We start from the raw sequence: 60,948 nt of genomic DNA, 5'->3' as shown, positions 1-60,948 counted from the left end.
GCATAGGGCAGGTGTGGGTGGGAGAATGGTGTAGACTTCCCTGGGTGGGAGTGGGTGGGGCCTGGCCCAATGAAGAGCGCTGCAGGGGCGGCCATGGGCCAGATGGTGGTGGTGGGGGGTGGGAATTGACTGCACTTGGGCAAGTTCTGCTGCACATGCCCCCTGTCTCCCCTCCCTCCCTGACCCTGGCTGGCTCCTGGGACCTAGCACACAGGCATGCCCCCATACACATGTGCACCCCATCCCCCCCATGCACCCCACACCCCTCCACCCTGCCATGCATCCCACCCCCACACTCCCCCACACACACATCCCAACCCCCCACCATACCCACTCCACCCCTGACCCCCTGCACATACAATATACAAGAGTAAGACTTTATTTTCTGCTATTATGCAATTGCCTCTATATACACTACTCAAAAAACCATAAATAGAACAAAACTGTATTGTGGAATAAAATTAAAATATGTTATAGTAGATGTTTGATTTTTAGTGCATGATTTGTTTTTTATCTATAATTTGTTAAAATGATATCTTCTGAAATATTTTTATATGTTGGGCCCTCAACAGCTTACCAAAACTTATTAAGTGGCCCTCCAGCCTAAATAATTGCCCATCCTGTACTTTACAGCTGCTCGGGCACAAGATAGTAGATTTAAAGTTCTGCCAACTTAACCACTCAGTTGTAAGTACCCCTGCCTAGAGAACCCTGCACAGTGAATGCTGGGCATGTGCCTGGTTGGCTGTCTTTTGCTTAAGCATAAGGCTTCCTGCCCAGGTCCAGGCACTTGAACATACATTCGATTTGAAGACAAGAGATTTTGAAATCACTAAAATGGATCAAGCTGATGCCACCTAGCCCAGAATCCTGTCCCCAACAGTGGCCAGTACCAGCTACTGCAGAGGAACTTGCAAACCCGCCCCGCCCCCCCCCCCCAGTTGGTAGGTTTCAGATTGTCTTCCCCACTGTAGAATCAGAAAAGGAGGACTGGAAGATTCCCCCGGATGTCATGTAGTCCAACCCCCTTCCTGAGGCTAGATCACCCCAATCCAAACCGTCCCAAACTAATCCTTGATTAATCTATTACTAAAACTACATAATCAACCCTGTTACACAACCTGTAACACAGCACCCTGACCAACCACAGGTAAAGCAGGGGGATACTGGTGGCCAATGTTTAACATCAAGGGTTATTAAAATATGCTTGAGAGATCCATGCTGTCTTATGATTTGTGATTCAAGGTACGATAGCCCTTCCACAGTGCTCTTCAACATTAACTAATCTTTAACTGTGGAGTTTCTTGCTATCTATTTATTTAAACCTCGCAGAGTGCATCTACATGTGGCCATACAGCGCCTTTGTTACGGCACTGTCATTTAGTACTTCCTTTTGGAAGTACTAAAATATGGTGCTGTAACAGCCTGTACTGTGCTGTGCCAGCCGGGCACAGTTATTTTTGGCCACTATGTCGCCGTAGCAACGCGCTATAACAAGGGAGCACGTTGCTATGGCGATGTAGCGGTGGTGTCATGGTTGTTGCCAACAGACACTATGGTGGTGTAGCGCATTGCTACAGCGCTGCACAATCTTGTGTAGATGTGCCCACTATGTTCTTGGTCTCAACAATTTCCTTTGGCTGTGGGTTACACAGTCGAATTATGCATAGTTTGAGCAGCAATTTCTTCCTGATCAGTATTGGATTTCCCACCTCTCCATTTTATTCACTGTCTCCTGGTTCTTGAGTTATGCCACCCAGAGAACTAAGCTCCAGCTCTCCTTCATTTGTATCACAAGAGCCAGAGAAGTCCCTGTCTCACCACTTATGGCTGCCAAAGTGAGTGTCTGTCATGTGCACATGTGGCGGGCTCACTGCTTTTGCCTGACAAGCCCGGCTTGGAGAAGGACACTTCAGATTGGTGGAACATTTCCACCAATCAGGTAAGATCAGGGAGGATCTGCTCAGAGGTGGGGGGGGATGGGAGGAGCCCCTGGACCTGATTGAAGACTGTGCTTTTCAGGCCTGCAGACTTCAGGGGCGGGGTCTCCGGTGTAAATAAAAGCCCAGTGTGCCCAGCACGAGGGGCGGATGCATGCGAGGGACTCAAGAACAGTGGAGCCAAGAAAAGCTGGGAAGCTCTCCCCCAGCAGGCAATAGGCCCAAGGCTCCTGAAGCTGCCACTGGAGGAGCAGCCTCGGGAGCGGTGCGAGACCACTCAGGATAAGTGATGCAGCCATTTCCACACTGTGCAACTACCACTCTCAAGATGCTCAAACAGATGGAATGACTCATGAACCTGCGCCTGAGAAACAAAGCCCAGCTGGGAGCTGCTGTTTCTGCACACACAAAAAAACCCACACGTGCTTTCAATCTCAGATCAATGTCGTTTTTCAAAAGGAAAAACAATGACAAGGGCAACCCAAATACAGTATCCAGGACAGCACAATGTATGTGTCTCTTCTGCAAGCAGTGCCAGCATCAGTGACCAGCAAGGTATCTCTTCTGAATGCATGCAGAGTTCTTCAGAAGTTATAGGGACAGTGTACTGAAAACCAAGGCATCTCAGTTTCACAGCGGCATGTGCCACCTACTAGCGAGCGGGTGTTACAGGTTTCCCTCTGTGCTTGATCCACTGAAAGTCTAAATTCTCTACAGTAATAATTAGTGACTCTTGGCAAGTTTAGTTCAAGTTAATGCTTTCAGCAGGCCTCTGATTCAACCTCAATTATGGAAGCTGTCTCATTGGCATCATCCTGAGTCTAAGTTTAGACCTGTCTTTGACCACATCTTTGTAAACTCCAGAATCCCATCACTCCCCACAAAACTCTCTGTCCTACAGCTTTCTGTTTAACTTCTGCAGTGTCCTAGTGGTAAGATATATTTGCAGAATAACCTTCCAAAGTAAGAAAAGTAAGTGATCATCCCATTTAATTTCAAACTGAGATGTACAAAATTCTGGAGAACTTCATGTAGGGAATGGTGTTGCACTAATCGGAGATAAACTAACTAATTATTACATGTAAAATGTACTACATGATTGAAAGGTTGCAAAGCCAAATGCTCAAGAACCAGGAAATACCAGAATCATGGTTGTATGTAAAATCTTAATTCAGCCCCTTTTGTGCATATGCATAATAACACGGTCTTTAATTACATGATCACATACTCATTTTCCCATGAGACCCTATTATTATTAAAATGTATTATTTGCACTGAGGTAGCAATGAGAGACTCCAAGCAGAGATCATAATGACAATGAGCCAAGCACCATACAAACACATACCCAAGGGAAGGTCCATTTTCCAAAAAAGCTTATAGTTTAATAGCTTTACTGTCTTTGATCTTTGTTGCACAGAGTCAGTTTCTACTGACAGGAAGCCATGTGCCTCTAACGAGCTGGTTCGGTGTCACCCGTTCCCATCTGGTTGCTCAGAAGGGGAGTGGGGGGAATTAGGTACAGATCAGTCTAAATTCGGTAGACATGTTGCTGCAGTGTAGGGGGGAGGTGTCTCTCAGGATCCCCACAGCAACTCCGGTTTTCAATCCTTAAGCTCTGGTTTCTGGCCTGGGATCACAGTATTGTTGGACATGAATGATATTTTCTTTTTAAGTAATAAAAATACAATGGCTCCCCCAAAATAAACAGAGTGACTAAAACTGTTTTACACCAAGTTGGAAACTTATCCAAATGGAAAATAAGAGGGAGGGGACCCCATCATGCACCTGAAATTTGGACATACATCTCCAAGCCCCTCTGGCCCCTGCTCCCTGGACACACACACAGACGCACGTCACCATAATGAAAGTTAACTCTATGTGCGGCCTAGCACGTTGCTATGGTAACCATGCAGTAGTAGTGATAATGAAAACCAGACCTGGGATTACAGGCCTCAGTTCTTGCTCTCGCTCAATCCTGTCAGAGGCAACTTGACAGACTAGATGGAGCAGTCTTTCCCCTGCCAGTATACACACAAGTAGTAGTAACAATTGCAAATCCTGGCGGGGCTGAAGTTACAGACCTAGCACGGTTATAATCTGTTTACAAGTTTCACCTGGCCTGGGTCTTTCCCCTGTTGATTTAACCCTGTTGCATCTCCGTGGACACAGGCTGATCCTTGCCTTTCAGCTGTCAACTCTCCCTGACTGTTGTTTAAAAATAAATCGAGTGATCCTGCAGATCGGATGCTTCTGAAGAGCTCTCCCATGTGTACAGCACTCAGCCCTGCGCCGAGGGGAATCTGGAAAGTCTAAAGACTAAAATGCCTTTCTGTTGAAATCAGTGGTTTGCTATTAGTTAAGCCCTGCAAAGCATATGTTGGCCAAAGAAAATTCAGCTTTTGATGCACCACCTGGTTTCCAAGCCCTGCATTTACGCAGCTCTCTACCAGAGCTGGAGCAAGATAGGAGGAAGGCAAGCACTCGTGATACCTGAGCTCAGACACGAGCAGAAGGGGCTGCAACTGAATTAAAATCCAAGAACCCATACTTTGCTCTAACTACTAGACCCACTGTACTGCTTTCCTGCGACTAACTGTAAATCCACCTGAGCAAAGGAAAGAGGCAAGGCAAGAAAAGGACACTGTTATTCTTTCGGGCCTGTAATGAAGCCAGGAAAAGACATCTTTAGCAGCAATTAAGAGGTGTCACTCAGACGCTGATCATTGGTGGTGGGTTCACAGTGTGACAGAAACAAAGGAAAGGTCAAATTCATAAATGTGTTTAGGTAAATCTAGTGCAAATTTCATCTCATCATTGCGTAAATTATAACAACTTGATGTAAATTACACTGCTCTTGTGGTCCCTAGTGACCGTGAGCAGCATATAAATGCCTGGGGACACTGGACTGGAGACAGGCCCAGGTACAGTAACATAAACTACTTTATATTCATATTGGCCTGTGGTCTAAAGTCCTAAGAGTAGAGTCACTATGGACAACTCACAGTCCAGAGCTGCCAGAGAACCACTGGAGGGAGCCCCTGCTGCGGTGGCATCTGTGAATGAGCAATCAGAGCTAACTTGTAGGCTGGGCATCATTTGCATGGCTGTGATGTGACAGTTTGGAAACATTATGCTAAAATACTGCAAGGTTCTGGAGCTTGGGATGGCTGGAACCCAATTAGCCATGTGTGAACATGGATGGGCAAATGAACCATGCTCAGTATGCTCAAGGTCATGGGTCACCCTACCCAGTTCTTTATGGGTGATTGGGTCATGAGCAAAGCAAGAAAGAAAAGGGAGGGGCAAAAAAGTTTCATGCTGGTATGTCTTCCTGACATGGTAAGGATTCAGTTGGGATCTAATGTGCCACTGAATCTTCTTCAAAGAACTAAAACACTGCAGAGGCTGTTTCATGATTATCTGAAAAACTGAGGCATAATAGACCAGAATGAGGGAGTAGCAAAGCAACAACAGTAACAATAACTATCGGCATCAAAGCAACTGAGGACAGAGCAGTAGCTAAATAAAAGGGACACCAGTGGGAGCCTCTCAACCCAGGGCCAGGACAGTGGTGGTAGAACGCCTAGAAACTGCACCTCATAGAAGTGAGAGCTTAACTCATCCCAAACTTTGATTCCTTCAAGCTAGGAAAGCAAATCATGAGAGGGCTAAAATGAAGAAAGGGCAGTGGCAATTCCGTCATCAGTCACTCAGCCACAGGAGGAGGACTGGGTCAGGATGGTTGCTAAAAGACCTTGGGGTGGCCTCACCTATCATGAATTTATTATGCAGGTTTTGCTAAGCGATTGCTTATTGTTTTCCCCTTAATGCCATTTTTAGTTAAATGAATCCTGGGACTTAGTACTTGTAAGTGGTAAATACTGCATTATTATGAACAGTGTAATTTTGTTTTTTAACTGGTGTTATTAGTTTGTTGCAGGAACCTCTAGAAAGTGAACAAGTCCTGCTACATATTGTACAGCAGGATGTAAGAATCAGGTTGTAAGAATCATCATCTACTGATGATTAAGGGACTTCGGATTAGTTGTGGAGCCTAATCGCAGGTCACACATTCCTTGATTTTACTCTCTGAGAAAACCTGATTGAATCTAAATCATAGTATTGAAGAGGCTGGAAGAAAGTACACATTCTTTTGTAGGTCAGGAAAGACTGTTAAAGGACTGAGAGAAAGCCTGAAGGTGACCTATTGATATTGGGTGTGGTAGCTTGCAGGGAGTCCAGCAGCAGGAAGGGAACAGTATTCCATTGCAAATGGAAGACTGAATGAATGATCAAATCACTGGATCTGAAACAAAATGCACAACAACTTCTCAGAGAAGAGAAATTTTACCCTTCCCTCCCTCCCTCGCCCCCCCCCACCCCGAAAAAAAAAAGAAGCAAAAAAAGCTTTGGGATACAAATAGCCAGAAATCTCCTAGCCTTGATGGTAGCATCTTCATCTACTAGGTTCCACAGTTGTGTTTTCAACATTTGGTGAAGATATTCCAGGACCACTTCCTGTTATGAAAGACCATAGAACTGCCTACTGTTGATTTGCTTAAGATGGAGTTTTCTAATATGCTACCCACTGTGGCTGGTTCACAGAGAACAGGCAAGTAGCTAAGGGACCTGAGCAAAAGTGCTAGAGGTTTTTGTGTTCTGGCTGATAGAGAAGCATTACAGTGACAGACTAAGTAGGTAACTGGTGGGGTGTTAAGAAGCAACCAGCACGGCTTTGTTAAGGGTAGATCATGCTTGACAAACCTAGAGTCCTTCTACGACCAGGTAACTAACCATCTGGACAAGGGACACAAGGTTGATGTCATTTACTTAGACTTCAGTAAATCCTTTGATTCTGTTTCCCATGGGATTATCTCAACCAAACTGGAGGGTACTGAGATGGGCCAGTCTACAATGATGTGGGTGTACAACTGGCTTAGAGGCTGCTCCCAGAGAGTTGTAATTGATGGGATGGTCTCATCCTGGAGGGCCGTCTCCAGTGGTGTCCCCCAGGGATCGGTGCTTGGACCTGTGCTCTTTAACATATTTATTAATGACTTGGATGAGGGGGTGGAGAGCTCAATGATTAAGTTCGTGGATGATACCAAGCTGTGGGGAAATGCAGGCACATCAGAGGATAGGGTAAAGATCCAGGACAACCTTGACAGATCGGATTTATGGGCAGAATAGAATCAGATGAGGTTTAACAGGGAGAAGTTCAGGGTTCTTCATCTGGGTAGGAAGAACCTTCACCGTAACTATACAATGGGTGGTGGTCCACTGGCTGGCACAGCATCTGAGTGAGACCTGGGGATCATGATAGACCAGAAGATGAACATAAGTCAGCTGTGCTATGAGGTTGCCAGAAGGACAAATAGAGCTCTGGTGTGCATCAGCCAATGTGGTGCCAGTAGATCCAGGGAGGCACTCCTATCTCTCTATTCGGCATTGGTGAGACCACATCTGGAATACTGTGTCCAGTTTTGGGCACCGCACTTCAAGAAGGATATGGATAAGCTTGAGAGGGTACAAAGAAGGGCCATGCTTATGATTAAGGGCATGGAAGATAGGCCGTATGAAGAGAGACTCCGGGAACTGGGCCGGTTTAGTCTGAGAAAGAGAAGGCTGAGATTTGACTTGATAGCCGCCTATATCAGGGGTGAGCATCAAGACCTAGGGGAGCAAATCTTCAGGAAGGCACCTAAAGGGAGGACAAGGACCAATGGGGCATAAGCTGACAGAGGGTAAATTCAGGCTGGACATAAAAAAAATAACTTGTTCTCTGTAAGGGTTACCAGAATCTGGAACACACTCCTGGCAGAGGTGGTGCAGTCACCATCCTTGGAGGTGTTCAAGATGAGGCTGGACAAGCACCTTGTTGAGCTCATCTAAGCCCAACAACTTTCTGCCCATCGCAGGGTACCGGACTTGATGATCTTACAGGTCCCTATGATTCTACGATTAATCAAAGAATAGGTGATAGACTAATCACAGATGTGACAGACTAATCAAAGAATGTCATTGCCTTTCAAGTGACAGACCGATTCCCAAAGTCTGTTGGTCTAGGAATTCAAAAGCTTCCTTTTTATACTTCACCAAGATTGGAATTCTTTAGAACTAAATGTAAGCACTTATACAGGCTGACATTAGAAAGTGACTGTAAAATCTTGCCAAATCTTGAAATCTCATTGTGAATCTCATGACATCTGCTGGTGTTATCACTACTACCCCTACTTCTGGGATTGTGTGCTATGTATGCCCCCAGACCCTCAATTTGCTTTTCTTTTATTTTTTTTAAGTCCATTTCTAGCCCTCAGAGATCCAGAAGAAAGGCTTGGAAAGTTACACACACACACACACACACACACACACATATATATATATATATATATATATATATATATATATATAAACACTGCAGGATTTTTAAGCCAATCTCACGATTTGTGGGGCCTAACTCAAGGGCTTTTTAATGCTTCTAGTCAGTGGTAGAGCATCAGCTTTGTATGGAACAGGGAAAAGGGAACATAAATTAATTCTCGTCCACCCCAGAAAACCCAATGTCCTATTTACAGCCTCAAATGGACATTTTCTTTTTTTCCTTTCCACATTTTCCAGTGTCTGTCTTGCTTTTTGTCACCAATCACCTCTCACATGAAACTAAACACTCTCAAAACAGAAGCTGAAGGAGGCTGGACATCTACAAACCAAAAAGGAGCTGCCCATGGAATGCTGTATCAGGAAGGACTAATGCAATTCCTAGATATAGAAACAGGGGAGCCAGTAAAGCAGGGAGGGGAGGGGTGGGGGAGGTTAAGCATTGTTGAAGTCAATCTCAGAAGAATGCACACAGATTGGATGTTTCCATTTTTTAAAGTATTTTGAAAAATGGTAGATGATGCAGAAAAGAGTCACAAAAATGATTTGAGAGCGGAAAGAGGCCAATTAGATTGAGAATCTTAAAAGCCTGAATCTGTTTAGCTTGTAAAAGATGTAGAGGTGATTTGATTATCATGCGCAAGTGCCTTCACAGTGAGAAAGCACTGAATATAAAGGACTCTTTAATCCTGTGGAGAAAGGCATAACAAGAACCAGAGGCTGGAAGCTGCAGAGAGGAAAATTCAAATTAGAAATTAGGCACAAAATTTTAACAGTCAGGCTGATTGGCCATTGGAACAAACACCTAAGGAAAGTGGTGGATTTTCCATCTCTTCATATCTTCAAATCTGGACATATGCTGTAGTTAATAAGTTATAGGGCTCAATGCAGAGATAACTGGCCCAAATACATGTTCTAATGGTGTCTTCTGGACTAAATTCTATGAAGTTTTATATAGCTGTGAGTAAAAGCTAATTGCTTATTTTGGAGTATTAGTTAGGCAATTAGCTTCTATGCTGATGTTACTGTCCACTGTGGAACCAGGAGGAGGAGGAGCATCATTGCACCCTTAGTTTATTGGATACCTTGATTTCAGTTCGTGACCTCGAGGATCTTCATCACAGTCACAGCAACTGCCGGGATGTCATAACCAGTGTTATAGTAAATAAAATACAGTACTGGCTCTCAAGGGATGTAGCTGGAAAAAAATGATCGACAGAAGGTACATCAGTGCTTCCACTTTATCAGTTCAAAAAAGGCTTTAATTTTTTGGGTCAGTGTCATGAATTGGAAGGTTTCAGACCCAAAAGTGAAAGTCTAAAAAATGGCTAAGAGCCATACATCCTGTGTGTGTCCCTCATTGCCTTCCCTCCACCCGCACCTCACCATAACAAATGGAAAGTGAATTTTCATCTCTGATCAAATGGTCAAATGTTTCTTTTATTAGAGCTAATTGGATCATTATTGACACTGAAGCTGAAATGTTTTACAGAGACAAAGGGATTGCAGCATGGATTTGTTTTTGGTTTTTGGTTTTCTTCAGAGCAAGAAATGCTCTATTGCTTACTAGTTGGGGCACTTATCTGGGCTGTAAGAGCCTGGAGCTCAGCTCCCTACTCTGCCTATTCCAGAGAGATCATGGACAAAAAACTCTGCTGTGAATCAGGGACATCAGCTTGCCAGACCAGCATCTCTTACATCTCAAGCCCCATCTTTACTCTTTTCCCAATTGAAACAGTCAGGTCTTCATCAGAAACCAGACATTTTGACACAGTCCTCACAGTCCCACATTTGGAAAGTTTTGATTTTGTTCCAATGCTGAATGAAAACAAATTTTAAACCTCAAAGTTGCCGTGAAATGCAATTGCTGTATTCCAAGCAGTTCTATTTTTGATACAACACAGACCCTGTCTAAAGTGAAGCTTCCCTTCATTTTGTCAAGTTGTTTTCTTACAGCTGAGAAGTAGATTTTTTTATATATATATATAATTTGTATCTGAGGCCAAATTAGTCAAAACTAATTCCAAATCCAAGAGTCCAGAAACATAAGTGGCCCTACTACCGGCAAACATCCTCCACCCGCACCGGGGGCTGCACTTTGGCGGGTACTGAACCACGCCAGAAGAGCAGTTCTCCTGCGAAGCGGGCTAGGAAAACTGCCTTCTACAGCTGAGAAGTAGATAAGTTGACTTAAGGATGCCTTCTCTTAAAGTCTTAGAAAAGTAAGGCTGGAAGGGACCTCAGGAGGTCATCTAATCCAATCCCCTGCTTAGGGTGGGATCATCTCTAGACAAGGCTTTGTTTAATTTGTTAAAAACTCCAGGAAAAAATCTGCACATACTACTACCACGCATAATGAATGAAACATCAAAAAAAAACATTTAACTTGCCATAGGTATAGCAGGGAAATTGTCAAAGACTGCCCCTGCAAGGACAGGAAGTAGTTTGTTAAAATATGCCCAAGAGACTGAAGGAAGAGGACCATCACCATCATCACTGACCTTTTTTTTTAGTATTGTACAGAAAGGAACTGTAGAATCTGAAATAAACAGGTCCAGGACTCAGGTCCTTTCTAGTATAATTGTCCAGAATGTATCCAATAATTACTATTTCTATTTTCATAGGAAATGTACTGGTATATTGTAGACTCAAATCACAGAAAGAACTGTTCTTATTAGCTAGTCTGACCTTCTGAATAACACAAGCCAAGGACTTCCCAACTTCCAGCACCTACCAACAATTTGCTGATAAAAACTCTTTTGGACTAAAAAAGACATCTGGCTTTGGGCAAGCGTTTCTCCAAGTAATGGAGAATTTACCACCTTCCTTGGTAAACAACTGTAATGGTTAATCAGCCTTAGTATTAAAACTGCATCTTATTTCCAGATTTAAATTTTAATTGTCAGTCATTAAACCTATTGTGTCCTTGTCACCTATCAGATATCTATTGACTCACTTCTTAACCAGCTATCTAAATGGTTGGAGATCTTTTAGTCTTTCATCAGATTTTCTTGTGTATTCTACCTTTTTTTTTCTTTTAGCTAATATTACACAAGGTAGCTGAGCACTTTCCAACCCAGAAGTAACCAAAGTTGATTCCTGCCATAGGTAGAGTTCCATATGTTTTTTATATCCTGATCGAGTTGTTGTAATGCACCGATCCATATGTATATAATTAATCCATCACCAGAATCTCATTCTGTTTTCCTCAACATTGACAGACTTCCATGTCTTGGGCCAGATGGGATGAGGCTCTAGGTCTGTAAAGGTTCCTTCCAGTTAGTCTTTCAATGTTTATTGCTGTAGGTCTTCTTTATAGCACTGAAATACCATCTGTGCATTTCCATGGAGAATGTCAGCTCAAGAAGCAAACTTTGGAGATAGAGGTCCGTCTCCAGAATTTCCTCTGATGCATGTAGTGAATAGGACACCAGATTCCGCTTTCATTTATACTGATGGAAATCAGGAATAGTGCCACTGAAACTGATAGTGTTGCACCGTAATTGAGGCAGGGAATCACCTCAGTAAAGCTTCAGTCCTGGTCATTTAGGACATGCATGCACACAAATGGTCTTCTCATGCAGTAATACCTGCACAGAGTCTTCATCACTGAGTCATGTCAAGGGATGCCCCACTCTGTATTGGAAGAGTTAAAGGGGAGTAGTTCATGAATAATACTGAAGCACAACAACTGCCAGATGTGAAGCTTCAAGAGCAACATTAGTTTCAACTTCCTGCCCTCTGAGTGTTGAGGAGTAGAGGTAGCTTTTCCAGCAGCTCCGGTCCATCTCTTTCTTAACAGGGCAAGAGAGCAAGGCAGGCTGGGAGCTGAAGTCTGCAGGGCAGAAAAGTCTAGTTAGTGTTCCAGCAAGGCCTGCTGGGGAACAGGATAGATTTATATGGAGAGATCCCTTCCCAGAGACCATGGAGTGACGTGGTGTGCTTTCTTTAAGATGATGGCAGCAAAGAAGCCATTTTGGAGTTTTGTTGTTCCTTCTGCACCTGTGTTTACTTTGGAATAAGACTCGAACCAGGCTCTTCTGCAGAGCAGTGGAGTCAGTTTCAAGAAAGACCAGGGAATAAATCCATTGGCAAGGGAACAGCACGCAGCTTTTCTTTTGAGAGTCATGATTATCCTATCAGGGTATCTGCCTGAACCTTCAACACTGTGCGCTCAGATGATACTTTTGTTGAAGATGGTGATTAAAAAGCAGCGCATCCCCCTGTAGCACTGGGTGGATTACAGCATCCTTGGGTATGTACCAAGTTCCTTCCTTCATGAATCATGGGCTGAAGCTGTCTCCCTTGGGGACTGCTAGACTTGTTAGTGAACACTCAAACAACAGCCATCAATGGATCAATGGCTCCATAAACTAATTAGATGCTTGGCCTTGTATTAGTAAGTGTCTCACATGTGGAAACAGGCCATTAATAAACTATGGCCAATATGCAGAGTCTAGAGGTGTGAGCCAGTTCAGATGTAAGGCTCTTGGGTGTAGGGCAGGTGCGCAGAACCTGGAGATGAATTGTGGCCCATAGCACATGACAGGACAGGTTTCTGAGACCTGGCAAGCTAAGGGGGATGAGAAAGAAACCCCTCCCCCACCCCCCAAAAGCTCTTATTCTCCACAAAGCCTCTATAGAGATGGCCCCAATTCTAACTGTGTGTGGGCTAGAAAAACCCCACTGGCATCAATGGAGTTACTCCTCATTTACATCGTGATAATTGGGATCCATAAGGCCTTGCCTTTCCCCACAAGATCCTCCACAGCCCTGTGCTCCATCCCCCCCCGCAACTCACAGGTTCCCTGCAGCTCCCTCTCAGCTTTCCCTGCATAACCTACAAAAATCTATCTAAATTATGCTCCCACTCCCAATGGAGGTGGGTCGCCGTAGCAACCGTGGCCAGTGCTGGCAGTAAGGAAAGGAGGCAGCTCATGGCAAAGGGACAGGTGTCACTGAATTCACATCCATTAACGTAACTTTAGGCCCGACGCCTCAGGTAATCCTAGCCAAGCTGCAATGTGGGTGGTGGGGCCAGGGAGAGCGCTGGGAAGGAAGGGCAAGGAGCCAGGTCATGTAATGTGCTCTCCCTTGGGCTTATCAGTTCCACATCCCAACAGCTTGATTGGGACGCGGGACAGTCATCAGGCGACAGGACGAGATCTCCTCTTCAGGAGAAGATTCACCAGCCTGAACCGTATATCATCCCCAGCTCTCTGGCTTCTGCCATGTGTTTGCATTTGATGTCTAAAGGAATTTCTTCCCAGAGCGGCTCATTAAATAGGTTAAACATGATGATTTGATTTACTTTTTTTCTCCTTCTTCTTTTAAGCAGAGTTTCCTGCCGCAGCTCCCCTGAGCCCCCTGGAATCACTCCATACCTGAGCTGTGTTATTGCAGCGAGCCTCAGCGCCGCGCCAGTGGGCTCATTCATCACCCCCATCTTTTCTCAGGTCATCCATTACCAGAACGGCTTAAGGGAGAAAGAGTAACTGCATCTCAGTATCTTTAAGTTACACCTGCCTGAGCAGCAGGGTCCCAGTTCCATTAACTGTAACAGAGCCGGCTTATCTAGTGCTGCTGATTGTTTGTGATAGTAGGCTGTGATTTTACAGCTAGGCTCCTGCTAGGAGTCAGCACTACCCAGTGGTGCAATAGTTGTAACCCCCTCCTTTCCTCTCCAGGCTTGCTGCTAAGCACAGCCCTCCACCACTGGTGCTACCAGATGTTTATTGCACGTGCCCTCTGGGGCACCTTCCTGAAAAAGGGCAATGGACAAAGGGTCACACTGGGCAGAAGAAAAAGATGTGGAATAAAAATAACAAGGGAGAAGTAAGAGCAAATTAGGTACTGGAAATCAACATTTCTGGTGGTAGTTTTGCTATATGCCTAGATGTCCCTAATAAATGGATAGGGGAGATTCTTGCAGCATGAAGTGGCCTGATAGAAGCCAGATCCCTGTAACTGGGAAATTTCTCTGGCATGGAGAAGTCCTCACACACCCTGAGCCCTCCTACTTCATTTATCTTCCCCCTGTATGCACTGGAACAATGGTTCCCAATCTTTTTTATACTGTGGACCAGGGCACACGGAGCCAGCTGCCTCCCTCCCAGGGCTGCCCCACTGTCCAGTTATAACTCTGCACATGACTGCCAGCAGTGGAAACCGCTCACCTGGGCAGACAGATGGGGGTCCGAGCAGTGGGCTCATGCCGGGACCCAGCAGCCAACCTTTTGTGGCCTGGTACCAGGCTGTGGCCTGGTGGTTGGAAACCTTTGCATTGGAGTGTGTGTGGAGGGAGTGGGGGGAGCATGTATCTGGTATGAGAGAGTGGGAGGGCTGTGGCCATCACAGTATTTTTGCTCCAGCAGCCCTTAGTTGGTACATGGTCTGGTGGAAGGAGGGTATAGCTGGTTTGTGTTTTACGGAGGAGCCTTCATCTTACTCTAAAGCAGGCTGTAGAGTTAGTATATGAGAGAGACAGGTGCTACCAGGCCCTTGAAGCATTGCCATGCACCTACAACGGCATACCCAAGCGTAGCGGAGGAGCTTGTCCTAAATGGTACAATCTAACTTGTGACATAAGGATCTTAATATACAGTCAGGTTACTTGATTCTTCCAGCATGTTTAAAGTGTGATCATTGTTAGTATCATTAACACCTTGCTGACAATCTCCCCTGCAAGGGCCTCAGCACCTCCTCTGGCTTCCAGCCAGGCACTGCAGGACACTTAATTTGTTGCCGATTGCTCTGCTTTTGCTTGCTCTGTGAGTTGCACCCTGCTTATTTGATCAAATTTCTTCCCTTTGCCTTGCCTGAGGTGGATTCCCAATCCTGAATATCCCTCCAGGCCTCATTTCTCTTTCTCTTGCAACTGAACAAGTCTGCTGACTCCCAGGGCTGGATGGAGCCATGCCAGTATAAGACTGGAGTACAGTGGTGTTGGTACGATCCCCAGATTAGTGGCTGAGCAGAATCAGGCCTCGAGGGATTTTAATGGAGACCTGGTGTAAAATTTCTGTCATTTTATGTCCAGCCAAAATACAGGGATTAGCCCATCTATTGCAGCACATATCAGCACTCACAATCAGCTCAGTCCTGAGCAATCTTCTGGAAGTCACATCACCCTCCCCCCTCCTGAGACATTTCTTCACATCTTGCCCTCTAAACACTGCTCCCCCCTCCCTTTGCCCTTCCCAAATATTAACAGCCTTCTTCTGAACTTCAAAGCCACGCGAAGGGCACAAAAACCTGTAGCCTTTGTTCTCTGAATTGCTTCCAGGGTAATTTACATTTCCAAAACACACAAAAAGGAGTATTTTCTCTTTGCTTCATTTCCCCCCCCCTCCCCTTTGTCAGCTAAATATATTAGGTCAGGTGAGGAGGGAGGGCTAAGGAGAATCCACTGCACTGAAGGTTAATATAGATCCCAAGTCAAATATGGGCAACCTTGGGGAAATTGCCAGGCCTGAATAGTCTTTTGGGATGACAAGATCAGCAACTGCTCTGGGAGAATGGAGTGTAGGAGAATGAGTGTCTTTTCTTGTTTAGCTAGAAGCACTTCCCAAGGAGCCAAAAAGGTCCCTTACTCTGGGATGAGGGAGCCTGTGCAGTGAGCAGGGTTTATATTGGCATGCTCCTTTAGCTGAGATTCACACCTTAGTTTAAATCCATATAATTTTTTTTCCCTGTAGCCTTTAGGATGCTTTGTTTACACTGATGGGGAGGTTTTGGCAGGAAATGGTGGGGCAGTGAAAGAGAGAGGAGAGAGAGAGGGAGAAAGGGGAACATCTCCGGGCCAGATTTCCACCTGGTGTCAATTAATGTAAGTCTGCTGCAGTCAATGGAACCAGATTCCCAGCTGGGGTAAATTGGCAGTGACTCCATCAGTGAGAGGCCAGTTTCTAATGTGGTGCATATTGGCCACAGATCCACTGAAGTCCACAGGCTCCATTTGGAGTCTGAGCTGGGTTCCTAGTTGGTGTACAGTACTCCTTCCATTAGAACGGGCTGGGCAGAGTCCCAGGCAGCGTAAATCAGAGTAACTCCATTGATTTCAGTGATGATCATCCACATGACTTCAGTGGAGCCCTGTTGATTCACAGCCACTGACGATCTGGCACTGACTGCTGTCTACAAGGGTGGTTATGGGTCCTGGGGGTATTGCCTGGGCTTACACTTCCCAAGCATCAAAATAAACCTGTCTGTCAGGTGTTGAATCTCAGGGGACTCAACAGCTAGGCCACCTGGAGCTACTGAAAAACAGTCTCTTTCTGGTGAAGCAAGACAACCTTGGCTAACTGTTGGTACTTGCTTTGTAGGACAACTTGGTGAGCTGAATAGGCAGCTGACAAAGAGTATGTGAGACTGTCTATGAATGAGCTCCCAGAACTCCAGAAAGAGGCATAAGCTGTTTGGCTGCCGCTGAGAATCATACAAAATAAGGATTGTAAAGGACATCAGGAGGTCATCTAGTCCAACCCCCTGCTCAGAACAGGACCATATCCACCTATAATCGTCCCAGGCAAGGCTTTGTCTACCTGGGTCTTAAAAACCTCCAAGGATAGAGATTCCACAACCTCTCTGGGTAACCTGTTCTAGTGCTTTACAACCTTCCTCATGAGAAAGTTTTTCGTAATACTTAAACTAACCTTCCCTTGCTGCAACTTCAGACCATTGCTTCTTGTTCTGTCATCTGCGACTACTTTCAACCTTCTTTTCTCCATACTAAATATGCCCAGTTCCCTCAGCCTCTCCTTACAAGTCATGTGTCCCATTTCCCTCACCATTTTTGTTACCTTCTGCTGAACGTTGCAGTTTGTCTAGATCCTTTCTGTAGTGGGGGACACCAAACTGGACATTTTCTAGTGCCTTTTCTAGAACTCCAGGGGCATGTTTGCACATGCCCCTATGGCACCGTTGTTACAGCACTGTCATTTAGCACTTCCTTTTGGTAATACTAAATGACAGTGCAGTAACAGCACCATCCACACAGCACATGGTTATTTTTAGCCTCACATTACTGAAATGGCACTCTATACCAAATGATTATGTCGCTACGGCTATGTAGCTATGGTGTCATGGTTTCTGCCCACCAATGCCATGTTGCCGTAGTGTGTTGCTACAGCTATGTAGCATCATGTGTAGACACGCCCCAGGCGTGTCCTCACCAGTGCTAAATAGAGGCAAACAATCACTTCCCTTGATCTGCTGGCAATGCTCCAACTAATGCAGCCCAGCATGCCATTAGCTTTCTTCACAACAAGGACATATTGTTGGCTCATGTTCAGCTTTTTGTCCACTGTAACCCCAGGTCCATTTCTGCAGAGCCACTGCTTAGCCAGTTGGCCCTCAGACTATACTGGTATAATTGTTCTGTCGTAAGTGCAGGACTTCACACTTGTCCTTATTGAACCTCGAGATTTCTTTTGGTCCAGTCTTCTAATTTGTCTAGGTCTTTCTGAATCCTAGCCCAACCCTCCACCATATTTACTACTCTACCAGCTTGGTTTCATCTGCAAACTTGTTGAGGGTGCACTCCAACCCATCATCCATGTCTTTGATGAAGATTTGAACAAAACTGGTCCCAGGACTGACCCCTGGGACACTCCACTTCAGAACAGCTGCTAACTAGATATTGAGCCATTGACTGATTACCCTTTGAGCCTGATGATCCAGCCAGTTTTCTATCCACCTTACAGCCCATTCACCCAATCCACACTTCCTTAGCTTGCTTGCAAGAAAGTTGTGGGAGACCATATCAAAAGCCTTGTTAAAGTCAAGGTATATCAAATCCACTGCCCTTCCCACATCCACAGAGCTCGTCATAGAAGGCAGTCAGGTTGGTCAGGCATGACTTGCCCTTGGTAAATCTAAGCGAACTGTACCTAATAACCTTTTTCTCCTCCTCCTCCTCCTCCAAGTATTTAGAAATGGATTCCTTGAGGACCTGCTCCATGATTTTTCCAGGGACTGAGGTGAGGCTGACCAGTCTGAAGTTGTCTGGATCCTCCTTCTTCCCTTTCTTAAAGAGGGACACTATATTTGCCCTTTTTCAATCATCCGGGACCACTCCTGATTGCCATGAGTTTTCAGAGATGGGGGCCAGTAGCTCTGCAATTACATCACCAACTCCCTCAGCATCCTCAGGTGCATTACATCCAGCCCCGTGGACTTGTACACATTCAGCTTTTCTAAATAGTCCCTAACCTGTTCTTTCACCACTGTTGGCTGCTCACCGCCTCCCCAAACTATACTGCTAGGTGCAGTAGTCTTGGAGCTGACCTTGCCTGTGAAGACTGAGGTGAAAAAGGCAATTGAGCACATCAGCTTTTTCTGCATCCTCTGCCACTAGGTTGCCCCCCCTATTCAGTTGTCTTTCCCCGATCCCCCTTTTGCCATTGACATATTTGTTGAAACCCTTCTTGTAATCCTTGCTAGCTGCAACTCCAATTGTGCTTTGGCTTTCCCGACGTCATCTCTTTATGCCCAAGCAATACTCTTACTCCTTAGTTGTTTGTGCAAGTTTCCACTTCTGATAAGCTTGATTTTTGTGACTGTTTACTAAAGAGCTCCCAGTTAAGCCAAGTTGGTCTTCTGCCACACTTTCTAGTCTTCCTGCACATCAGGATGGTTTACTCTTGCGCTCTCAGTAAGGCTTCTTTAAAATACAGCCTGCTCTCCTGGACTCCTTTCCCCCTCAGTTTGGCTTCCCAGGGGATCCTGCCCATAAGTCCCTCAGCAAGTCAAAGTCTGCTTTTATGAAGTCCAGGGTCTTTACTCTGCTGCTCTCCTTCCTTTCTTCAGAATCCTGAACTCAGTGGCCTCATGGTCGCTGGTGCCCAAGTTGCCATCCACTTCTATGTTCCCTACCAATTCTTCCCTGTTTGTGAACAGCAGGTCAAGAAGAGCATGGCCCCTTGTTGGCCACTCCAGCACTTGTACCACGAAGTTGTCCCAAACACTCTCCAAAAGCTTCCTAGATTGTCTGCACACTGCTGTATTGCTCTCCTAGCAGAGGTCAGGGTGATTGAAGTGCCCTTTGAGAACCAGGGCCTATGATCAGCAGTACTTCCACTAGCCTCATCTACCTCATCCTCCTGGTTTGGTGGTCTATAGCAGACACCCACAGCAATGTCACCCTTGTTGCTCTCCCCTCTAACATTAACCCAGAGATTTTAAACAGGCCTATCTCCATTTTCATACTGGAGGTCTGAGCAATCATACAGCTTTTACATAAAGTGCAACTCTTCCTCCTCCTCCTCTTCTCCCCTGCCTGTCCTCCCTGAACAGTTAGTACCCATCCATGACAATGCTCCAGTCATGTGAGCTCCCACCATGTCTCTGCTATTCCAATCACATCATAGTTCCATGACTGTGCAAGGACTTACAATTCTTTCTGTTTGTTTTGCAGGGCCCATGCATTCGTGTACAGGTACCTAAGCTAACTAGTCGATTGCCTTGATTTCTCAAGAAAAATGAAAACACTTCCCCTGTTGCTCCCTTCTGCTTGCTCTTCCTCCAGGTCACCTGCTTTCCCACTCACCTCAGGACTTTGGTCTCTATCCTCCAGCAAACCTAATTTAAAGTCCTCCTCACTAGGTTAATGAACCTGTCTGCAAAGATGCTCTTCCCTCTCTCTGTCAGGATCCCATTTCTTCCCAGCAATCTTTCTTCTTGGAACAACACCCCATGGTTGAAGAAGCTAAAGCCCTGCTGGTGACAACACCTGTGCAGCCAGGTATAGATTTGCAAGATGTACCCACCCCTGCCTGTGGCCTTTCCCTTGACCGGAAGGATCAAAGAGAATACAACCCGAGGCCCAGACCCCCCCACCCTGGCACCCAGAGCCCTGTAGTCACTTTTGATCTGTTGAGGGTCTCTCCTGGCAGTTTCATTGCTACCCACATGGATGAACAGAATGGGGTACCAGTCAGAGGGCCAGATGAACCTCGGTAATCTCTCCGGTATAGCTTGTATCTGGGATCTGGGCAAGCAGCAGACTTCCCGAGGTGACAAGTCTGGGCAGCAAATGGCTCCCTCCATCCCCTGCAGAAGGAAATCTCCAACCACCACCACCCATTGCTTCTTCTTGGTGGTGGTGGTCTTGATCCTTCTGAATTTGGTGAGGCCTAGCCTGTGGTCCTCCACCAATGGGACGTGCTCCTTGCCCTCTGTTGCTAGGACTCCATATTTGTTCTCCAGATGAATTGCTGCAGGTGAAGGTGAAGATTTCTGCTTGCTGCAAGGTCACAAGCTTCCAGCTTCCACCCTCCTGGAAGTCCATGTCCTTTCTCTTCTCTAGCGGTGCCTCTGGTAGTTCTTTGCTCACAGTCCCAGAGATCTCCTTCAGCATTGAATCAATGAACTCCTCATGGCAGAAGATGCTCTGAAGCCTCACCACCTCTTCCTGTAGGTGTCTTGCCTGTTCCCCGAGAGACACCACCAGGAGGCACAGTGCACACCTCAGGCACCCCCAGACCTGGCCATCACTGGAAGGAACTTGCAAGCCACAGTCCCCACAGTGCCAAACCTGGACCTGGGTAGAAGCCTTGGTGGTGAGCCATCCTGCCTGGACAGAAGACTCACAGGTGCAAGCAGAGGCAATGGCAGTGGCTCTGGCATTGTGATGTTCTCCAGCCATTTTCCTGGGTCTCTTAATCTGCCTTCTCTCTCTTACTACCCTTCATTCAAGCACACCTTCCTTAGCAAACTTGCCTGGAAGCTGGCCTGTTTACTCCTCATTGGCCCCTCTTTTCCTACTTTCTTACACCAAGCTGAAAGGCTCTCTCCTCAAAAAGGGCAAGGGGGGAAGGACAACAAACTGACCTACAAAATGCTTACCCTGTTTGCAGTCCCTAGTCACTGGCTCTTTGGTGGTTTAAGGAGTCTGTTTTTATACCCTGCTGAGCCCGGACAGACTCCACCCCCTCGTTAGGGCATCTATCAGACACAGGCAGCAATCACTCAGCAATCAGCAATCACTCAGCTAGGAACACTGCCAGCTTCTCAGAGCACACTCCCCAAATATACTCAGCCCACCAGACAAAAACAGTCACCAAGCCAAAGGCACAGGCAGTTCTGGTTCACTTACTTTCCCTGGGCAGGATCTGGTGCCTGGTTTCTCTTCCCCTTCCTCCTCTTGCTCCCTCCCAGCAAATTGCTTGCAAATTGCTTACCCTGCTCACTGGCTCCCTGGTTGCTGGCTGGTCCAAAGGCTGATGATCCCAGTTGGTTGGTGAAAATTAAAATGAGAATCCTAGAATATAAGGGACGTGGGGTACAGTCCAGCAGAGAGACAGAGCCGCACGGTATGCAGGCAGCTTTGTCTCCCTTCCGGACTGCACCCTTGCCCCTGGCCGCTGGACCCTGCCACTGCCTGCACTAGCACCGCTGATTTGGGGGGGGGATAGTGTCCCAAATGTCCCAGATTTCCTTATGCTTACCCTATCTTTCAGGCAGTCTCATGATTTGGGGGTTATCTTGTGATTTTTAAATGCTTGAAGTTGGTGCTAGTATATTTGCTCGCACACAAGCCAGTTTTATACAGAAGAGTATCGCCAAACTTAATTAAATAGCTATGACTAAAATCATGGACTAAATATAGACACTGGATTTATGGCGCGCTATAACCTGCCTGTCATCCGATAACCCCAGGTAACCTCTCTACATTTTACGTGACATTCTATCACCAGGTCAACATACCCTCCCCATCTCACACCTATTGTCTCCCAGGACTCTGGTCCTCACTGCCACACATTTGCATTTTCACAGACCTGCATTATGCATATTGGCTTCTATTCCACCCAGGAGAGCACAAAAAAACAGCAGACTCTCCCTATGCCTGAAGAAGAGTGTTTGTGTCTGAAAGAACAATTTGCAAAGAACAATTTTTTCAACTTTTAGTTGGTCTAATAAAAGATATCACATTTACCCAAAGAACCTTGTCTGCCTATGTCCTTAGACTGACATGGCTACAACTAACACCCATGAAGAAGTTATGTAATTTTTGCACGGAGAAGGTGAGCACCAGGGTACATGTGTGGAGTGTCCAGCCCTGAGGGTGTCAGGGGAAAAGCTTGGGAAAGAGACAGAAGGGATGTGTCGATCATGCTGCTTGGCCCCAGTTGGTGCCAAGGGACCCGAGAACAAGTTGTAAAACAAGCCCTATCATTAAGCAACTGGTACCCGCTCCTTTGTACTACACACTAGACATAATTGGTGTTTCTGTGGTGTGGTGGGACCAGAGACTAATAGGATGCTGTAATTCGTAACTACACAGGAAGGTAAGGGAAGGGGCCCTGATTATTCTTATCTACTGAACTTTTCCCTCTTTCACAATCTCCTTCATATCAATGCCTCTCCTTCCTGTTTACCTGTGAAATAGCTCCTGTCAGAAACAAACATTGTTGCGATCAGCCCAGGTTGTGGCTCAGGCAGGGGCATAAGGGAAACCTAAGTTCAGAGTGGAGAGCAAGCACGACATGGCCACTACCCTCCCTAGTAGGAGGTGGGAGAAGGGTGGGTAGTAGCAGGGATTGGAGCTCCTCCTTAGTGTGGAAGGAGTAGTTCATGCATAGTGTTCTACATTCTTGATTTTCACTGATAAATTCCCTGATTTTTTTTTTAAAGTCATTTGGATTTTACTGATTTACACCTGTTTTTCAGTTCAAATTCCTGTTAACCGGCACGAGTGGGGAATACACTCATGTTGGTTAACAGGGATTTGACCTGAAAAACGGGTGGCACTGGTAAGCTAAAAGTGCCACTGTGCTGGTGTACCTGAGGCATAGATTTCTGGCCAGACGTGGGGGAGGAAAAGGGGGGAGGTAGCAGTGGCTGCATGTGGAGTGGAGGGCAAGGGGGTGGCAGTGGCTGCACGGGGGCTGGGGTAGGGTGGCTGGAGCCACTGCCTGGGGGTGTGGGGCTCCTGGCTTTGACCCTAGGCGGAGTGGGCCAGGGCGGGCCAGGCTGTGGGGATTGCTCCCAGGGCAGGCAGGTCCCACCTACATCCTGGTGGCTCCAGCTTTGGCCCTGCCCCGGGTGCTGGGCGTTGGGAGCCCTGAGCCCCGCTGGGGTGGGGTGGGGGGCAGCCAAGAGAGCCTGGCCCCACTCCCTGCAGTGTACGCTGCACCCAGCCACTTGGCATGGGCCCACGGGGCTGGAGCCGCTGGCTGAGGGCATGGGGCTCCCAGCTCTGAGCACAGGCAGGGTGGGCCGGGTCAAGGGAATCACTCCCAGGGTGGGCGGGTCCCACCTGCACCCAGGTGGCTCCGGCTGTGGCCCTGCTGCAGGTGCTGGGAGCTGTGAGCCCTGAGCCGCACTGGGAGGAGCAGGCGGGAGAGCCTGGCCCCTGTCCCAGTGGCAAGGGACTGCGCCAGGGCACTTGGCATGGGTCTGCGGGGCTGGAGCTGCTGCCTGGGACCGTGGGGCTCCTGGCTCTGACCCCAGGCAGGGCGGGAGGTGCTGCTGCTGGGGTTGGGGTCGGGTCCCTCTCCTCCCGGTGCTGCCACCCTCCCCGAGTGCTGGGAAGAGTGGTAGCAGACTGCAGCAAGAGCACTGCAAAGAGCCTGGACCAGTGGCAGTTCTAGGCTCTTTCCAGTGTTTGGGTCAGGCGGCAGCCTGCTTTTGTCCCGCATGCAAATCTGGGGGCACGCGCCCCCTGGGAAGAGCCCGGCACAGCCCCCCAGCCCGCAACCCTCCTGGAGGGCATGTAGCAACAAGATCCGTGCTCCCCAACTCCATGCCCTGCACTCACTGACAGCTCCCCCACCTTTGCTCCATGCTGCAGCCCCAGGAGCAGCGGACGGGCTGCGCCCCTCCCCCCTCCCCTTCCCTAGTCCCAGCCTTACTCCGTCCCTCCCTCACTGCCAATTTTCCCTCTATTTAAACCAATTTTTTCCCTTTTCTTCCTTTCACCCTGATTTCATCCTGGTTTTTATGTTTTGAAGATAAACCCTGAAAAATTTCTGGATATTTTTTAAAAATAAAAACCAAGAATGCAGAACACTATTCATGCAGGAGCAGAACAAGGTGGATATAATCTGTTACTTGTGTGAGCCAGGATGAGGTGGAGCAGACAGGGAGCAGGGAGGGGCAGTCCCACTGATGTACTACCACAGTGTTCTGCTGCACTTTCCACACTCACACTGAGCAGCCTCACCCTGAGAGCTGCAACAGTAAAGAACATACAGCCAGCCAGGTGCAGCAATGCAGCCTTATCTGACCTGAATGGTGAAAGAGAGGGTTTTTAAGAGCTTCTTTGTCTCTCCGTGTTGGTGCTGGGGTGTCTTTTCTCCAGGTGTCTCAGGCAAGAGCTTAAAAAGCCAGGGCCTGGGACTAGTCTTTTATTTTAGATCAGTTTCACTTGCCCTACCGCAACAGTTTCTCTTCCATGATCTCCATGCACATGGCTAAGGGGCTGCACCTACAGCTCAGGGTTGTACTCCCATGTCGGTAGTGCGATCATTTCAGACTGCAATCGCAGAGGACCCTGTGGCTAAGAATCGAGTCAGGGCGGAGGAGGACAAGTGCAAGACCTGTGCTGCAGGGTAAGCCAGCCATGTCATGAGTAGGCTGTGTTTGTATGTGCATAGCGCACAAGAAGGAGCAGAAGGAGATTCATTCCACACCCTACATATCCCACACAATAACACCCCTGAACTCCAAGAGGCATTGGAAGCTCCACATTGCTGTGCCCCAGAAGCCCCAAAAGAGGCAGGGACATGATGTCCTCCCTGCTTCCCTCTGGTCTTTGGTACTGACCATTTATCCTCAAGAGGGTAGGCTCTACCTTTTCCAGAGCCAGCAATTCTCTTGAGTGCCAATAAGCCCCAGGGAGGAAGCCAAGGTCCTGAAGCATAGCCCCTCCTGATGCAATCCCTAGGGTGGCAAGATGTGTGCTGTACCCAATACAATGACACACAGATTTCCACTGCCTACAGAAGGAGAAGGAGAGTCATGGAAGACCTAGTGAGTTCAGAACAAAAGGAAAAGACCAAGACCATTACACAGGAGACTGAGGGTAAAGTTACATGTTAGACTATACTAAGGGCATTTAAAACATGAGTGTTTGCCTGTTAAAGCTTGTTAACTCTTGTTAAATGCCCCCTGAGCATCTCAAAGTTTTACCACTTCAGGTGAGGGTTAACTTTGGGCCATGCTACATAGCTCACGTTAGGGGAATTTCATTTTACAGTCCTCCAGCATCCCAGCCACTCCCAGCCCCTACCTGCTCTCCCAGAGCAGGAATAGAGCCCAGGTGTCCTAGCTCTTAGCCATGCCACTGCTCTAAGAGCCAGCCCTCTAATAGCAAGTTACAGCTATGCAGGCCAGAAACAGTATTAACCCTCAATTTGTCATTCCTCACAGCACATTCAAATTTTAACATTGCTTAATATTCCATAGATGTGGTATGGTCTAAGTGTAATATGTATTTTCACCCTGATTCTCCACTGCCCTGAAACCATTTGCACCAGTGTAGGGAGAATGTAAAGTGACCTCCTTCTGATCTGACTGCATTTTATACCAATGCATATATAGCCACTCTGGGAAGCTGATTGTTAAGGTGCAAACATTTATTTCAGCCAAACGTGTTCTTTCAGCAAACCAGCAATTCAGTGAGAATGATGCTGGTGGATCTGAGTAGAGAGGGGTATGCATCTGATAGAGTTTGAGGTGAAATGAGAAGAAGGAACAGCAAATGTTTGGAGACAAATCTCAAGCAATCCCAGTGGCTATGTGAGTTGCTTGAGTCTGTAAAGGATGCAGGTGGAAAGGAAAGTGCAGAGGAACCTAGCAGCTTATTTGCATTAGTTTACACTGCAGAAGTGGATAGAAAAATAGCTCAGGGTTATGTGTGTTAGTGAGAGGTTTTCAGGAAGTTACAGATACCAGGCAGCAGGGGAGCAACTGAAGAAATTAAATGGTGATGAATCACCTGGAGGGGATGGCATTCACCTGAGAACTGGGGAGGGACTCCAGGAGGAGGTAGCTGAGTTGTTAATACAAATCTGTCATATATCACAACAGACAGCTGCTGCTCTAGGGAGCTGGAGGAATGCCAACGTGTCCCATTAAACAAATGCTACAGGTAGTCCCAGAATTACAAAGCAGGAAAAAAAAGTGGTTACTCAGTGCTAATTAATAGTCTTAATCACCATTATAATATTAATGAGGAACAAGATAATTTATTGCTAAAATGTTGAGCTTTGATGAAACTCCTGGTGGAAGGCATATCTTTGACTAGCTCTGGCTATAATCACTTCTGATGGGCACCATGCTTGGTGCACACAAAGAGATGTGGTCTTTGCTGGAGGAAGTATGCCACCTAAATAAGCAATGATTCCGAAGCAGCAGGGCATGGGGCTTGTTTGTAATGAGCAGAAGAAGGGATGGCACCCAGGGTTGTGTCTGAAAGATAATTATTTCTTGCTTGGAAGAGGCTGCAGCTGAGATGAGAGTCCCATTGTGTTGGGTGCTGTATAAACACATAGTGAGAGCTTCTGCCCTGAAGAGAGCAGACAAAGCAGAGGGCTGTTTAATCTAGCAGATTTAGGCTGAGTAAGAGCGATATTTGAAAGGTAATGTTTCAGATTCAGCTAAAATGAAGGTGTATATTTTGGGGGGGAGGGTAGTTAACCCTTGGGACAACTCCCCTGAGGATGAGGTGGGCTTGCTATCACCTGGGCTAGGGACAGACATTACACATAAACCAGTTTAAGTGATCAGAAACTGGTTTAAACCTGTAACAGAACAGATATTCAGTGCACATAAACCAGTTCCAAAATGGCTGAAACTGGTTTGAGATAAACCTGGTTGAATGTAGTATCAGACTTAACTGATTTGGGTCAAACCGGTTTATGCAATGTCTGTCCCAGACCCCTTGCTGGTTTAAGATAAACCAGAGACCTCCAGCATGCTGTCTGGGCTGGGCGGGACTCTCTGCTCCAGCTGGCCGGGCTGGCTCCAGCCCCCTGCTCCCCACCCCAGCACAGACAGGCAGGGGCGGAGGTCTGGCCAGAGAGGGGTTTAATTCCCCCCTCTCTGTGCCACTGGCAGGGACCTGAGCAGGATCTGCTGGTTGCTCCTTCTCCTTCTGCAGCACCAGGCACCATGGCCCCTGAAGCAGAGCAGGACAGGGAGGAGAGTTAGTTTCCCATGTACCTCACCCCTTGGCAGCCAGGTCTGCCTGCTGTGGCTGCAGCACTCGCTCCCTGCCTGGATAGGCCCCTGGTTGTCCCCTCACTGGAGGCCAGAGGGAGGAGGAATAACCCCTGTACCTGCCCCTCCACCCAGGGGCCTTGCCTGGCCATGCCCCTGCAGCGCTGCCGTACTCCACAGCAGCTCTGCCAGCCCCAAAGCATGCCCCCCACCAGGAAAGTGCTCACGCTCTAGGAAGCCGTGATGGGCTGCTTCCCATCACTGCAAGTTAACCCCTCCAGGACTTGCCCTAGTACAGAACAAGCGGCGAGGGCCAAGTCCTGTCCCTGCCCAGCAGCTGGTGTGGCAAGTGGCGAGTGAAGTGACGGGCAGCAGCCCATCACGGCTTCCCAGAGCACGAGCCCTTTCCTGGTGGGGGGGGGCGTACTTTGGGGCTGGCAGAGCTTCTGTAGAGTAGCTGCAGGGGCATGGCCAGGCAGGGCCCCTGGGTCGGGGCAGGGATGGGGACTATTCCTCCTCTGTCTGGCCTCTGGTGAGGGGATAGCCAGTGGCCTATTCTGGGCAGGGAACGAGTGCCGTGGCGACAGCGGGCAGACCTGGCTGCCAGGGCGGTGCAGGGGAAACTAACTCTCTTCCCTGCCCCCCTCTGCCTCAGGGGCCATGGCACCCAGTGCTGCAGCAGCAAGGGGGGAGCGTTGAGCAGACCTAGCTCTGGTCCCTGCTGGTGGCTCAGGGAGGAGGGAATTAAACCCTTCTCTGGCCAGTTCAGCCCAGGTTGGCCATGCTACACCCCCCCTGCACAGTTTTCCTGCAGCTTTGCCTCAGTCCGGAGTGAATGTTTGTCCAGATACAAACCAGTTCAGCCTAGGAAGGTTAGACTAACCTGCAAAGGTTGAATCAATTCAGGCTTCTCCTCTTTGAATGTCTGTCCCTAGCCTTGAATTTTAAAACAGCACCTGTAACTTCCTGGCAACATTTCACCAGTACACATAACTCTGGGCTATTTTTCCATCCACTTATGCAGTGCAGGCTGATGCAAATAAACTGCTGGGTTCCTATAACTCATGTATAGCGCACATGTTGGATGCAGCACCTGCTAGGTGATGGTTTCTAGTCTGTGCTAGGCAGAATGTTAGAACAGAGCAGAAGCTGTGTTACTACTTTCTATCCAGTGACTAGTAAATGCAAAAAACACAGCTAGGAAGGACGAAAATGGCTTCAGCCCTTCTAAGGCAATGCCCATCTCCTAAGGCTGCACTCCTTCTAGCTTGTTCTCTTCCTGACCTGCTTCACCTAGCTTCAACAGAAGGACTGGAAGGTGTTTTTGATGCTACTTAGCCCAAACCTCTGCTGAGAAGTGAGATTTAGGTTCAAGCCCCCTCTGGCAGAGCTAGGGTCTATAAACTAAGTCTCTTAACCCCTGGGCAAGTGCCCTAACCATGACACTACAGTCAGGCTCTCTCTTACTGTTAAACTGTGTTCCACTACTCCATCAATCTTAAATGCTTTGCTAGACACAGGCACAATTTCAACAGAACAGGAGTAGAGTCTCTCTGTGCCATCCCAGACTAGCCCACAGCCTCTTGGTTAGGGCACTTTCCAAGGGCATGGGAGATTCCCATCAGGCAGAAAAAGGTTTTGAACCTGGGTCCCCCATTCTGGGTAGATGCTTTAATGTCCAGGCTGGGTTCCATTAATGATGGCATTTTGGGGTCACTGGAGAGGAGAAGTGTGGTGAGGTCCCAGGCCTCACACTAGACTGACAGAGACAAACCTACCTATTTCTGGTCCTATCTATTCTTAGTACGATGTGGGTGTGTCTATACAAGACATTGTATTGTTCACTAGACGAATCTAATGAGCAGTAAAGCATTACTGTCTACATGTGTGCAGCAATTCCTGTGCACTAGATGAGTCTAATGCACTTTCTAGTACCTGTAGACATAGGTACTAGAAAAATGGTGCATTAACTAAGTGCTATACTGCACATGTAGACGCTGGGAGCAAATTGTTCCTGGTTAGCCTAAGAAGCAGAGGGCCACAGGCTGCTGTCCTGGCTCGGCAGGATGCTATCTCCTAGCCACATAGAGATCGGACATGTCCTGAACTCCATGTGGCTGGGAAGCAGCTGCTCAGCAGCAGGGACAGCTCTCCCTTGCCCTGCGGAGATCAGGACCACCCTCATGTTCCCTGGCTGCTACAGGGGGGTAGAGCAGGGCAGGAGCAGTCCTAGACTGAACTACTCCTGTCAGGAGCAAATTTGCTCCTGATGGGTGTACGTTCAGATGCATGCAGGGCCAGTTTAATGCACCTGAATTTTCTGCATAGAAAATTCCTGTGCACTAGATGAGTCTAAGTCCTGAGGTCCCTTCCAGCCCCTACTTTTCTGTGATTCTATGATTCTATTGTGGAAAGTCGCTCAGGTGGGATTCTGCGGTTGTGGGTTCTGAGTGTTTCCCCACAAGGATGGCTGGGACTGGATTTGAGAGGCCATTCTTAACTTGTTCCACAAGGTGAGGATTGTGGTACAGTGAGGATACCAAGTGCTCATCCTAAATGCATTGAGATTGACCAGGAGAGACAAATGTGCTGCCCCAGCATTTTCACTGCTGACTGGAGACCCTCCAGAGGTCCACCAAGCTGCAGCAGGTGAGATTTAAGTATCTGCAAAAGAAAGAGTACTAAATCAAACTAAAGAAGGGCATAAAATGAAAGAAGGAAAGGAAAGAAGAGCAGCAATTAAAGAGAGGTTAGATTAATATCAAAGACAGTAAGGGATAGAAGATGGCAGCTCAGGGAAGTGTGATTGAATTGACAGCCTAGGGAGATCAGTGGTGGGGAACTGAATCTAGGACCTCCAGATCATACATGGATTCCCATGGCTTGGGCCAAATGGCCAACTCTGAACAGATGACATATTTGTATCCATCAAATCAGCTTTTATACCAGTATAAAAAAGGAACAGCTACACAATGAACAGCTCTAACTAGTATAACTCACTAAAATCTGGGGTAGAATATACCCAGGAAAAGTCATGGCAAAACTGCACTGGTATAATTTAAATTGAGGTATGTGCTGTCAGTCTACAGCTTACCTTGCGATATCCATTTTGTCACAGCAAACACACTATTAACTTCTGTTTGCTACTTGCTGGGGTTGTTCAGGTGCATAGCTGATCTAATAAAAGATACCAGATTTATCCAAAGAACCTTGTCTGCCTCTGTCCTTACACCAGCACTGCTACAACCTATACCCAAGGTACATAGCTGACAGCCCTGAGACCACAAGTTTAAGACCACAGCAGAAGTGCTCATGCAATGGCTCTGTCAGACTCCAGTGAATCTGTGAATTCTGCTAAATACCCTGTCACAAGGACACAAAAAAGAAGGCTGGCAAGGTTCTGTTATAGTGCCTATTGCAGCTGCTATCCTAGCATAATGAATTGCCCATCTGTTCCAGATCCTGCTTTCAATTGCATGGGGGTACAATATTGATAGAAATGATACTTATGTAACCAAGCCATATACCCAGGCCCTAAGAAGTGGAAGTAAAGTCACAAACATCTGTATGTGATCCAGCTACCAAGGGTGAGAAAGAAACACTCTGACTTAAATGGTCACAACTGTAGGAATAGGATGACCTTTTGGGGGGCGTTTTGGGCTTACTAGAGAAGGAAAGGAAAGTCTGAAAGAAAAAGACTAAGTCACTGGGTTGAGGGCAGAACCAGGACTAGATGAAATTTGGTGATCAGTAGGGAAGCAGTGACTGAAACAGATTTAGACTTGTCCAAGGCTCTTATAGAGGCTGCTAAAGGAACTTGGTGACCTCAGGAAAATAAGTCAGAAGGTGTTGTGGATTAAAAACAGGTTCAGAGGCAGGAAATAAACAGTAGGAATAAATTTCCAGTATGAAAAGAGGTTAATGGCAGGTCACCCTTGGGATCAGAACTAGGTCTGGTGTTGTTCAGGATATTTATTAATGGCCTGGGAGGGATTGCAGGGAAGTGTAAGGTGGCAATGTGTGCTGATGACATAGAGCTATTTTGCTTCTCCAGTCTATTGAGCAAGAAGCTGAATCTGGACCTCCTAAATAGGGTAGCTTAGTGATATTTGTGCCACAGGAGAGAAATGTCACACTAGAAGCAGCTAACCAGAGGGCACCTGCGAGTTTCAATTAATTTTAGCTACTCTGCATTAGTTTGAACCTTCCTCTGACTCCCTTATGCCCTGGGAAACAAAATCAACTTTTTAAGATGCTCCAGATGAACCATAAATTGTGGGCTTGATGCAGGAAGGTCTTTGGCCTGTATTACACAGGAGGTCAAGCAAGATGGTCTGACTTTTGGCCTCAAAATGCAAAAGAGAGTTTCATTAAGTCTAAGGGCTTGATCCAAAGAGAATTATGGTCACCCCCACGGGGTTTTGCATCAGGTTCTAGAAAAACATAAAGTCTAACTCCTTCTACTTCACTAGCTTCTCCCATGCTACTAGCTCCTCCCAGTTCCCTCTGAAATTAGGCCCATGTGACTGGATGAATTAAAATTTACTATATCACATTGCCCTACTCCCCAGTGCCGCAGAAGTTTCCCACAGTGAGTGTCTGGATACAGTATGTTCCCTCTGGTACAGTGTGTAGCCAGCATGTGGGAAAGCTGCTTGCCTCATCCCATATGGACTGACTCTTTCCAGCCTGTGGAGTGAGTCTGAGCCTCCACAAGTTATTAATGGGGAAAGGATTAGCTAAGGGGACAGCAAAACAAATGACGGGGGGAGAGGAGTGGGGCATGTGGGGACCGTACTGACAGGAGCAAAATGTCAGCATATCTCTCCTGGGAGGCAGGAGGAGAAAGAACAAAACATAAGGAAACAACGCATGTGAGCTGGCTGGGCAGAGGGGATCCTCTTGGCTTACCTGGCTTTTCTGGAGAGCTGGCATTAACATGGCTCTTACATAGCTCACATTGGTAGCAGTTACATATGTAGCTAGTGCCATTGGCTTCAGGGGAGCTACTTTGGGGAAGGCATGCTCCTCACTAGGAGACAAGGCCTCCCAAGCTGCTCCTGGGAAAACATCCTGGGATTTTCTTCTGTCATGCAGATATCACACTGATGACAGTCATCTGAGTACTATCAAGGTAGGTATTACACTGTACAGCTGAAGGAAGAATGGCGCCTGCATGCATCGGTACTTTGGATGAGTGGATAGGTACTGAATCATAGAAGTCAGGGAGGGAGGGATGGATGGATGGATGGATGGATGGATGGATAGGTGCAATGCCACTGAAGTTAATGATGCTTACTTGTCCCCTGCTGTCAGATAGTCTGTGTCCAGTGGTCCCAAAAACTGGCACAAAGCAGAGCCATGATATGTGGGGTGGACACAGTCACTGGAAGAACTCCATGTGCTAAATTGCCTGCCTCTCCCATGCAAGACATGAGCAAGGCAGGACTCAGTGCTACATTTCTGCTTTCTCATAACAGTGAACACATACAGTGCATTAGCAATTCTCCAGTACTTATTACTCCACTCTAGGAATATGCAGTAATAGCACCAGATGCCAATTATGGGCCCTCTGAGAGTGCTCACATGACACACACTCCAGAACTTACTCTACAAGCCCCTCAAGAAGAGTCTCAGCCAGCAGAAACATGGCTGTCTGTTACCTTCTCCCTCTCCTACTGCTCGCCAGACATCCGTGTCCTGAATCGCCCTACTGGATCTTATTCCAAAGCAGCTATTTTAGCTGGTTCTTGGATGCAACTTAGCAGCCCAGAGAAGAGGGGAGCAAGATTGGCTTGGCCTGCCCACTTTGCAGAGACAAGGAGGGGAGCTGGGCTCACAGGCCTGGTCCTGGAGCATGTGGAGAACAACAGCATTCATGGGAGTCTGTCTTGTTCAACAGGATAGAGTGGGGAGTCAGGTACATGGGCTGTGGTCCATGGCAATACAGATGGGAGCTGGGCAGGCAGAACTTTGTTGGTGGAAAAAAAAAAGAGCACAGGCAAGCATGTGATCCTTTGGCTCTTCTTTCCAGCTCTTCCCATGGGGAATGGCTCCTCCACCTGTTTCTGCTGAATCTGGGAGGTGTGGCTTGGCCAGGCTGTGGAGTTGCCCTGTCACAGGCACAAGTGGATGGTACACTGCCCATATTTGACTGATGTAACCTAGGCAGAAGCAGTGCTTGCCAGATAACTGGCCAGGACATTGCCCCGGATAGCCATGACCAAGTTAGACACGGGGCTATTTGGACCGTGCATGCGGTAATAATACAGAGGTGCATGTGAGTGAGAAGTGCTGTGGAGGACATCCAATGTTGATGGGAGTTGACAGGTTGGGCATGGGTCTGGGGACTCTCAAGGAAGCCTGTATGCAAATGGGGCAGTATGTATAGAAAATGGGTGGATGGGTATTCTGTGACAGGAGCATGTGTATGTGTGACTGTGTAGGGGGTATGCATAGTAGGAGATGGTGAGGGAAACACAGCAAGATTGTCTATGCAAAGGAGAGGGCAGGGAGTGCAGGCATGTGGAGGACATAACTCTGGCTGGGGAGGATACAGGTGTGTACATCTAGGCAAAGGAGAATCATGGTTGGGGTGGAGACATAGAAAGAACTAGATGGTTAAAGGAGACCTCAAGGGTCACCTAGTGGAAGCCCTAAATATGCCTGTTGGGGGAAGCAAGTTTCAAACAAGTTATTGCATTTCCAAGCCAGTGTAGTAACTGCTAGGCCACTTCAGTGTGGGAGTATATGTTTGAGTGGGGCCTTGGCAGCCCTTGCTGGGTGAATGAGTCAGTGGGTATGTCTGGCATGGGGAGATGGAAGTTCTGGCATTATAGGGGGACAGCCAGTGCTAGTCCTGTGCCTGAAGCATTTTCACCCCATGGCCAGGTCAGTTCTGCTCTGTGCAGAGCCTCTGCCGACGACACTTCTTCAGGGATGTGAATGGAGGAAAGGAAACAGGTGCAGGAGCCTGTGCTGTGCTGTGCTGTGATTGATTACATGAAGCCAGGGACCCTGAGAGAACACGTGCAGCTGATTCCTCTGCTTGTCTAATAACGCTAATGATTTTTATGTGTATGTGTGTGTAGAGAGAGCTCATTTATATATGTGCCGGGGGACCCAGTTTGCAATAAAGGCTTTTTCCTTCATGGCTCCCCTGGATGAGGATAGAATTGAGTTTGGTTCCAAATCTCCTTTACAGCCTTCACAGAAAGCTAATAAACCCAACTGAAGGCAGTGGTACAGGGAGCTGGTAATGATAAGCACCACTCAGAAGCCAGAAAGATTGGCACATATAGCCGTTGCCATGCTGGGAATAATTTTCCCTGGATTTTGGCCCCTCTGATGCCAGGACAGCCTCGGCACTGGTCACTGGAGTGCTCCAGAGCTTTCCACAATTCACTCCAGGTATGTACTCCAGATCATTAGCCTCTTCTTTGCAGCTCCCAGAACATATTCTAGACATTCATTAATTTTTTCAGCCCCCTAATACAAATAAGCTCGTATTAGAGCCATTGAACAGATGGGGAGACTGTGGCATAGGGTTCAGCGTGATTTAATGAAGGTCAGGAAGGTAGTTTGACCCAGGAATAGAACTAAGCTCTCCTGACTGTTACCCTGTTCATGTGCAATCTGCAGAGATAGGTGTATGGGTGCTCTCTCTCTCTTTGGGGCTGTTATTGATGGGTTTAGACAAGGTCAAGGGTTCAAGACTCACTGGTCCTAAATCAGTGGTAACCTTCCTAGTGACAGCTTTACAGGACAAGCTCCTTTCACTAGGCTAATCCTAGGGCATCTGAAGGAGGAGCTCTGATTGGCTGCCTGGACCCTGCTCCCTACAGGGGTTGAGGTGGTGTCAGCTGTTTGGATTTAGGGGGGTTGGAAAATCTCCTTGGCTGTTAGAAAGGAGGCCCGTGGATGGTGTGAGTTGCCTTTCCCAGGCTGGCATTCTCTGACAAAGCCCTGCTCTGTGCTAGCCTTCCTGGCTTGGAGCACAGAGCAAGTCCATGTTGTGGCCTCCAGACAGTGGTCATGCCTGTTTTATAAATCATTCACACACAGCTGGGGCCAGAGCACCAACCTCTCAGCTCTTGGACTATTGCATGCAAAAGCTCCATGCAAAAGCTCTGTTAGCCTTTGCATGGCACATTCACTGATTGGCAAGCCAGGGTCAGAAGTCAGATGCTCCTGATTTTTGCTGTGTGGTTGTTCACAAGTGTGTATGAAATAAGTTCAATCTCCCCTGGCCAGTTGGTGGCAAGTTGAACCTTGAAGTAATTTGCAGCAACCTCAAGGCACCTTAAGTTGCCCCTGAGACCCCATGATCCCAGTGGATGGGGCTTCATCTCTATGTCTCTTCCTTGGATATGAACATTTAGTGGCCTTGGGGGTGCTGATCACCCTGACAGCCACATGTTTAATATGCAACTTTATGCCCTGTGGTTATGCTGCAGGGCACACACTGGATGAATGAGGGCCACCGAGGCAACCATTAGCACGCTTCTGCTGGAATCAGCTCTGCATTGCTAGCTCCCCTGAGATATGAGACACCCCTTCAAGTTGCCAATAAATGAGTAGCCATTAATGGACTGATTGGCAGCTAACAAGGAGAGGGTGCCCTGTTCCCCACGGTCTTGGGGTTGTTTTCACCTCTAGTTAATAGCCATCTGACCCAGCTTAAAGGGCAGAGCAGGTAGGCTCAGATGTCTTTGGCTCTGATATTTTCTTTCATCTCTTGCCAGGCTGCATCTAATTTTCATGTCCCCCTCCTGCCCCTTGAGATCAGCTATGATGCTCAAAAGATCTAGGCGGGTTTGATGTGAGGGACTCACTCCCTCTCCTGCTTTGCCTGCCCAGCCCCCCACCTCCAGCTTTCATTTCAGTCGCAGCAATGAGACACCCAGCAAGTCAGAGAATCTCTAAGGTGTTTCCTGCGCTTATCTACTTTGGGGTGTATTGAAACCTTTAATCTAGATCACCAGATGGAAATTATGTGAGATTTTAGAAAGGTTTTCAACACCAAGCCAAGGTTAATTGTTTTGGAATCACTGGCGATATGAGAATGTAGGACTGGAAGGGGCCTGCTAGCTCATTAAGTCCCATCCCCTGAATTCACAGGCTAACATTAATTAAAGAAATCTCCCTGATCAGCCTGTTGTACCCTCACACACAGCTAGGAAGAACAATAGCCAACCCCCCACGAACACTTATCCCAGAGCAGATGAGGGCCCTGCCAGTACCTTGCCATTGCAGTGAAAGGAAAAAGTGTTATTCTCCAAAATTCAGTCTATAATCATGCTCTGTCCAAAAGCCATATTCCACCCACTAGTGACAACAAATGAAATTCCCAAATGAGACACCACTCATAAGAAATCATCTGTCCTTTGCAGTTCACTCACCTCTCTCCTTTCTGACATGCTATTCTTCATTGGACTGTCACCGTTGTTGGATTTCAGTCTCCACAACAACCCGTTGGCACGAACAGTGACAATCGCTGCCTGAGCAATTCTTTCAGGCTCTCTGCAGACTCCGTTGCATTTGTTGCTTTCAGGCTACGATACAGATGTTTTCCTTTGCAACCATAATGGCTAGCAAAAAATAAAGATTTGTTTTTGAATGAAAGTTTCAATTATGTAGCACAAGAAGGAAGCCAGCAGGGAAAAATGCCAGCTTGTCAAAATGCCCAGTAATGGGTCCAGTCTGATCTGTGTGCATGTGTGTGTGTGTGTGTGTGTTCCTGAGCGTGTGTATTTTATTATGGGAGGGAATGGCTGTTTCAGAAATTGAGTGGGTGTCTGTGTTTGTGTTTGAGACCGGGAGTGTATCTTTGCCTGTGTTTATGTTTCTCTCTGTGTACAGTATAATGAAAAAACACAAGAGGGTAATTGAGAGAAAGAACAAGCAAAACTGTCATCAAAAAGAGTTAAAACAGCCGCCAGTTCTGTTTGGAAATGCTCGTTCCATCTGTTCCTTCCACTGATTGATGCTAATGCCCCATCAGAGGAGCGGGGACAGTTTGAATCAGTTTGGTAGAAGGCAATTGATAGCATTTCCTGTGAGAAGCAAGTTAACAAGCCTGCTCACCGCAGAGACACCACCGTGCTCAGCGCTCATTAGCAAAAATGGCCAGGAGCATGAATCATCCCCAGCTCCCCCCTGCCTGCCCAAAAGAATAAATCTCTGCATCCCAAACAGGCCTTGGCCACCCATTGCCTGAGCAGAGCACAGTGAGGGAGGGAATGCAGCAGCGAAGGGGCAGATACAGTCTGTCCTGGTTGCAAACCCTACTGTGCTCTGAACACCACAGTACCTTTTGTTTGAGAACGTTCAGTGTCAGACAAAGGCTCCTGTGGGGAAGCTTTGATTCCCCTGCTCTTCCTGATGAAACGCCTGATGTATCTGAACTATATCATATGGGCCCAGGTTTCCTGCAGAAGACATGGCATTTCTAAGTTCATACCACACAGGTTCTGCAGCCTGCAGTAGAGAGGAGAATGCTGAAATTCCACTCCCTTCACTGGATCTGTGACCCATCTCCAGCCTTCCTTGGACCCTCCTGTCCCCGGCATCTGTGCTTTTGCTGGAGTGGTCCTATGGAGAGCCTCTACCTTGGAGTAGCCCTGGAGCAGTTAGATTTATAGCCAGAAGCCAGTTGGAGTTGAGCAACACAAAGACCTGTCTTGACAAAACTGAGAACCTGCATCCATTGTACTGGATGCCATACAAACATACAATAGCGGACAGCCCTTTTCTGGAAGCTTAGAATCTAAATAGATAGACAGACAAAGGGAAGGGTATGCTTGAGCATGAACAGAAAGACTTGTTGGAGCCATCAAAGGTGGAGTCAGAAACCAAGAGGCTTGTTTCAAATAGGAGAGGAAGTTGGCCCTGATGGGGAATCACAGCATGAGAGAACTGGGGACCAGTTGGATACCATAATCATCAACAACTTAGCTTAATTACAAACTAATTTCCTCAATTATACCCTATGCATGAGATTTCAATTAACTTTCACTGCATGGAAAGTTTGAGGAGCCTGCTTCCTTCCGTCGTTAGTATCATTTGGGACAAAGACTGCTGCGGATGCTAAATTTCTGAAAGGACTTGGGGTTTGAGTCATTTTAGCTCTTCAGCCAATTAATAGATTTACTTGTAAGTTCTCAGAAAATGCCCTCTGCATACAATGAGTCCTGGCTCTCAGCTGGGGAGGAGATGCTATATTCATTGTACCAAACAGAGAAGAAATCCTTGCTTTCAGGGAAAAAGTTCAGCTCACCCTTCATCATAGTACTATGGGCAGCATTTCTACTGTGAGCTTAACTTTATAGTTGGACTAGTCCTGGTCAGGGCCTAGGAGCCAAGATGGAGATTGCTGTTTTGAATTGACAGCTAAAGGGAATGAAGAGGTGCTGGTTGCAGAGGTACCTCCAGAAAAAATCTCAAGGTATCTTCAGCTAAGCCCTCCAAAAGGGGAGGCAGCTGGGATTGGAGGCTGCTTTGGGAACTGTGAACCCCAGCTCACTGCTAACTTAGCCAAACTAGCAGCCTGTGTCCCCTTTCTGGTTTTTGTCATTCCTCTCTCTCCTCCCCTGTAATTCTGTATGTTCAAACATGTAAGATGCTTGTGATAAAGAAAATCGGGCCATCATTTCATCAGGAGTGCCCAGCTACTAGGGCTGGCCAGTGATGCCGACTGAGGAATGACTATCACCTTCCTTGTCTAACACAGAGAAGAGGAGGAGGGTGTCTTTTTTTTACCTCTTTGGATCTTTACAGCCACTGCTGATTAGATAAAGGCAGTCTGGGCTGCAGGTAAGGAAGGTGTGTTTCCTTTAAGCCAGGAAGAAGAGACTGCGCACAAAACAAACGCTGATAAGATTGCTGCAAGTTACCCTGGGCCTTCCATTTCCTGCTTGGGCTGCTAGAGACTTCAGATATCCCTGCCTCCCTATAGAGGAATGAGGTCCAGTTACCAGAAACCTGCTCGCCTCTGGATGTGACTTTCTTCCAACTGAGCCAGGCACTCTACAGGAGGTGGCATCATAAAATCTCATCTTAGACTTATACACACATCTCAGGCATCTTCAGGCCAGCCTCAGAGCTAGGCACCCTTGGCATGCCAAGGCTGAGCAAATTTAAGGTGACTCCATTTTAGATTCTCTTGTCACTACTAATGGAAACCAAGAGGCTTATTTAGTCTTGGTTTAGCAACATTAGTCATCAGTGTTGCTAACCTGAGAGGTAAGCATGTGGCAAATGCCACCTTCATACAACTTCCCATCACAGCTCAGGTATCTTGGACACACAACACATTTGCATCTGTGTAATCTGCCTTTATACTAGTGTAAATAAAGAGTGGGCACATGGTATACAGCCTTACACCAGTGTAACGTACACCAATATAATATAGAATTAACCCAGAAAGAACCAGGAGTAACTATCCACTAGTATAGGTTGTACTGCTGTATGTGTTGTATGTCTGCAGTTACCCCAGGATAGCTATTTGCATAAGGCAAATCCTTGCCACTTAGTGGCCAGGTTCTATAATAAATACCTGGGGCTAAATCCTGTGCTATGTTCATATGCCTAAATGGCACTTACACAGGTACAAAACTGTAGGCTGGGACACTGGTGACAGATCAGTTTCTAAGCAGCTATACTGGCTCTGTGCTTTCCTTCTGGGCCTGGTAGTAGGCAGTTCCCCAGCCAGGTGGGTGCCCCAGACAAATGGAGTTGTCCAGATATGTGTAAAACTGAACAAGTCCCAAAATGTTGTTACAAAAAAACCATGAGTGGGGAGGAAGGAGCACAGTCCTGCCACCTTTTAGCTCTTTGGGGAAGCTACCCAGGGATCAGGAGACTTGGGTTCAAGGCCTTTTTTATCCAGAGAGGGTCACAGGCTAGGCCTTGCTTGGAGCACTCTGCAGATCTGCTGTTAAAGCTGGCTCACTGGGACCAGGAAGGAACCAGCAAGCTGCAGAGGAAGGGTGCATTAGGTAGGTGGATAGGATACTGTCCTGGAAGAGAGGGGTTCTGGGATTCTACCCTACACATCTGTCCCCAGCAAAGTTAAACCTGTCCTGGTGCTGTTTACTCATCAAATGCAGGGTGCAGTGGGTCAACTTTGAGAGGGGTGGGAGAGGGCTGTAGGCAATACCTGACCTGTTGACTTGAGTGCTTGCTGGGAAGCATGTAATGCAGCTTCAAAACCCTCTGGGCAAGGCAGTCCTACGCCCAGGTCTTCTGCACCTTAGGAAAGTGGGCTAAAATGTAAGAGGGCTGCTCTCTTTCTCCTCCATTTTCTTTGCAGCAAATGTGTGCACCAGGCAACTGTATTCTACCACAGGGAGAAGTGGAATCCAAACTTTGCATAAGTGCCAAAAATTGATGTTACTCAGCTACACGAGTGCCACAAAGGCATGTGAAGGTGAAATAGGATTTACCCTGTAGCCTACAGCCACTCTAGGGTATTCCCTGTCACTGACATCAGTGTACAAAAGATAGACTCATGTTGCTGTGCTGTGTATCTAAGCCCTTAGTCTTTCCAGCGGGTGGATTGGAAGAACAGCTGGAAACATAAACCTCTGGCCTATTGAGTGTGGCAGAAGCATCTGTCCCAGCCAGGGCTGGATATCAAGGATAAGTTACGGAGGTTTGAAGAACAGAAGCCCCTTCGGAAGAGACTTAAGAAGCAAATAATATGCCCTTGTTTTCTCTGGTTGTTGCTGGTGGGAGAGAGCTGAGCCCGGGTGCTGACCTGTTTAGAGTCTCGCTTGGAGGGGTTTTGTTTATTCAGATGTGAGTGCCCATTTCTTGCAACATGAGCAAGACTTAAAAGAATGAAGTGTGAGGGGGCTTTGGCAGGGGGCAGGGTGAGACAGGAGGAGGCAGCCAGTGCATCACCTGCCAGTCACAGTATATTCAGCACTTGCCAATCACAGCATGAAAAATGGGATTCACCTGTTAAGAAAGTGCCAGTGGTTCTCCTGTGCTGCACAGTTTGCTTTTGTGTGCATGCATGTGTATGGAAAAGATGGAATTTTTCAATGCTTTCCTTGCATGTGTTTATGCATGTGCATATGGCTGATATGTTGTGCTCCGTGTATGTAGTTATACCCACGTGTTAATGCTATGTGAACATGTGTAGTGTTGCCCCACGCTGGATGCAATGTCCTACCCCTCTAAGAGAGAGAGAGAGAGAGAGAGAGAGAGAGAGAGTGCGAGAATGAGCAAGCCTGTTTGTGTGCGTGTGTGATTTGTGTCTATGTATAGAATTGTTCCAGGCTGCGTGAAATGTTCTGCACATGTATGTGTATACATGTGTGCATCTGCTTAAGCATATTTGCATATGTACTTACATCTATGTGTGTTCATCCACGTGTATGGCCATACGCTTAGTATGTATGCAGAGCACTATCCCATGCTGGCTGTAATGTCCCAACCCCTGCATGTGAGTGTGTGAGTGTGAAATACACTTGTGTGTGCTCTGTCCTTTGCTGGACAGTGTCCCCTTCTGCTGCTTGTGTGTGGACTTGGTCCACTGCCGGCTGGGTGTGGGGACTGGGTGAGTGAGTGGGGGAGTTGCTTTGTCTTCCTCCCTTCTGCTAATAATAAAACTACTGAGCTGTCATTTAACCCTTTCCTTCTGTAGATGACAAAGCCCTTTACATCATTAGCTTTACTTTACAGAGAAGGAAACCAAAGCATAGGACACTCCTTGGGTCTCTTGAATATCTTTTCACAACCCCAGCAATAGGAGAACACTGACCACCTTGTCCCTCTGCTTTACTTGTGGCAGGTTAGGTTGTGTGACAGGGCTGATTATGTAGTTTTAGTAACAGGCTCAACAGCAATTTGCATGGGACGGTTTGGATGAGGATGATCCTGCCTGAGGCAGGGGGCTGGATTAGATGGCCTCCACAGGTCCCTTTTGGCCCTGCTTTTCTGTATGACACAGCCTACCTAATGTCATGCAGCAGGGCTATGATTAGAACCTAGGACGGCTTGTAAATGCCACGGGGGTTTACTTCAGTTTAATTTTCCCTAAATTGAAGTGGTGGGTTTTTAAAAACCCCACTTCAGTTTAAACTGAAGTAAATCCCCATGGCGTGTACAAAAGGGTCAGGCCCAATCCTTACCTGCCTCTCTGGCGGCGGTGGGGAGAGTGAGCTGCCAGCAGGCCGAGCGGTCCCTGAGCTGGTGGGAGGAGGGGGCAGTGCTTCTCTCCACTGCAGCAGTGGTGTCCCCCAGGCAGCACCCGCCCACCGGCACCCGGCCTGGGTGGTCCTGGGGAGGAACTGCAGCCATGGAGGGAAGCACCGGGCTCCCATGCAGCTTCGGCAGGGTCTGGGGAGAAAAAAAAAATAGATCAGGCTTGCCGCGTTTTTATTTTTTTTCTTCAGGGGAGCCTGCCTGCACAAGCTGTCTGCACAGCTCCTGAGCTGCACGGGGCCCAGTGTTTCCCTCCGCAGATGTAATGTAGCAAGCTAAAACACCTCGGACATGTTTTCTTTTGCTACGTCCCAAAGTCATTTGATGCGCGATATGCCACTAACAGTGTAAACAGCAACACCATTAAAGCGGTGCAAAAGGGCATTTAAGCTGCTTTAAAGGCCAATTTTGTGGCGTGTACAAAGGTCCTGAATGTCTTGATTCCCAGTTCAAAGACATGCTGCTGCTGCTCTTGGCCACTGGCCCCTGACTCCCCCCTCTCCATTTTGGCCTGCCTTTCGGAGCCAGCTTGCATCACTGCTGAAATTGGGCCTTATTCTGGGCACTGTAAATCTGGTGATATCAATGGGTTTCCACCAGTGTCACTAATCCGGATCTGACCAGTTTACTGGGGGTGCCGTTGGCTGGGGGCCTGGAGTGTGTGTAGCAGGGAAGAGATGTGTGGGTGGTTACAGCAAAGTGTGTATAGCAGCATGCTTGTTTGTGCGTGCAGTGCAGCCTGAGTGGGCGGACAGCACACAGCAGACTCAATCCCAGCTTCCTTATCCTCCTTTTCCATGGTGCATCTGAGCTGACTCCAGGCAACTTTACTCCAACCTCACATTGGGATTCGATGATTGCTTCCTGTCTGATAGTGGACAAAGCTGAGTGAGGCTGTTGATTTTTGCCTAGTTCTCACAGTGCCAGGGTTGCAACCCACATGCTAGGGTACCTTTGTCTTCCCAAATCTAATACTTGACCTGAGAAGCAGCCTCTGGTTTGTAAAAAGCACCCAGAAACCAACACATGGGTGGGGCTTAATGCCTGACTGATCCAGGAAATGAAAATAAAGGCAGGAGAGCAGGTGGGATGATGCAGTGTCCTCTAAATAGTGAAAAAGCAAACAGGCAGAACAATAGGATCAAGCCTGGCTAATCTGCAGGCTATAGAAATAAGCATGTTGGGTCAGTCTCTTCAACCTCAGCCTGCAGCTGAATGGCAGGGTACTGCACACAGGACAGTTTACAAATCTCAGGCCAAGTTGGGGTACCTCAAGCCTGTTCAGACACTGAGTCACCCTGTGTTGAATACAGACGCTCTCCCAAAGGCAGCTTGTTAATATTAATTTGCGGAGCACATAGCTCTGTGAGTGGCATGACTTGAGTTCTGGTGTTCTGTGTGTTTAAGTTGCTAGAGGAGCTCATTTCTCAGTAGCTGTAATTGCTGTATCTTTCAACACCGCACCAGCATGTTTGAACGAGGCCCACACATTGTGCCCTCTTCTGGAGACTTCACTTGGATTCTCATTTTGCTTTCCCTTTACCTACACTAACCTGATTAAGAAAATCAGGAGTTGGCTTAATTACAGTGTATCCATCCTTTCACAGAGACAAAGTGCTTTATACTAAAGAGCTTTTTAAGCTACCGGACAAAGGCACAAGAAGAACCAATAGATAGAAGTTAAAACTAGAACAATTTAAATTAGAAAACTGGTGCAACATTTTTAATCAGGAGGGTGATCAAAAATTGGAACATGTTCCTAAGGGAGTTAGTAGATTTTCCATACCTTGCTACTGGCAAATCTAGACTGGCTGCCTTTCTGGAAGATGCTACAGGTTTCCCTCGCTTTATGCTATACATGCGTTCCTGGAAAATGGTGCGTAACTTGAATTTGCATATAGGGAGCCCACTTTACAATGTAACAAATAGGGATACATTCCAAGACCTCAACTGTACTGACCCCCAGACCCATTTCTACCACTTTTACAAGACAATTTTGGTACTCACCAACAGCAGACAGTACACGCAAAAATGGTGGTGGTGAATGTTACCATAATGGGGATGGCAACTACAGAAATGCATGACACAGACAACGAGCGAGAAGCACAGATCCAGACAGGAGTGCGCATCATTCCCACAATGCACAAAGCAGCTGACTGCAGGCTTCCACCACGCCGATCGCATAAGAATGAATTTACTTCTCATATAATTAATTTTTGGTATAAAAAGGGTCATCGCATAAGAGCGAATTTGCACATACAGAACCCACATAAAGCAAGGGAAACCTGTATAGTCAAACACTTGTTATTGGGTTCAATGTGTGGACAACTTGGTGAAATTCTCCATCCTGTGCAATAGGGGAGGTCAGTTAGATGAGCTAAAAGTCCTTCCTGGCTTTAAACTCTACAGATATATGTCTACATGTGAAGGCACATGACTTTTTTGTGTATGGATAAACCAAATGCTAAATCATGTTTTGTTGAAATTTGGATTATAGTGCATGAGAGCAGAGATCATTTGGATGACTCGAGAGATTAAATAAGCAATGAAGCCTGATTGCATGGATCTCTTCCTTGCATCTCTCACGGCAAAGAATACCTTGTTCTTGCAGTGACTGGACATATACAGTGCCCTGTTCCCCTGTATTACCTATGGCCTTGAACTAGATGCTTTGTTGAGGGCCCTACCAACCCTGCTTTTATATGATTGGATAATTTTATCTATGACTCTTTTCTCACTGACAGTGACTTTACACCAATCTAGGTCTACAGAGTACAGCTGAATTGCTCTTGATTTACACCAGTACGCAACACTGACTGCAGAGTTAGATTGTAAAGGAGGGGTACTTATCACAGACTCAGGTTGCAAAGGAAATAGCTGATAGTCTGGAGATCAGTTCAGTCTTCAAATGTTGCACAAAAAATCCCTCTGCACTGATATCTGATTCTTCAGCCCATCACTCAGGCTCTTGGGCAGGAGCTGAGAGCCACAGAAGCATTTTGGGTATGGGGTATGCAAAGGAAAAGGAAGAAAACCCACAGAATATGGGTCAGATTCTAGTCCACCTATTAAGTAGGGCAGGGTGGCACCTTAAAGAGTAATTCATTCAAAGATGCACAGTCTTTGGTAGGAGACAACTTACTACATAGCTCAGGGAGGGGAAACCCCCCTAATAAACCTCATAACCCATTACCTTCAGTACAGCACTGACCCTGCACTGGATTGTCAGAGCTACCTTAGATAGGTAACTGGCTGCCCCCTACAGCATCATCCATATTGCTCCTGGTAGCACAGCACCACACTGAGCATCTGACACAGTAGGCTGTCACCTGCAAAAACTTGTGCCTCTCTGAACAAGTTACTTTTTAAGGTGCTGCCTGCCCTGCCTTCTGCCTGATTTCAGACAAACTACCTCTCTCCAACTCTTAGGTGCATAAGTGGACTTAGGCACCTAGTTATGACTATATGCTACCCTGCTCCAGTCCTAAAACTTGAAGAATCCATCTACCGGTACTTTTGCAACGTGCCATCATCTAACCTTTAAAAGAGTCACAAAAAAGCAGTGAGGAGAAGGAAGACTCACCTGCTTTTTCAGTAATGTGTTCAGGGGTAGGAATAGTGTGAAACAGAATCACACATAGGAACCTAAGTCCACTTTGTGCCTAACAGGGGGAAGAGAATCTGGCCTTACGTGTTCTGGCCACTCCTGCTTAACGAAGAGGGAAATGCACGCAAGCTTTTGATTTCTTCCAACTTCCAGGGCTGCCTCCAGAGGGCTGTCTTTATGAGATCTCCAGCTCAGGAGTAGCAGACCTTTCACTCTGGAGCTTGCGTGGTTTCTGCATCCCTACATGCTCCCTTTAGTTTCTCCTAGAGATGATATTCTTCACTTCCTGTCCTAAACTGTTCAGAAACATTCTAGCATTAAACAGCAGCTGTGTTCCACCCAGAATGGAGCCATTTCTGTATGGAGCCATTTTGTATGGAGCCAAGACATTATTATTATGTAATAGTATTATTATTATTACGAGGGTGCCTCAGGTTAAGGAAGGCCAGTGATGACTCTGACTTAAGGCTTCCCTTGAGTCCCATCTGGCAGACTGAGCTATTATTAATTTTGTAAAAGGCTTTCCTTTTGGTTTGTATGAAACCAACCCAATCTCCTAGTACATGTCAAGGAGCAGCCAGATACTGCACAGGGGGAGCATCTGGTTTACAGACAGAACTAGAGGTACACTTCCATTTGAGGGGAAAAGAAGAGAGGTGCTGATCATCATTCTCTTTCCATTAGGCATCTCCTGTGCCCTGCCTCAGTTGTCAGCTAGGTGGTCTATCCATAGGTAATGGTCATGCAAGTTGGGTTCCTGTGTTGAGCTCTTTACTGTTCCTCTAGATGTTGTTTCTTTCTTCCTCTTACTGGACAGGAATTCAACATCTATTGGTCTGGAGTTAGCTGCCTCCTTTTCCACATATTTGGAAGGAACAGTTGTTATTCATGGGTTGAGAGGACAATTCAGATGTCACATGTCCAACCTTAAGTGGCCCTATGCTATCTGACAAGTTCAACCCATTTATGTTCTAAGTAGAAGATTCTCAGAAGGAGAACGGAATCCAGTCAGTCCCCGCACATTGCTCTCAGGTCATAAGTTATTTCTGCTGGGTTAAAATGTATGTTGGATGACTGTGACCTTGAAAATACAAAAGGCTGAACTGTTGGAGGAGCTGAAAAATGGCTTTAGAGTCCACTGGAAAACACATAACTCAGCAAATTGTTTAATTCATACAGTATGTGGAAGCAGAGATTTAACAAGACTATACAATAATACCTAAGAATTAGGTGTGCGCGAAGTGGGCCCTATTCGATTCAGCCCGAATCAGGGACAGTGATTTGATTAATTGATTAGGATCACTGTTCCTGATTTGATTCGGCCAAATCGGAATCTGAAGATTCGATCCTGATTTAGAGAATCAGCGATTCGGACACAGACACAGCTTTAAAAGTTTTTTCTACATACCTTGAGGTACCAGCATGGCTCGTGATCACTGCAATGCTGGGGCACATGGAGCGTTCCTCAGGAATGCAGGGGGACCCTCCACATACTTGGCGGTGAACCTGGAAGTGGACCGGGATCTTCTGGTCCACTTCTTGGTCTGCTGGGAAGTGCACTGGGCCCCGCCCCCATGTCCCCCGGCTTGGCGATCGGCCACAGGGGGACCCCGGGTGCCCCCCTCCAGACCCAGGAGGCACCAGTCACCAAGCTGTGGGAGCGTGGGGGGCAGGGGCAGTGCGCTCCCTGGCAGACCCAGAAGTGGACCAGAAGTGCTTCTGGTCCACTTCCAGGTGTGCTGCCGAGTGCGCTGGGGAGCCCTCCGCACTTCTGTGGGATGCTCCATGCGGCCCAGCATCACAGCATTCACAAGCTCCCACTACCTAGAGGTATGTAGAAAAAACATTTAAAGCTGTCTCTATGCCCGAATCTTTGAATCTTTCTGAATCTCTCTGAATTGATTTGGGGGGTTCTGATTCGATCCAGAGAGATTAAAGGGTCCTCTGATTTGATTCGGATTTGGAGATTCAGCCACCAAATCAGGCCGAATCTCTGCCAAATCGAATCAGGGCCCAAAGCTTCGCACAGCCCTACTAAGAATATTTTATACAATCTTAACAGATATTGTTGCTGAGAAAGTCTGAGTAAACATCAGATTTCTTAAATAGATGTCGAAGGATATCCAGAAACCCAACTGCAAGAATGACACTCATCCAATTCAAGGAAACAGAAACAACACCATGTGACTGAAATGTTCAATCCAAAGAGTTTGAATATTCAATACTCCCACCTACGTGCTCAGGAAAATCCTCCAGGGCATGGTTTAGTCACAGAGACTTCTCAGGGAATAGGTGCCAACCTTGGACATTCAGGAGAAAATCAGTGAGATAATGGCAGGCAACTGAGTTTCTTGGATCTATATTCTTTATGGTTTATGCAACTGTCTTGACAGAGAAGACACTTCTGCAGGCAGAAAGATCTACTGTGGGACTTCCCAGAGCCAGGGTTGAACAAAGCGCTAAGCACAAATGGTACAGGTCTACAACTTTAACTTAAAGCTCAGTTTTAAAGCCCTGGAGGAGCACATGGCTCCACAAAACAGCTGATCCTCTATTCAGAACCAAGAAGGAAGACAGCAGAGCCCAGCCCAACTCCTACACACAGCTTCCACCTGACACCCAAGTAACACCCCCCCAAGGTAATTAGGGTCATGGCTGACCAAGCCCTCTCAAGCAGAGAACAGGATCGTGCTGGTCACTTCTGCCTCCAGCAGATGGGCAGTGTAGGTGTCATCCATAACCACTGCTACCTCCCAATAAGCAGGCTGGGTGCCTCCCTCCTCTCCAGCTACCATCTGCCTTCGTCAGCAGTACTGTCACCATTTGAGGTACCCATCCTGGGACAGCTTGGAAGGGAAGGCACTCCCAATTTGCTTCTCATGCTCTACTAGTATTGCCTCCCCCAGCTATCCTCTTCTTCACCTCCAGGGAGGCCTCTGCCTTGTGAGGGCTACTGACCCCTAACTTACTGTCAGTGCTGTGAGATTTAGTCTCCTCTAACATCTCAGTAACGACTTTGCTTGTAGAGACTGCCAATAGCAGGAATGGAGCTCCACACAGAGAGCCCTCCACAGCTCAGGTGGGGGTAACTGAGGATTGCATCCCCTCCAACCACGCAGACCCCTGCCTACCTGTGGCCAGGGAGCACTGGCTACTAATGGGAAGGCAACATGAGACTTTAGACACAGTTGTACATGGGGCCACATGGCCCCTTTTGTCAGCTCTAGTGTTGTTCTATCTCTTGGTGCCACAAAACCAAGGTATGGGGCCCTAGGAGGAGGACAAGGGGCCCACTAGACGGCACATGAAACTGCCCCACATGGCCACAGTGCAATCCTAGAGGGCAGCACTAGCTAAGGAGCCAGGGAAGGCTTCCTGGCCTTGCAATCCTTAGTGGCATCAGAGGATCAAGAGAAGGTGATCATGGGCTTCTCTGGGATGTGCCACTGAGCAAGATGAAGAACAGAACTGGATTTCTGGCCCTACCTGGAGCAGATTCTCAACATCAATGGCTATTATCAAAGCAGCACTAAGGATGTAGGACAAACAGATGCTTTGTAGTGGCCCAAAGCAGCCTGACTCAGGGAACTCATCTGGAACACACAGCAGGATTGGTTCTGTTAATACAAAACAGCTGTTTCATGTCAGGAAGGTTCAGCAAGGTTTATATCTTTCCCCTTCCTCCCTCCCTCTTGTATCTGGTGAGGATGAGTGTGTTTGTGTGAATCAGTTTGTGCTTGTGTGTGTGTGTGTGTGTGTGTGTGTGTGTGTGTGTGTGTGTGTGTGTGTGAACATGGGTGAGTCAGCATATGAGAGAGCATATGTCCATGTGCCTGGGGGTCCTGTGTGTTGAACTCCTTGCAGCTGGCACTGCCCCCTATCAACTCCACTGAATATACACAACCAGGAGATAAAACTGTGTGGAGCAGAAGCAGCCTGGAAAGTGTCTGCTTTCATTTGTCTTTGCAGCAAACAATTTCATTTCTCCTGCTGCTAAGTAGTAGTAGGCATCTGTCTGTTTCACGAGACAACAGAATGACACTGAGTGAGACATCAGTTCACTGAACATAATCCTCGCTTGAAAGATAAAGTGAAACTGCAGTGACCTCTCCACGACACAAAAGTATGGGCAGTGTGTATGAAGACACTGAGCTGCCCACATACCCATGTCCCCTTCTCAGCCTTGCTGGTTTAATCCAAAGGAAAGGCAGGTGCCAGTGCATTTGGAACCAGTTTGGCCCCCGAAGGTGCTAGAGCAAAGAATATCATCCATTTATCCGTCTACTGGGGCTCCACTCCTAGACTGGCTGCCAACCAGGGTTAAAGAGCCGAGTCTACCCTATCATGGAATGGACTTCAGTTCCACAACTTTTTGGTGGCATTTCCTCCACCAGAGGTAAGACTAGTACCCCCCTCTAAGGTGCTCTTCTGCACAAAGCCATTGGCACCCTAGAGCAGTGGTTCCCAAACTGTGGGTTGTGACCCTAAATGGGGTTGCAATGTCAGTGGATGGGGTTGGGGGGGGTGGAGCTGCGGTTGGGAGTGTGGGGCCATGCTGAGGAAATGGGGTCATGCTGAGAAAATGAGGCCATAAATGGAATCATGGAAAAGTTTGGGAAGCACTGCCCTAGAGGCTGACAGGTTATTTAACTGCCACCCAACACTCGGCAATAACAGTCACAGGTGGTTCTGTCTACTGTAAGTTATGGTAGCAGGCAAACCTGACCTGAGCTGCATTAGCACCAGTACAGCATTCTTAATTCCCCGAGAGTGAGGTTTGGCATGCATTTAACTATGTGTGTGTGTCCTTGCTGATCTCCTTATTGTTTCTGAGACATTTGTACAGCAACAACATGGCTTGGTGTGCTTTCCTTCCTAAGAGCTTTGGAGCTTCTTCAGTTGCTGGTGTTTCTCCACATCCCACCTTTTTAAATTCTAAAATCCCATCATAGTCGCACCAGCTCTCAGTCTCACCAAGGTCATGGAAACAAGCAAAATGGTTGCCAGTATTGTGTGTTACCCCAGCTACTTTCTACCTGCAATGAGAAACCTTTTTTTTTTTTTCTGGAAACTCTGGTAAATTTGCAAGTATGTCTGATGTTCTCTGTTGAATTAATCAGGACTGGTGACATGTTTAAGTAGCAGCATTCCAACTACTTATAGGTGTGCAGGAAAGCTGAAGGAAAGCCCTTCATACAAACAACCCCAGCATAGTCCCATCCACTTACGCCTCCCTCCTGTCCCAGTAACAGTGAAGTGTTGTGGGAATGTAGCTGACAACACAGAAAAGCAAAGCTGTCCAGCTTCAAGGTTGCTATGGACGGCACACTGCATGGGTCTCACACCTCACTATGTGGGCAGTCTCCACAGTGCCACGTTGTGGGCTTCATCACCAGCACTGGTGGCTGTGTGACAGAGTTTCTGGCCACTACATAGGAGATCTGAGTTCAAGTCCCAGGTGGGGTAACTTGGGGTGAGTGAGCTAACAGGGAGAAAATCTTCTCGGGGGTTGGACTCGATGATCTATTGAGGTCCTGTCCGACCCTAACATCTATGAACCAGTTCCCCTGCATTGTATGTCCCCTCCCTCACCATACATAGTGTGCCATGCCAGCACTCCATGTCCCTCCTAGCCAAAGGCTCTCTTGAAGGGGGGTGGTGCTGGAGGATGGAAGGAGAGCCCAGAGCCTCTAACAGATGGATGATGCCTTAGGGGGCACTTTCCCTCTGGGGTAGCACTGGCCCTAACAATGCAGTACAGGGTGAGGGAATGCTGTGTTGCAGGTAGTGGGCTGAAGGGTTCATAAGGGGACTGTCCCCTTCCTAAACCAGCAGTGTGGTGCACAATGGTACTGTGCTGCAGGGAGTGGTGTTAAGGGCTCAGTAGGGGACACTCCTCTTTGAGTGAATGCTAACTCTGGTCCCCAGCATGGTGCTAGGGGGTGCTGTCTTCCAGATGAGATCTGGAATGGTGGGCCTCAGCAGATACAGCCATAAGACATCCCATGGCTCTTTTTCGTGTGAATTTGGCTTGGTGTCCTGGCCAGGTTCCACTTTAGGCAATTACTGGGGCTTTGTGAGATCTTGTGGTTTCTGTAACAGGGAGATGTGAAGAGTGATGCAAACTCATTTAACAATAGTCTAAGATTCTCGCAGCCAGCAGCACTCCAGCAGGCCCTGTGCTGAGAGCCGACTGTCTGACTGGTAGCCTGGAGAATGCCATGCAGCATGGGAGTGGGGATCTTGCCTCTTGTGCTGCTCAGCCACTAAGTCCCTGCAACTATATCCAGCTTCCATATTTATAATCCTTCCCCAGAGCACCCCACATCTGCTCAGTGTTCAGATACAAATGTTGAGGACCTACCAAACTGCCTGCTCCCAATGGAAATGATACTTGCAACTTCAGAGTGAGCTCCTGACAGTGTGCAATAGCTACCACCCCTCTGCTGAGGGCTTGTCTGACCTTGCCAGGGGTGCTTCAGTGAAGCACAGCATGCCTCCCCAACACCCAGAAATGTCTGGGTATGGGGGCTTTCCTTAGCGTGGTGCTAGGCATGAGCCAATAAGCACCATCAAGACCAGGAGCTATCATGTGCTCAGTGCCATGCTAAGGACTGCTATATTACATCTGCTTCAGGATGTGTCCCCTACCACATCCCTTGGAGGGTATAGACATGCCCTTCTTGGCCTTGGCCTGTCTAAGGAAGTAGGCCTAGTTTCCATCTGCATCCTGAGACACGGGATTCAACTTAACTTCATGTTCTTTCTCTACTGCTTCTCTCCCTTCTTTGGATGTTAAAAAAAAATCAAATGTTCTAAACACATTCAACGGACTGAACTACACTTACAATCTTGAGTGACAGCAATGGAAATTGGCCCAGATCTATCACTGGTCTGACTGCAGTATTTTCAGAGAAGTTGCCCGAACCTGCCATCGGTCTGTGAATACCACTTCAGAAAACTGAGACTTCGACGAGTGGTAGAAATCACCGGAATCACATCTTCCAAAAATGCTCTAAAATTGGGATTAATTACCACGCATTTGGCTCCTAAGGAGATCTGTGGAGGAGACGGGCTTTTTCTCACAGCTCAGAGATCTTTGAAGAGATAATAGGCATTCTTTACTGCTAGAAAATAAAAACCTCATGTTTATGGGCAAATTAAATGCTCTTTGCTCAGTGAATGGTTTTATGGGATTTTTATGGGAGAAATTGAAATGAAGGCACTTTAAATCATGAATGTTAAGTGAATGGGAATCACATTGTTATAATTATTTTTAAAAGAGATGAATCAACAATACATTACAGAATTTATTGCTGTTTCCATGTTGGCTAGTTTTAACTGGAGTTATTTTTTACTCCGGAGCTTGAGGTGAGAGAAAGCCCTGCAGATTTTGGGGGTGAAATTGCCTTTGGCCCATTTTCTTGCAGATTCCCAGTAAGTCTCCATTCAAGTCCTCTCCATTAGGGAGAAAAGATGATCTTGTAATTAAAAGGTGTCCTATGATCTGACTTGCTTTCCCAGCTCTTCCCCAAACCTCCTACAAGACTCTGAGTAAGAGACTTAGGCCCAGAATTATAAATGTAGTTATGCATTGAACTCCCATCAAAGCCTACAGGAATTAGGAGCCTAAATTTCTTTGTGAATCTGGGCTTTGGTTTCTTGGTGCTTTGGTTTCCCATCTGTACCATGGGGATGGCAGCACTGGCCTAGCACATAGAGGCACCCTAAGAATTAATATGTGGAAGGTTGGTAGTTTCTCACACACTACACCAACGGGAGACATGTAGATCATTCCTTGCCCGTATGTCCCAAGGTAGTAAGGGTATCCTTGCGCCAGCAGAGGCTTTGTCTTTAAGAAGCACTGCTAGTGTGTAGACCTACAGCCTCAAAGGCCCTTGTAATCTGGACCTTAAATCCCTGCTGCTTTTCTTGGTAGTGGTTACAGATGCTGCAGTACTTTTCACAAAGAGTTGGCAGCAAACCAACATACTGGCCAGCAGCTCAATACAGCAGCTACCAATAAAATAGGAACAATAACTGGCTCTTATAAAGTGCTTTTTAGTCTTGCCTAGAAAGACATAACCAGATCCAGTAGTTAGAAGATGAAGTTAGAAAAACTCAAACTTTGCAATTAGACATGATTTCCTAGCAGTGAGGGTAACAAGATACTGGAACCACTCACTAGCCAAGGGGGTGGACTTGTCTTCACTTGAGAGTTTTAAAGTGATTTTAGAGATATTTCTAAAAAGCCTGCTTTAATTGAACCCCTTCTATGCCCTGTGTGCAAGGGGTCAGATGGTTATGGAAGCTCCTGCTTCCCCTATAATCTGTAAATCTTGGAGTCCCTCTATTCATTCCCTTCCCTCCTGGGCCTTGGGAGGAAGAAGCTCACTCTCAACTTGCTCATACCACTTGCAGTTCCACATTAAGATAATCATTACAATTAAATCTCAGGCTTCTGGAGGGCTTTAAGCAGCCAGGGTCAGGAAGGACTCTCTCTCCCTCAGGTCTCTCTTGACCAGATCCAATCTGGGTTTTGTGTTTTCTTCTCTTTTCTTTCTTCCTTCCTTTTTTGTTCTTTTTCTTTTTTCTGAAGCATCAGGGCAGAGGCAAATCCAAGGGGTGTGGTGGTACGGTTGCCCTCCCCCTCCCCCTGCCCCGGCTGTATTGCATGTGGGCTGTCAGAACAGGATCTGCCCAGAGTCCATGAGTTCATGTAGCTCTGGAGCACTGGGGTGAGCACTACCACTTCCACTTGTCCTCTCTTTTTCCCTGCTGGTGAATTCAGAGGAGGAGGAAGAGGAAGGGTGAACAGCATAAGCAATGTTCACCCTGTGTGTGCTGGAACTATGCAAAAGCAGGAGCTCAGGCCAGACCTTGTCCCAATCACCTAATAAGCTCAGAGCTTACTGCATATGTGGTACACCCAAAGTGGGGGACACAACCAAATTTCATGGTGTGTAATTAGCTAGTTGTATCATATGCATTGGTTTTGCACCCTTATTGAATGATGTAACTCTTCATAAGAGGAGAATGGCAAGTAGGTAACCTTTTTCTCATTCATGTGATGCTCTGTCTTTTCCACATGTAGCTAGTTCTTGCATTTTTGTCATAAGTCTTGAAGTATTTGCTGTGTTTCAGAAAGCCCCAGTGTAAGAGATCTGCAGTAAAATCCAAGAGTTGGCAATTTGTTGTTTGTACCAGGAAAATCAACAGCATTCCCTTGCTTCATGCAAGGGAAGCTAGAGAAAAATCAGACTTAATGATAGTGTTGATTGAACATTTTCTGTTGAAACATCTTTCTCAATGAAAAGCGTGGTTTTCAGATAAACATTTTTGTGGGAAGGTTCAGTTTCCCCTGTTTTGATTTGTTTTTGTTCTGCAAAACAAATCCTGAAAATCTGGGAAGTTCCTAGGCTTAATTTTTTCAATTTCTGCAACTTTGAGGTAGTTGCATATTGGGGACAATTGGTAGTTGCATTTGGGGACAATTTTCATCCTCAGCTAGTCAATTTCTGGCTTTTTGTGTTTTTATTGAAAGGTTCACATTTTCTGCAGAAGGTCTTGATAACAAACCCTGTCCTTTCAATGGAGCTGTTCCTGGAACACCCAGTTCCCATTTTCTGCACAGCTTTGCCAAGGATTTTATCAGTGCTTTTGCTTGTTCCCATGCATAGCCATTCAACAATATGTGCTCTGGTAGAGTCCACCATGGTATTGACTGTTACATCATAGAAACATTGAGGAACTCCAGGATTTCAACCCAAGGAAGCTGGCAAAAAGAGGAATGTATCAGATATGAAAATCAGAGCCCCTTCTTCCATTCCCCTCCTCCAAACCACCAAGCATTTTCTACCCTGTGCTCTCTTGGCCATAAAACAAAAAAAAAATATGCTTCTGTTCAGCAGACTGTTCTTCTCCTACTGCCCCAGCAGTAGGCCTGGGCCTGAGCTAGTTAGTGGTAAAGAGGTAGTAATGAGTTTCTTTATGGATGCTACTGCATATTGAGTCTCCAGGTGAACTGGAGTGAATGACAGGGAGGCAAAGGGAGGCCTGAGGTCTAATTCTGTTCAAAAGATTTGGCATGGCTTCAACAGAACATAATTAAAAGTGATTAAGTTGCCCTCCTCCCATCTAGCACCATGTAATGTCACATAAATTGTTCTCTAACAAGTCCCAGGCTGCCCTTACTTAAGCTACATGGTTCATGGAGCTTCAGGAAGGAATTAAAGATGCATTTGTGTTCATGTCATAAGAAGGCAATAACAGCTCTGTGCAGTGCTTATGGCAGTCAGAGGTCAAAGCCACTGCATACCTTTTTATTACCAAAGGAGAATGTTGAACTGAACCAATCCCCCAGGCTTCCCCTGTCCATAATTACTTCTCAGGAGAAAATATGCCTTCTTGGCTACAAGACATGAAGAAAGACCTCTTCAGAGAAAGACCTCTTCAATTAGATGTAGAGCTGGCAGGATAAATTAATACAAAGGACTCATATGGTATGGAGATTACCACTGGTAGATCCATCATAGGTATCAGGTGCAGGGGTACTGACCCTTAGTAACTCTGACCCATGTCAAAGGATTGGTGCTGGGAAATAAAATGAGTCTCTGGGTTACTCCTATTGAGTTCTCAGCAAGTGTCCTTCCCCAGCAGCCCCACTGAGTTATCCCCCTTACAGGAGTATATTGCCCGCTCCACCTGGATGCCTGTTACCTTGGTTGCCTCCACCTAAGAAGCTCACCTGAGATGTTCCTGGATTGTTGAGGAAGGCATGAATGAGGAGAGGCAGGAGGAAAGAAATGTGCAAGCTACCTTAACCTAGATGAGGGACACAAGGTTGATGTAATTTACTTAGACTTCAGTAAACTCTTTGATTCTGTTTCCCATGGGATTCTCTCAACCAAAATGGAGGGTGCTGGGCTGGACCGGTCTATAGTGAGGTGGGTTGACAACTGGCTTAGCAGCTGCTCCCAGAGAACTGTAATTGATGGAATGGACTCATCCTGGAGGGCCGTCTCCAGTGGTGTCCCCCAGGGATCGGTACTTGGGCCCATGCTCTTTAACGTATTTATTAATGACCTGGATCAGGGGGTGGAAAGCTCAGTGATTAAGTTCACAGATAATACCAAGCTGTGGGGAAATGCGGGTACATCAGACGATAGGGTAAAGATCCAGGATGACCTTGATAGACTGGATTTATGGGCTGAACGAAATCAGATGAGGTTTTCAGGGTTCTTCATCTGGGTGGGAAGAACCTTCACCATAACTACATGATGGGTGGTGGTCCACTGGCTGCAACAGCTTCTGAACAGGATCTGGGGATCACGATAGACCAGAAGATGAACATGAGCCAACAGTGTAATTAGGTTGCCAGAAGGGCAAATAGAGCTCTGGTGTGCATCAGCCGATGTGTTGCCAATAGATCCAGGGAGGCACTCCTCCCTCTCTATTCAGTATTGGTGAAGCCACATCTGGAGTACTGTGTCCAGTTCTGGGCACCACACTTCAAAAAGGATGTGGATAATCTTGAGAGCTTACAAAGAAGGGCCACCTGTATGATTAGAGGCATGGAGGACAGGCCCTATGAAGAAAGGATCCTGGACCTGGGCCTGTTCAGTCTGAATAGGAGAAGGCTGAGAGGTGACTTGATAGCTGCTTACAAATACGTTTGGGGTGAGCATCTAGATCTACGGGAGCAACTCTTCAGGAAGGCACCTCAAGGGAGGACAAGGACCAATGGGCATATAAGCTAATAGAAGGTAAATTCAGGCTGGATATAAGAAAAAACCTGTTCTCTGTAAGGGTTACCAGAATCTGGAACACACTCCCAGCAGAGGTGGTGCAGTCACCATCCTTGGAGGTGTTCAAGATGAGACTGGACAAGCACCTTGTTGAGCTCCTCTGAGCCTAATAAATTCCTGCCCGTGGCAGGGGACCAGATTTGATGATCTTGTAGGTCCCTTCTAGCCCTTCGATTATATGATTCTATGAAATAGGAGGTTGGCACGATCAAGAAGACTGAAAAAACAAGGCCTTGGACAGGAGGGGGATGAGTAATGAGGGGAGTCATATTCCCAGTGAAAGAAAGATTAGGATTTGAGAGGTGCTGCCTTTGAATGGGAACCATAGGGAAACATTTGGTTGGATACTGTGCTGCCCAAATCCCACAATGCAGAGTGGTGACATAGGTGGATGATTCTGAAGGAAGCTGGACCCATAGGCAGAATCAGCTGGTAATCACAGTGATGTGATGGCAACACCAGACACAGAGCAAAGCACTGTGGAGCAGTAGCACAGACATGGTTGTTGACAAATGGGTGAAAGGTTCCCTAAGTATATTGATGAATTGACAGATGTATGGACAGACAGACGGACGGATGGATGGATGAATGGATGAAAGGCCTGCAAACAAAGAGTGGAGCACAAGGGAGGAGCAGCATATATACAGTACAGAGGAGTTCAGTGTTGGCAATGGATGGTGTGTGAGGCAGACTGTCCCGGTGACTGTAGCTAGTCTGGCTCCAGAAGAGCTCCCAGCATGAGAGGAGGTAGAGCTGAGGTGCTGGCAGGGTGGAGTGGGCAAATGGGGCTGATGAGCCATAGAGGGACCCATAGAGGGAGCTGGCAACAGTGCCGGCACCACGGAAGATCAGTGCAACTCAGCTGATATCTGCCACCCAATTACTTGCTGTCTACAAGCATTGATACCAAAGGTAATGTGGCAAAGTGTTTGTCCCAGCTCTGTTGAATCCTGGGAGCAACCACCACTTGCAGCCCAGAGGGCACTCCCTGCCTTAAGATTTTCCAAGAGGACTGCAGCCTGTATCCTTTAGGGCTACTCCTGAGTCTCAGGGCTCCAAGAAGTCATGGCTCTGTCCCCTGTTTCTACTCATACCTTACAGACCTCAGGCAGCCTGCTGCTTCCCACTATTTCCTGAGAGAATCATCTTTTCCTATGCCTTTGCTATACTCACCCAGATTCACACACAGGTGGGCATAGCAATTAGGTGCTTCTCATGCATCCAGCAGCCTGTCCAAGGTAAATCAGAGTGACTGGGTTGCTGGAAGCTGTGTGCACAGGGGTAAGTGTTAAGCAATGTTGGCTAAGAGAAGGGACCAAATGTGGAAGGGAACACATGGCAGGACCATAGTCAGGATGCTGCTGGTTGTGGTGGCGGGGCATTGAAGAAGACTTTAGCATGGTATCAGGCAAAACCTTCACAACACAACTGTTCTGGTTTGCTGAGCAGAGGCAGAGGCAGCATATCTCTGAAGCACTGGGACTGTGTTTTGGGCAATCTTTCCAGCCACTAGATGAAAGCAGCTGATGCTCTGGCCCATGGTCTCCCCACACTGTTCAAAGTTTTCATCCAGTTGTATACAGTGCTGTATTCCTCAGTATCATCAGAGTATGAACCATTAGCAACACACACGGCTGATACAAACACCCTGTGCTCTCTTTCTTGACCAGCCACATGCAGATGCCATCAATGTTTCCCTTGGCCTCAGTATGGGAATGGGGCCAGGTGCTGGGTTTTGCTTCCTTGTCCCCCAGACAACTCCTGCTCCACTTCTCCCTTTCTGGAAATTTCTCATAGTTTCCCTCAGGTAATGGTCCTCATGCTGGTAGAAATCAGCACAGTGCATTGAAGTCAATGAAGTTACAGTCATATATACCAGTGGATGATCTGGCTCAGCACTGGGTATTCCCTGAGTACAGAAATCCTACACAGATTTCCAAACAGCGTGGACACATTTTCCAAATGTGATTAGCCTTGTGAATGTAGAACAGGAGTGTAATAGCAGCAGGTTCTTCAATCCAGCAGAAAAGACTCAGTCGCTGGAGGCTGAAACTAAGAAATTTGTTCTAGAAATCAGACACAATTGTTGAACAGTGAGGGCAACTAGCCTTTTGAGCAACTTGCCAAGGGCTGGGGAAGATTCCCTATCACTGGCAATGGTTAGATCAAGGGTATATGGGCTTCTAAATGATCTGTTATAATCCAACCAGGAATTAATCCATAGTATTCCTAGGACCTGTGTCTTAAAGGAGATTGGATTAAATGAGATAGGAGCACAGATGGTATTCTCCTCTGTCCTACCAGTGAGCGGACGTGGAAGACGACATGAGACCTTGTTGCAGAGCACTTAGGTGCCCTGCTCCTAAAGAGGGGAAACTGCTAGGGAAAGAGCCCTAGCAGGGAATAAGGAGCCCGGCTGTTGGTTGCCAGGGCAACGGGAGCTAACAAGCAATCACACCTGCCAGCGGTCAGCTGATTGAAAGGGGCAGGGTCTGGCTCCCTTATAAACCCTAGGAGCTGGGGCCAGAGGCAGTTCCCTGCCAACAGCCAGGGAGGAAGGAGCTCTCTCTCTCATGGAAGAGAGGAGCAGCCTGACTGAAGGTGCAGCGTCTGACATTGCTGAGGGATGGAGTATTCCCTGGTAGGCTGGACTGTTGTTATGGCTGGGTGGCTTCCATTTATGTTATAGCCAAGTGGCTTACATTTGTGTTGCTGTTTGTAACTGGTGGTTTGGGTGAGGCTATCAGGGGATGGAGGAGGCCTCATAGGGGACCCACAGCAGTGTGGGAACCCCAGCATCAGCAAGGGCACAGCATTCAGGGTGCACAGACCCCAGCCC

The 60,948-nt window shown here is 47.2% G+C and overlaps 1 long non-coding RNA gene across 1 annotated transcript; it reads right to left on the bottom strand.

The window, feature by feature from the left end:
* Positions 1-3,221: 3,221 nt before the first annotated feature.
* LOC109281864 (uncharacterized) lies at positions 3,222-42,712 on the bottom strand. Its single transcript, XR_002088654.2, has 4 exons — positions 42,623-42,712; positions 36,884-37,072; positions 9,404-9,516; positions 3,222-3,567 (listed from the first exon to the last, which is right to left on the bottom strand). It is a non-coding gene; the product is annotated as an uncharacterized LOC109281864 (long non-coding RNA).
* Positions 42,713-60,948: the final 18,236 nt, after the last annotated feature.

Source organism: Alligator mississippiensis, chromosome 12 (assembly GCF_030867095.1).
Source record: "Alligator mississippiensis isolate rAllMis1 chromosome 12, rAllMis1, whole genome shotgun sequence".
Classification (NCBI taxonomy): Eukaryota; Metazoa; Chordata; order Crocodylia; family Alligatoridae; genus Alligator; species Alligator mississippiensis.
Note: the sequence above shows the minus strand (reverse complement) of the source record. Positions and strands in the feature narration are given on the sequence as shown.